At 37.5% G+C, this 72,089-nt stretch overlaps 1 protein-coding gene, 1 long non-coding RNA gene and 1 pseudogene across 6 annotated transcripts; 2 read left to right on the top strand and 1 right to left on the bottom strand.

The window, feature by feature from the left end:
• Positions 1–8,902: 8,902 nt before the first annotated feature.
• On the top strand, positions 8,903–13,628 carry LOC113418753 (lipid droplet-regulating VLDL assembly factor AUP1 pseudogene; annotated as a pseudogene).
• A 19-nt stretch (positions 13,629–13,647) lies between these two features.
• LOC113418729 (uncharacterized) lies at positions 13,648–37,860 on the top strand. Its single transcript, XR_003371799.2, has 4 exons — positions 13,648–14,173; positions 32,547–32,607; positions 33,951–34,029; positions 34,986–37,860. It is a non-coding gene; the product is annotated as an uncharacterized LOC113418729 (long non-coding RNA).
• Positions 30,878–34,690, bottom strand: LOC113418727 (uncharacterized). Of its 5 annotated transcripts, XM_087945949.1 has the most exons (5): positions 34,614–34,690; positions 33,213–33,253; positions 32,514–32,542; positions 32,398–32,433; positions 30,878–32,087 (listed from the first exon to the last, which is right to left on the bottom strand). In XM_087945949.1, the coding sequence occupies exon 5, from the start codon at positions 32,070–32,072 to the stop codon at positions 31,080–31,082; it is 993 nt and encodes a 330-aa protein (XP_087802075.1). In that variant the 5' UTR covers positions 32,073–32,087; positions 32,398–32,433; positions 32,514–32,542; positions 33,213–33,253; positions 34,614–34,690; the 3' UTR covers positions 30,878–31,079. The 5 variants fall into 5 exon arrangements, with proteins under 5 accessions (XP_087802075.1, XP_026533544.1, XP_026533545.1 ...); XM_026677759.2 differs by lacking the exon at positions 32,514–32,542; XM_026677760.2 differs by lacking the exon at positions 32,514–32,542 and having other exon boundaries at positions 32,398–32,453.
• Positions 37,861–72,089: the final 34,229 nt, after the last annotated feature.

The raw sequence follows: 72,089 nt of genomic DNA on the forward strand, positions 1-72,089 counted from the left end.
GAAGAATAGAATAGAGCTGGAAGGACCTTGGATATCAATCTAGTCCAATCCTCCCACTAAAGCAGGAGACACTATACCATTTTAGACAAGTGGCCTTCCAGTCTCTTCTTAAAAATTTCCAGTGATGAAGCACCCTCAATTTCTGAAGGCAAGCTCTTCCATTGGTTAATTGTTCTCATTGTTAGGAAGGTTCTCCTAATTCCAGGTTGCTTCTTTCCTGGATTAGTTTCCATTCATTGTTTCTTCTGGTGCCTTCTAGTGCTTTGGAAAATAAGTTGATCCTCTCTTCTTTATAGTCCCTCAAATACTGGAATACTGCTAACGTATCCCTTCTAGTTCTTTTATCCAGACTTGCCAAACCAAAATCCTGCAACCATTCTTCATCTGTTTTAGTCTCCAGGCTTTAAATCATTTTAGTTCCTCTTCTCTGCACTTTTTCCAAAGTCTCAACATCTTTTTGTATTGTAGTGATCAAACTGAATGAATATTCCAGAAATGGTCTCAATAAGATTTTATAAAGTGGTACTAATACTGCACATGATTTTGATTTTATGTCTCTGTTTATAAAACCAAGTATTTTTTAGCTGTTTTGGCTGCTGCTGCAACTGCTTGGTCATTTTTAAGTGATCGTATAAAATGATTTTATATCATTTATATCACAAAATAACTTTTAATATTAAAACAAAAATCCCACCAAATAATACACAGTACCAAAGCAACCAACAATCCTACTTACCGCTGTCAGTAGCAGAGTTCATTCCTCCCTAAAACAAAAGTCTGGAGAAATGGACAGGTGCCTTGTCAAATGCTAACAGAGTTATAATTGCATTTTAACCAACCTATAATCTCTTAAATAGAAACACAGTATGACAGCAAATAAGCTATAATGATCAAGATACTCTTTCTTTTGTTACTCCATAATTAGTTTATTGATACTTTCAAAGTAAACTGTTTCAGTGCTGCAGAATTCTTTTATGAATAACACATATGCATTTCCTGATGTATTGATTTAAGTGCAATGTACACATACACTAGTGTTTCAGAAACATTTTACATCGAGAATAGGACCTACCCCTATATGGTATTCTTATAGTTAGCCAATGTACTAGCTTGGATTTGCAGCTGGAAGCATGAATTGCTTCTGGGGATTTCTACAACAACAGCTGAAATGTGTAATGAAAAGCTGTAGTTCATAGCTCATACTCCCACCAGCCTGTGCTACTATAATATCCACCTACCATTCTGCCATTAGAATCTGCCATGCTGAAGTATGTCCAGAAACCACAAAATATGATAAGCATCTTCCAATAGCCTGGTGGACAATATTTTAACAATGATTTCCTCGTGGCCATGAAACTGAAATGCAGCTGCCAGGAGTGGTTTCATTCTAATAACCATTCTAATCCTTTTACAAGATCTTGTCAGCCTTTTAGAAATATGATAAACTGCTATGTAGTTATCAAGAAATAATGGTTAGTAACCATTGTCTGATCTGTTTCTTTAAAAACAGAAAAACAACTTATACACATAAAAAGCCTATAAATGTTTTGAGACACATATTGTTTAGATCCTTAGAATGTAGTCTGAATTCATAATCTGGATAAGTACTTTTAATCCTTGAGGGGTTCTGTAGTCCTTGGGCTACCTTCATGTGGCCTTCAGCTTAATTTCAGAATATTTTGTATGTGATCAATGCAGAAAACTAATCTGCCCTTCTCTGGCAATTAGTTATACTGGGAGAAGGAAATGAAAAAAGAGATGTGATGATAGAAAAGAGGTGTTTAAAAAGAGTGAGGGAAAGACAAATGAGAGGGCCGTTCCACTTTTGCCTTCAGACCCAGCCATTTAACTTCTTTCAAATTCATTCATTCAATAAATTTATATTCTACCTTTGGTTCAGGAATTTTAGAAAATCAAATGAATTAGTTACAGAAATTAAAAGCAAGATCAGGTGTGGACTCATTGCTACCATATGGAAATAATCTTCCAGCAGCATTAAAATGAATAAAAATGAATGTATTCCAATGCTTTGGGAACAAAGTGACTATTCAAATAGATTACTATAATGTACTCCAAATTATTTTAATTTTGCACACTTTAATCATTGGCTATTAACAAATGCAGCTGTGCATACTTCCTTAAATAATTTTTGTTACATTCTATGATATAGCCCAGAATTTGGATGACTATCAAAAATGGCATGCCATCTGTTGTTCAAGCAACTGATCTTCCTTTTGAAAAACTATGCATGTTCTCCTGGAAAGATCTGCAAAGGCAAAATGATTTCACTCTAATCATAATACTTCTCTCCAAGTTAAATCTGTGCCACTATTTTGCAGCAGTGACAATAATTGGACCAAAGCCTGTAAGCCACAAAGTAAATAGGATGTTAATGATTTGATTATCTCTATAAGGTCAGCCAGCAGCACTGTGTTAAACACTCGTTTAAGAAGTACCATTCCCAACAGATAAAACGAGAGGCCTTGATTTCCCCAAAGTTGTGCCATAATAATTCTGATTTATGATTCTGATAGGGATGCCAGTTAACTTGAGATAATTTTTCAACACACACCTTTTTTTTCTCTTTCAGAGTTTTCTTGTCCTGTTTCAATTAAGAGCCAAAAATCTTTGAATAAAGGTTAGGAGAGGAATAATACTTGAAAGAGCCAGGGCCCAAAGGAAAAAAAAATGTAATTACATTTAATTAGTTTGATGACTAAAGCTACTCCAGATTAATGGAGCAGCTGAAAGTTCAGCTCAGTCAATCTTTTCCAATTTGTGTAACAATTATTTGTTCACTGGTTTGATACTACAGGGTCCTGACCTTTTTCATTTGGGTCTTTGAGGAGATTCCTTAGATCTTCCTCACCCAGATCCCCTACAAATTCAAAATAAGAAAAGGCAATTTTAATGAAAACATTATTAAGAATTAATTCAGCAGGAATTGTAGGAGCTATGCTTTTTACAATTAAAAATAAATAAATTGAAAGGTAGTCATGGCCTCAAAAAAGCTCAACTTGCCAAGACTCAACTGTGAAGAGTTAGGGAACGTTGTTTGAACATTGTCTGTACTTATTTTACTTATTAGCACTACTGACAAGTTTTCCTTCTTACGATAGGAGCAACCACATGACCCTTGCTGATCTTCAAAAAGCTAAGCAGGTTCAAACCTAATTAGTACTTGGTTAGAAAATCACTAAGAAATTGGAGCCAAGATTGGAAAGCTGAAAAAAAAATCTCAGAAGAAATGATAAATCACTCCAATTTTATATTTAATAAAATTGCATGAGCATAATTATAAAGCCCACATACAGTTATATAAGTATATCCTTGTAAGCCACCTAGGCTGGAATGATTGACTTAGATGGCCATATACAATTTTTAAAATAAATATTAATTCACTGCAGCAAAGACCCTGAAGAAGAGGAAGTCAGCCATTTGGCAACCAAAGCCACCTGCTCATTTCATATTGCAGAAAGTTGCAACAGGTAGGGTAGAGATGCTAAGGGAATAGGAGCATCTGAGGCACACAAATAGAGTCAGAATTGAGACTGGAGGACATTTCTCTTTTTCTGAAAATACCTTAAGATTATTTTAAATCTTAAAAAGCTGAACTATAATGTGTTTCTATCCATTTCTTTCTGTATAAAGTATAAAAAACTGAAAACTATGATCAAAGTATGATAATATTTACACTTTCATGGATTGTAGGCCAGTTCATCAGATGCATGGAATATTTGTTTAACAAAACAAAATTTACAGGGCTGGCAAAAAATGAATAGTGAGATCAAAAGAAAAGAAAATATGGAAGATACAAGCAGTGCAGGGCTAATTAATTGGTAACAATGTTTATTCACTTGCAAGCTAAATAAAACATGTAGAATGATAACATTCCTTTATTTTGTCTATTTATCCCTAGAATTGAATTAGTTGAATGCAAGAATGCTTGTATTGAAATAAAATGGAATTTTCACACCAAAATTATCCCAAGGCCAAAGTTTCTTCTCCTTGTTTTAAAATACTGGTATGTCAAACATAAGATTTCACCTCTTTTCCTATTTCTAAAAACTATAATTGATAGTTTTTACTGAACTTCATGAAACCCTCTGAAAAATAATCAAATGAACTCTGTCATATTAGTGACATTATGAGGTTCAATATAGAAAACTGATGGCAAAAAAATGCACAGTGATCCATTGAGTCTGCCCTTTGAGTTTTTTGCTTGTTTGTTTTGTTTTCTTTTTAATTTATTGTTTTAATTAATATTTTATTTATTTACTAATTTTTGTCAGATGACAGATTTGTGTTTATCCTAAGCAAACTAACCTCTATTGACCTCGCCCCATTCCTAAGAGGTGCCTACTGTCCCTGTCCTATTGTCCCCAATTATTAGTTCCCATTTCTTGTATTTAATGTTTATTCTTTTTCTTTTATATTGTAAGCTTTTGACAAATAAAATAAATAAATAAATAAACTTCCACTGAAAGTTGATTCCAAGCTTCCTTGACTCTTTCTGTGAAATAATACTTTCTAACATTACTTTTGAACTTCCCTCCTGTCAGTTGGACGTTACATCCCTGTGCTCTTGATGTTTGCTTAATATTGAAAATACTGCCTCTAGAATCTTATTCATACCCTTATTCAATATATTTAAAAGTTTCAGTCTTTTCACTTCTTCCTTCTAGGCTGTACATATTCAGTTCCTCCAATCTTTGCTGATATGTTTTGTCCCTCAAACCTTCCATCATTTTTGTTGGTCATTTCTGGACTTACTCATCTCATCAATATCTTTTTTTTAAAGTGAGATCTCCAGAACTGATCACAGTTTTCCAAATGGGATTTGATAAAAGCTCTATTTAAGGGGTGAGGGATCTCTCTTTCCTGCTAGTAATCTTTCTAGTGATGTATCTCAGAATTTTGTTTGCCTTCATAGTTGCCTGGTCTCACAGTTTACCCATTTTGCAGTTATCTGCTATGACTACACCTAAATCCTTTTCTTATGTTCTGTTTAACACTGAATCCTCCAATACTTTACCCTGCCAGCCAAAATATTCTTTTTTCTTAAGTTCATGATCTTTAGACCAATTTTTGCAAAACTCTGTTAATGTAATATCTAATATCTTCCATGTTAACACATAATAAGCATTTTCAATTAAAATGGCTATGTGCCATCAAGCTGGTGTTGACTCTTAACTACTACATGAATACAGATGGTCCTTGGTTTGAAACTGCTTGCTTAGCGATTCAAATTTACATCAATGAACAACTGGACTTTAGAGCTACAACAAGTACAACTGGACTTTAGAGCTACAACCGGACTTTAGAGTTCTGGCTATGTTCCCACATGATCATGTATACCTTTGTACCTAGCTTGTGATTATTATGCCATAGCAAACCATGGTCACATGATACTGATTTCTGACATTCCCAAGCAAAGTCAGTGAGAAGCAAAAGGAAGTTGGAAATCATAGTAACCTGTCCTCACTTACAGGTAGTCTTCCACTTATTGGCATTCATTTAGGCCATAAGTGGAAGCAGAGCTGAAAAAAGGGAATTACAGCCATTACCTGCACTCATTACTATCTCAGAATTCCCTTGATCACATGATCAAAATCTGGGCAGTTGGTAATCTGCATGTATTTATTATAGTTAAAGTGTTCCAGAGTTACATGATTGCTATTTGTGATCTTCCCAGATTACTTCTGACAAGCAAAGTCAATGGACAAAGCCAGATTTGCATGAGAGATTCACTTAATGACTGCAGTGATTCCACTTAAAAGGTCATAAGGTCATAAAGGCAAAAAGGTTATAAAGTCAAGTATGACTTTCTTAATGACTGTTTCCCATAGTGATGGAAATTATGATCCAATTGTACTTGAAAGTTACAGACTACCTTTAATGACATATGGTCTTTGCTTAATGACAGCAATCAGGAAAGCCAAAACTGGCATCACTAAGTGACATCACCTTTTATGACTGTGTCATTTAGCAACAACAGTTCTTGTCCTAATTGCCCTCATAAACTGATCACCTTTAGATTTTTTCCATGATGATCACTTCCAAACAGGTCCTTCAAATCTTTCAGCAGTTCACCCATCAGTGCTGTAACCTACTTGTTACTGATCATTCTTTTCTCTTTCTTCCCAATTTCCTCAGCATCACAAGTTGTTAAAAAAGACAAACAAGAAATGTCTCACTATGTTGAGACATTTCTCATATAAATGCACCAATATAGAGGAAATATTGGATCAAAAACAGTGTGTTTTTCCTTTGTACTCTAAGAAACAATAATTAAAGGTAAGAAATAGGTGATTGCTAAACTAGATTTAACCACAGAATAATCTGATGGTACCTTAATATGCACAAGATTTCCTCTAATCTTACTATAGTATCAATATATTCAGATGAATTATTGCTTAGTCATTCATTTCATTTAATCTATAATATTGTAATGACATACCATCATCTTTTAGGGACTCTTTGTGATGGGCTATCACGTGATTAAATGCCACACCTCTCGTAATGTTTAGCTCCTTCACCATGAATTAGGTTCTAGGATGTGAAAAAGTCTGAGCAAGTAAGTTTATTCTTTTTTTTTAAAAAAAAAGCCATTTGTGCTGAAAGCAGAAAATTTAAGAAAAATTAAACAGTATTAGGTTTTATGTTTGTTATTATTCTAATAAAGAAAAATAAACAGTTTATGTTAACAACTAATAACAGCAGAAGCATCTATTTCCCAAGCATATTAAAAAAAAAGATTTTATATATCCCCGTCCATCCTATAAAGAAGGTAAAGGAAAAAAAAATGAAAAGAAAAAAAAAACCAATGCTAAAGTAAAAATGACAAGAAAGAGATAGATTCAGAAAGTCATTTGTCTTTAAATTTGTACAGATGGTCCAATTTTTCATTTTCTGATATTTTAAATTTTCAGCTTTACAGCAGGGAAGTGACAACCTTATAATGCAGATGAATAAAATGTGACATTATAGACATCTTTGCAAATATCTATAAATTTCAGATGATAAAACAGGATGCCTTTTGACTGCTCAGTGCTATCTACTATACTTATAGTTTTCTTTTCAAACCATCCATGATCATAAACTACAGCCAGTTATATTTTACAATCACAGTGGAATAGTAGCATCAATTTTATATAACTATCCAAAATAATAGTTATTTTGTCTATTATTTTACAAGATGCTTGAATTTTGGAAATAAAAAATACTGCATCGACTGTTAATATTAGTTTTTTTTTAGTTTTCCATACCCTTTGAAGAATTTATTAATTTATCAATCATATTTGTATAATCATTCATCATACATGAAAGTGACTGCAGTGAATCTGTGTGTGGTGGAACGTTGTATCTTGCAGAGGGATATTGTACCTTGCTGTGATATTTATTGTACCTTGCTGTGATATAGATAGTTTTATGAACCTTTCCCATATATAAAAAATGTGTTTTGTTTGTTTTAAATAATTCCTGCAAAAAGGAAATGAAAAAATTCTTTAGCTATAAATTTTGCTCCTCCAACCCTCCTTTTCATGTTGTGATTTTGACCAGTTCCTGAAGTGAAAAAAATTGTCCGTGTGCAAGAAGAATACTATACAAAAGGTGGATTTTATAGACAATTGGGCCTGTCCTGATAAGATACTGTATAATAGATTGGTCATACTGTACATAACCGGTCAGTGTCAGATACCAGGGGAGACATGATAGCAGTGTTCCAATATCTGAGGAGTTGCCACAGAGAGGAAGGGATCAAGTTATTTCCCAAAGCACCTGAAGGCCAGACAAGGAATAATGGATGGAAACTGAACAGAGAGAGATTCAACCTGGAAATAAGGAGATTTTTTTTGAAGGTGAGAGCAATCAACCAATGGAACAACTTGCTTCAGAAGTTGTGGGAACTTCATCACTGGAAGAAATGATTGGACTGCCATCTGTCAGAAATGGTGTAGGGTCTCCTGCTTGAGGAAGGGGTTGAATTAGATGACCTACAAGGTCCTTCCAACTCTATTAATCTGTTAAGATCTAGTGTGTCAAAGTGAGATCAGACAAAGCTCTCTTCTCCAGAAAAAGTGCTATATATTTAAAATGTTTGAATATATTAATTATCCAAATTAGGATGAGGAAAAAAGATAAATTGATTTTCTCTGCATTATTTCTTGTATGGTCTTAGATACTAATTGTATAAGACTTCAATTTACAACTATAATTAATCCCAGAATTATGGTTGTAAATCATGAAGGTCATGAAGCAGATCATTGTGTGGCCACACCAAATTTTATGATCTTTTTTGAGGCAGTCATTAAATGAATGCCATGGTTGTTAAGTGAACGTGGCAATCATTAAATGAATCCATTGTATACAAAGGACGTTCAGCAAAAAGGTTCAGCAAAAAAGGCATACAATGTGATCATGGGACATTGCTAAATTGCCGAAAATGCTGGCCAATTGCCAAATGCCCAAAATGCAATCACATGACTATGGAAAGACAGCCATCAGAATTTTGAAACTGGTTTATAAGTAGTTATGGGGAGGTCCATCATAACTTTGAACAACCAATCATAATTTAAAGACTATCTGTATCACCCCTTTCCTAAGAGGTCTGTAGGGGGCGTGCATAAGCGCACCAACGTGCCTACCGTCCCTGTCCTATTGTTTCTCTTATTCTTTTATTTTTCTTATATGTACCCATTTCATGTATTCACAACTATGTATACACTTATACTTATTATCTTGTAAACAATTGGCAAATCAAATAAATAAAATAAATAAATAAATAAATAAAAATACCTGAAAGAGCTTTTTCTAGGCTTAAGGTAAAAGAAAAGTGCAATCTTACTTGAGGAGCAACCCTATTTAGTGGTTCCATCAGGTTGCCCAGAAAATTATAACAATGTGTCCATGGAGTTCCCCTTTAGATTACAGCTCCACTATTCCTAATGGCATCCCAACCAAGCTTAATTCTGCTTATCTTCCAAGTCCAGACAAGGATAGACAGGAAACAGAGAAAGCTTTTAAAAGTTATATGGTAAAAGGGGAGCTGTCAAGTACTGCGATAAAATTATCATTGGAAGCTTTTACTGTGACACAACAAAAATTTCCTCTTTCACTGTTGCTTTTCCCCTGACCCTCATTTGTGTCAGAATTTAGATCCAAAGAAAATCCAACACAGCAGCAATTCAGATTCCCTAGAGAGTCCACAACAATTGCACAGTGACTGTACATTTGACCAATGAAAAGATTTATTTTCCATGTTCCTTGAATCTCTGCAGTATGAACAAAAACCACACTTCTATAGTACATACTATGAAGCTCCAAGGGATAATAGAGGATATAAATGTTAAGTAAATAAAATGGAGGGTTACATTTACCAACCATTGCAAGAGGACACAAGTATCTTCCCTGTTCCATAGTCCATGGGCTTTTCTGAAGATCTTTCCATATTGATTAGGAAGTGTAAAATATCAAACATTTCTAATCCTCCTTTCACTAACAGACCCTGATAAAGCAAGTGCTGGAAAATACCCACTTTAAGATATGTCCTGGTTATAATTATGTGCTTCAAAGCACATAGAAGCTCACTGTTGCAACATCAAAGTAAATTAATGAGGCAAAATAATAAAACTGATCTCAGACGTTGCAAATTCCAGGCAAAGATAAGCAGGTGTTCTAAAATACGAAGGAAGACCAATAATTACTATTCTGAGGCACAACTTTCAAGGCAAAACAGATGCTCAAATTGCCTCTTTCACATTTGCAGTGATGACCATTTTATATTTTCTGAATATACATTGCAAACAATACTTAGTACATACAAAAAGGAATATTGTGTTTTCTGAATTAGCATAGACGCAGGCAGTACTTTTTAATTACTGAAAACAAGTCCCAAATACATTTTTCCATCTGCAGGAAGTTTGCTATAGATTCTATCAGAGCAAATTAAAATACAGATATCATAGAAGATTCCAGGACTCCTTTTGGTTCAATTGCATTAAATTTACATAAATTGTATCTATTTCACGTGGATACAGTTCTATAGAGGAATTACTGAGTCTGTCATCTGCACCTCTATACTGTCTGGTTTGGTTCTGCAACCCAACAAGACAGACACAGACTTCAGAGAGTAATTAGGACTGCAGAAAAAACAATTGCTATCAACCTGCCTTCCATTGAGGACCTGTATACTGCATGAGTCAAAAAGAGGGTTGTGAAAATATTTACAGACCCCTCACATCCCGGACATAAACTGTTTCAACTTCTACCATCAAAATGATGCCTTAGAGCACTGCACACCAGAACAACCAGGCACAAGAACAGTTTTTTCCTGAACGCCATCATTCTCCTAAACAAATAATTCCCTCAACACTGTCAAACTAAGTCTGCATTACTATTACTATTAATCCTCCCATCCTTTCTTTCACCCATTCCTTCCCATTTGTGACTGTATGATTGTAACTTTGTTGCTTGTATCCTTACGATTTATACCCACTGTTTCCTAGTATGATTTGACTGCTTATTGTACCCTATAACTATTAAGTGCTGTACCTTATGATTCTTTACTTTTGACAAAGGTATCTTTTCTTTTATGTGCGTTAACAGCATATGCACCAAGACAAATTCTTTGTGTGCCCAGTCACACGTGGCCAATAAATAAGTCTATTCCATTATATTCTATTTTGTTCTGTTCTGTTTTTAATCCTTTTCTCCACAGTAATCCTTTGTGGGAAATAAAGAAGGAAGTAACCTCCTCTTGACAAGTTTACACTCTAGACCATAAACAAACATGGTCTTAATATTCTAATTTCTGGTTGGTTTTTATGGCTCATAGAAACAACACATACTTATTTATAAACGGGGTCCCTTGTGTGGATCAGATATTATAACTATTAAATAAAAACTTCATACTTGGAGATGCACAGACTCAGAGATTCTTTGAAAAAGCTGCCACAAAAGCAAATTGGAAAAAATGAGATTGTCTTTTTTGAGGTCAAGCACTGTAAGAATAATAAGGAACATGCATCATGTTTTCTGTGAGTGATACAACTGACAAAGTATCTATAATATCTGCATTGGCTAACTCCCAATCTCAGTCTTCCCCATTAGGAAGGAATGTATTGTCTAAATCAACTTTAAGACTTGTAGATTTCATGCTGGCTGGGAATTTTGGATGTTGGAAGTCTACAAGTTTTAAAGTTGCCAGGGTTAGACACCCGTGGTCTAAATCAATGTTTTTCAACTGTAACAACTTTAAGACATGTGGCCTTTAATTCTAGGAGTTGAAGTCCACACATCTTAAAATTGTTAAAACCGAAAAATATTGGTCTAGATTACTTTTAAAAGTTCCACATTTATAATACAATAGAGTACACATTAAACATCTCCGAAGGAAAACTTCCTAATTTCTTGAGTTGTAAAGGTGATAGGGAAGACCTACAAGATTCTGATAATGTAACCCTACAATAAACTAGAATAAACTAAAATTTGGGTGTGCTTTTTGTAGTGTCCCTGACTAGCTAAGTCTTCAATCTGGTCCGCATTCTGAGCGGGAGCACCGACGGTTCCCATTGGTTGGTGCCGTTTGACAGCAGACTATAAAAGGAGCTGTCAAACGGCATCAGCTGCTCCAGCCAGCTGGCTGCCAGCCCAGCTGGGCAGCCACGATAACCTGTTACTCTTCAAATAAAAGCAACGTTATTCTTCAGTTCTGTGTCTGCCTGGTGTGTCCGTCTGCCAACACAACACTGGCGACGAGGATGGGATTACAGCAGAGACGCCCAGGCAAGACAGCTGAGCTAAGTCACTGAAGAAAGAGCCGAAGCCACTGAATGTCAGGAGCCGCAGACAATCTCTGCGCGCGCCAAATTTAAAAGGCCTCCTCAGCTGAGGAGACAGTCACTGCCTAACAGGCACTGCTGCGTGCGCCCTTTTGAGGGCGCGAAACTCAAAGTCTCCCTGACTGAGGAGAAAGGCACCACTGCCTGTGTTTCAGAGAGCGCGAAGTTTAAAGGCACCCTAGCCTCCCTGACTGAGGACAGGCGATGCCCGAAACCCCTGTTGGCGCTGCCAAGAGCGCAAAAGTCTAAAGCCTCCCCAGCCGAGGAACAGACGTCGCCCTCCAGGTGCCTAAGATGGCTGCCGCGCCTGCGGCTCGCCCGTGAAGGCCGGCGAGGCGCCCAGGCAGGTATAGAGCCGCCTCCCGTCCCGGCCGCCGTGTGGCCGCCGCCACCGCCGCTGCCGCCGGCGGCGGCCCCGAGCACCTCTTCGACTCCCACCTACCTCTTCGACTCCCACTGGCTGCCGAGCGACGGGCCGCTTCCGGTGCTGCTGGCGCTGCTGCTCTATGTGCCGGTGGGGCTGTGCCTGCTGCTGGTGCGGCTCTTTGTGGGGCTGCACGTCTTCCTGATCAGCTGTGCGCTCCCGGACGGCGCCCCACACAGGTTCCTGGTGCACGCCATGTGCTCCGTGCTGGGGCCTCTTCGTGTGGCAGAGGGCCGCGCAGCACCCGTGCCCGCGTCCTGGTGGGCCAACCACGTCACACCCTTTGACCACAACGTCCTGGGCCTGCTGGCCTCCTGCAGCGCGCCCGTGCTGAACAGCGCCGCCGGCTTCCTCTGATGGTCCCGTGTCTTCCTGGAGGTGGCCGGCGCCGAGAGCCACGCGGAGCTGCTGGAGTCGCTGAAGGGCTACTGCTTGCAGGGCGGCAATCCGCCGCTGCTGCTCTTCCCCGAGGAGGAGACCACCAATGGCCGGGTGGGCCTGCTGCGTTTCAGCTCCTGGCCCTTCTCCATCATGGACGCAGTGCAGCCATTGGCTCTGCAGGTCTGGAGGCCCTTCGTGGCTATGAGCGTGGCTGGCGCTTCCTGGTTCACTGAGCTGCTTTGGACTTTCTTCGTTCCTTTCACCGTTTATCAAGTAAAGTGGCTTCCCTCTGTGTACAGAGAAGCCGAGGAGACCCAGGAAGAGTTCAAGAGCTTCTAGCTGTGGAGTTGGGTGTGGTGTCTACGTGCCTCACAGCCGCTGACAAATTGTCTCTCTGCCCCGCTTCCAAGTGACTCTGGGGGAAGGGGTCTCTCTGCCCCCCCTTTCCAAGTGACTCTGGGGGAAGGGGTCTCTCTGCCCCCCTTCCAAGTGACTCTGAGGGAAGGGGTCCTGTATTTAGGGGGTGGTGGGTGTCAGGTGCTGAATAAGGAAACGCGCACCCACCATTAGGGTCCTGCCACCTGGGCTTGCATTCCTTGGTGGTGGCAATATGTCCCCAGGGGGGCAAAAGCTAGGTAGGTGGGAGGTTGGATTGTCACTGCCCTAAGGGGGCCGAGGGAGCACGACGTGCCTGCTCCTCTTTCGGCCCTTAGGCCTTGACCTTCCCATCCTAAGGGGGCCGAGGGAGCGCGATGTGCCTGCTCCTCTTTCGGCCCTTAGGCCTTGACCTTCGTAGTCAACTCCCTAGCTCAGTGGTCCCCCACCTTCTGCTCATCTCCCTTCACGCAAGCCACAGCTAAACTTGCACACTGCTCGCCCAAATGGAACTTGCCTGCCATTTCTGCAGCTTGGTTCCAAACAGGCGACTGTCAGTACTGACCACAGCCCTTAGGGTTCGGGGGACCCCTAGTCCACCACATGCTGGATGTCACCAAGGCATGGTTACTCACCAAGCTTCTCAGGGTCTCCTTCCCAGGCCGAGTGCTCCTACCTTGCGACAGGTCAGGTTTCTGTTCCTGGAAGCCAAGATGGGGGAGGTGCGCAAAGCAGCTACTAGTTCAACTTCTTCTTCTGTACCATGGATCCCCAGGAGGCAGGGCCGCGCATGCACTTAGCTAGGGGAAAGGGGTGTAGTGTCCCTGACTAGCTAAGTCTTCAATCTGGTCCGCATTCTGAGCGGGAGCACCGACGGTTCCCATTGGTTGGTGCCGTTTGACAGCAGACTATAAAAGGAGCTGTCAAACGGCATCAGCTGCTCCAGCCAGCTGGCTGCCAGCCCAGCTGGGCAGCCACGATAACCTGTTACTCTTCAAATAAAAGCAACGTTATTCTTCAGTTCTGTGTCTGCCTGGTGTGTCCGTCTGCCAACACAACACTTTTTATCTGGACTTCCTCTCAAGTCTTACAAAATCCTTATAATGTTTTTTTTTAATTTAACTTTTTTCTTTCAATCTATGAGACCTCGGTAAGTGCCCATCTTATTTTTCGTATCTGTGTTTCTGCAGTACTTATTTTCCATGGTGATGATAATTACTTCTATCTAAAGCAGGCAGTGCCAAGAGGACCTGGTTAAGCAGGATAAAAACTGCCAAGAGGACCTGGTTAAGCAGGATAAAAACTAGCTATAAGACTACCAGGAAATACCAGAACTTTAGACTAGACAAAGAGGTTGAAAAGCACACCCTGGAAGAAGGCACTTTTGTGCCGTAGCCAAAAAAACTCCATGTTATGATAGTCATGAGGAACCAAGTTTAATTTGAAGGAGGTTTCCCTGCACATTTTTATTATATAACTTTGCAAAGTTTTGCCTCCTAGTTTCATATTACTCATTCCAGTGCTCTAGCCTTGAATTGTTTGTCTTTGGCCTCTGTTTCAACAGAAAGAAAAAAAAAATGCTAATATTGCATTTCATGGAAAAACAAGAGACCTGTCTCATAGAACTGAGTGTCCTGTGCAGACTTTTCCTGTGTGGAAAAAAATAACAACCCAAACATATAAGAAAAATGTTTATATGCTCAACTGGGCAAACTTGCCAATAAAAGCATAAAGCAAAGCTGAAATAAGAACAGGGCAAAACATAGTGTCAGCAATTTCATTACTTAAAACAAAAGGGAGAATTTTATGAGTGTTCTTTATTTATTGGCTGTACATAGAAACTTTACACACACACACACACACACACACACACACACACACACACCAAAAAATACATAAAATATCTGGTCTTAGTATCAAATAATCTTGCATATACTACACCTTATCATAGATGATATATACTTAGAGACCACAACTATGTGATCAAAGCCCTGCCTCTTTTTACAAATGTCAAATGAATGTAAAAAAGGGTGGGTCACCATCTTGACTTTTTTGACCCATTATCCTGTGGACACCTTTGGTCCTGGCTCAGATATACATATATATTAGTCACTCTATTTTTAGGAGTTTGTTCCCAGTGCAATTTTTTTTTTTAGAAGAGGTAGTTCTTATTTATTATATTTATAATAAAGCTTTTCTGGTACACCTATAAGAATAAAGTTTTCTACTCTTTAAATTAATTAATGTCAATTAATTGCAATTTTCAATAGCATGCCTCATTTCCGGATGCTTGGATGAGGACTGCTTTAGACTTTCTATTTTTAAAGTGGGTACTAGCTGGAACGTTAATGCTCATCTCCCACAGAGTATAGTGAGAAAAGCACCTCTAAATTCACTCCCAGTAGATTTCATAGTTGAATGTTTATCTACCGTATTTGCCGGCGTATAAGACGACTGGGCGTATAAGACGAGCCCCCCAACATTTCCACTCAAAATATAGAGTTTGTTATATACTCGCCGTATAAGACGACCCCCCACTTGGAGGCATGTTTTTCAGGGCAAAAAGTCATACGCCGGCAAATACGGTAAGTTGTAACACTTGGGGTATTCTGGATATCATTCTTGATTGACACCCCCGCTCCTTTCCCCCAAACTTACAAAGCCACCAAAATGCTTTAGAGAGGCAGCTTCGCCTTTCTCAGGCTGGCACTCAATTCCTCTCCCTTTCTTTGTGACACCGTTGAGCGATCTGCTTTTTCAGGGGAAAATAAATAAAAAAAAATAAAACTGGACTTAAAAACAGTCAGAGTTGTTTCTTAATATCTTTCCACCTCCCCAACCAATTTGTCTCCAAGGGTGCACCACACTGATTACGACATTAATTATTTCAGAGAGAGAGGGGGGAGAAATCTTTACTTCCTACTGTGGCTTTTTCCTGCGATCGCTTTTTCCCTTGGCTTTGTGGTTGTTACTTCTTACAGGGAGGGATAATGAAATACCCACGCTGGGAGAAAGCAGAAAGGATGTCTATTTTCCTGCTCACTAACTTTCCAGAAAGCGTCGAGTTCCTACTCCGAGACTTGCCAAAAGTCCAGTTCATTCATTTGCTACCTTTCTCCAATGAGATCCAGATCTGTTTCCACAATGCGCTTAGGATCTTATCTTATTATCTTATTATTATCTTATTAGCCTTGCTCGGTCCGTCCAAGAGAGAAGAAGGCAGACGGTTTTGCGCTCAGGGAGAAAGGAAAGAGCCTCTTGCTCACGCTGCACACTGCCCCCCTCCACCCCAGCAGCACTTAGGAAAAGAGTTACACAAGCATCCTTTCCAGAAGTGAATTGGGGGAGGATTCGAGCAAAGGCTGAAACCGGGAAGAGAAAATTCCCAAAGAAAATCGCACGAGCAGCATCCCATTCCTGGGAGAAAAACAAAAAAACAAAAACACGAACTCTTCCAGGCACAAAAGCAAGGATGGCGCTTTCTCAGCTTTGAGCGGGCGTCGCTGCTCTCCACCCCTCCACTCGTCCCCACGTGCGGCGAAGTTTCTGCCACTGGGGGGTGGAGGGGATGGAAGGAGGTGAGGGATGGGGGCAAAGCCTGGAGCCTGCCTGTCCGCTCGCACGAGCGGAGTGGGTGGAGTGGGTGGGTGGGGAGGAGGAGGAAGAGAGACTCCGGCTGGGCTTGAAGGGCTTCGCAAGTTGCGGAGCTCCGCCCGTCGCTTGCACCGAGTGACAACAACGTATTTGCCGGCATATAAGACGACCTTTGTTATATACTCGCCGTATAAGACAACCCCCCCCACTTGGAGGCATGTTTTTCAGGGCAAACTTTCTGCTTCATGCTACAAGCCTGAATATTATGCCCTGACATTCTGTTAAATGCTCTTCCTTTCCCCAAATAAGCAGCTTGGAAACTATAAACCAAGGAATAAGCACAGCATGGAAAGTCACAGGTACAAAAGATGACAGTATAGAAATGCAGAATCTCCCAGAATCTTATATAATTGCATTCTTTATAATTGCATTCAGCCCCTCCCCCCATGATTGAATTTACAATTAGCAACACTATTTTTTCTGCCTTCAAGATATCCACCAAAACTTTGGGGAAACCCAGCTGTAGCATTTCCCCCCCATAGGATCTAAATGAGGACAAAAAGTAGAATGACTTTGAGGGGGGGGGGAGTTTTAATTTGCAGACAAGTTGCCCTGCTACAGTTTGCCATAAACTAGTTTACCATAGGCTAGGAAATCAACAGATGTTATTGCTGTGCTTCTATAAATGCTTTGATCATATCTTTTGTTCTGACTTCTTTGCAATCAGAATGTTTTGTTCTTATTATCAGGGAAAATAATGGTTTTCACAATGGATACCTTTTATTCCCCCTCTCAGATATCTCAGACTAAAGATGTGCTCAGCTATTCTCTCTCTCTCTCTCTCTCTCTCTCTCTCTGTGTGTGTGTGTGTGTGTGTGTGTGTGTGTGTGTTTCATACCCAAGATCTAGAGTAAACTGCTTGAAAGGGCATGGTAGTTATCCATTACTTCATTGACAAAAAAAGGATTTTTAACTTCTAAGGCGGCCGTGGAAAATTATAATTCTCACTAGTTCCAGTCAACACATGCTGATGAGAACTTATCCAATCATACCTCAGTGGCCATATATTTTCCATTCTTCTTTACATCTTCAATAGAAAGTTATAAGCCTGAAAAGTTAATAAAACCAGAAATTATACTATTTGGAATCTAAACACTAATACATGGCACATCAGCCCTCCATTTGCAGTCACCATAACCCTTCTGGATAGGAGGAATAACAATTTGGAACCTATGTTTTTGTACTGGATGAGTGCAGCTGTTTCTGGATTACTAGTCAGTTGGCCTAGTGGTTATGGACCTGGTTAGAAGCTAGGAGAATGTAAATGCTAGTCCTACCTTAGGTGTGAAAGGTGACTGGGTAACGTTGGGTCGGTTACTCTTTCCAGTTACTCTTTCTCAGCCCAACCTACCTCACAGGGTTGTTGTCATGGGGAAAATAAGAGAAGGAAGAAATATTAAATATGTTTGCTACTTTGAATTATTAATAAAAGTAATAACAGTGGTATATAAACAGATGAATAAAAAAATACTTACTGCAGTCTTCAAAAATTCAACCGCTACCAAAAGTCAAACTGGGGTTGATTAAGAGGAAAATAGGAAAAAAATGATTTAAAGATCTGGTCAAATGCTTCATACTTTGAAACTCACTAAAACACAAGAAACATACAAAGATCTCACACTCCACCTCCCCTGGAGCATTGTTCCACCTACCAGAAAGATAAAAAGCAAAGATATAAAGGTCACAAATTCTTGCCTCTCATTCTCCTTGAAGCAAAATAGATAGTTTTTTTTCAATGAAGGTTGAAAAATTGTAAAGTACTCTCTGAAAACTAAGGTTTCTTTTATTAACTTTCTGTTGCTCACCAAAACCTTTTAAAGGCTTTTAAAAAGCCTTCCTTTTATAAACTTGCAAAACTTAATTCTAGGGACTGTAGTTTTTCCCCTTCCATTTTTGGAGTTAAAAAGCTTTTCTGTGATTCTAAAATACAAAGTCTGTTTTTTTTCAGCAACTATTGAGAGCACCCTGGGAAGAGTAAATGGATGACAAGGAGTCACTTTATCTTTTGATAAATAGGTACTTTGTGATTGAGAAACACTGTTTTAATAGATGTAGACAATTTTAGCAAATTTAAAATACACAATCATGCAGGCTGGAGAATACTGGGAGTTGAAGACACATATCTTAAGGTTGCTGAGATTCAGAAACACTATAGTAAGGCAATCGATCTGTGGATGGGCAATCTCCCAAGGTAGCCATTTTCTGAAAAGACTCAAATGTGTCTATCAACACCCACAAAAGCTGCTTGCCTCTGATCTTACTGACCAGCATCAATACTCTGTTACACTTTGTCCTGCCATTTAAAAAGTGAGAAGTGTGCTGTAAATCTTCCAGCTCCAGACATTGAAATATTGACTGCTGTAGCTAATTTTCTTTTGACCCAAGAGAACCATGACTCTAACTAATATGTGTTACAGCTATATTTAAAGGAAAGAATATATGAGTCAGTTACAGTATGTTATGTCTTAATTCCCTCTAGACAATAGCATAAATGGAAATCAGTTTATCACTCATCCATTATGACTTTGGTTGCCCAAGGTCATCACTTGTGAAATGGATAGGAAGCAAGCAACAAATGGTTTTAGAATTAAGTCTTAGTTACAAAAAAAAAAAACTTGCTGAAATTTGCAGCTGCTAAACCATTTGGCTATAGCTTTTAACAGCTGTATGTGAAAACATTTGAAGATTAGAAGCATAGGGTTAGTTTATGTTTTGCTTCATCTTACTTTTAATATAACACCATGGTGTTTATTCAGCTTTTTGTGTTTACCTGTTGCTTGAGTACACTTCCAGCAGAAAAAAATAACATAGTCCTTGTCAAAAATATGACTAAACTTATGGCCATCATCCAGGTGTCCACTGTCAATTTCACATTGCATACAGGTTTATTATGCCATATGAATGATATAGAAATTTCTTAGTTTAAGAGTCAGAACAATATGAATATACATCATTCAGTCACACTTATGTAGAGAACCAACAGAGATGTGATATATACAATATTCCTACAATTCAACATACAAATCTGTTTAATGCCCAAATTCCTGTGTTTTCCTGTGATTCATATATTCAAGCTAAAACTTGCATGTAAATAATATTTAGAAGGAACAAGTTAAACTCATTCTGATTCACCCAAAATGAAATGTGTATATACTTGAAAAAGTACACACTTAAGACTTTTATGACAGAATTCAATGATAAAATCTAACATTTTCTTTTGAGAGGTTTCCAGCAATGTATAGTTTCAGTTTTGGAAACATTAATAGATTTTATCATTCTGTTCATCAAAGGAGCACTTAGTAATTAGCCATCTTAGCCATCTTAATTTCAAACCTTTGTTTTAACAAATGGTCATAAGTTAAGGACTTGTTACTGGACTTGTACCAGTATTCATCTGTTTGTTAATTTACACTAAACCTTTCTCCATGAACTCAAAAGTTCAAACCAGAGTATGTATGTATGTATGTATGTATGTATGTATGTATGTATATGTTTTCTGAGGTTTTCACGGGTCTTTGTATGTGGATCTTTGGTTATTTGGGTTTTCTCCAGCGTAAAATTGGAAGTATCCTGGTGACATTTCGACGAAATCTCATTCATCATCTTCAGGTCATGGACCAGAAGCCGTACCGCAGCTACATCATTACCCGCTTCAAACCCCTCCGACCCACCATGAAGATGTGGCACGACTACGAACGCGAAGCCAAACAACAGATCACAACTCACCAGCTCAAATCCCCCAGCAACTAAGACTAACCTGAGCACAACCAAGCCCCCACCTGAACAGAACACTCCCCCATCCAATCAGAACACAGCCAAGCCCCCACCCAATCAAGTCATACCCCCACTAGCAGTTAAAAGGAAGAAGCAGCTCCAAGCTCACATTACTCCGAGAAGCACAAAGCTGAAGACACAAGCCTGAAGATGACGAATGAGATTTCGTCAAAACGTCGCCAGGATACTTCCAATTTTACATGGGAGAAAACCCAAATAACCAAAGATCCATATATATATATATTTAAGTTTTTGCGGGTATTTATATGTATGGTATTCAGCTTTGTTCGGGTATTTTCCCACGTCATTATAGTTGTGCTTTTAAAGTTGTAGCAATGTTTCGGCAGAATCTCATCTGCCATCATCAGGCTTCTGTATAGTATTCATCTGTGAGTCAGACTTTCACAGCCGTTTCTGTTTTAAATTTGGTGCTAGCCTACGCTGTGCCAGAATGGTTTTTTCTTCATCCTGATTGGTTGGGAGTCTTGGTCTGTGTTTATTGGTCTTGGAGTTTGCTGTGTTCTGCTTGATTGGTGTTTCTAATATCTTCTGTCTGTTTTATAGCCTTTTTTGTCTTGATTGGCTGGCAACATTGTGTTTCCTGTATTGGACGCTTTTAGTGAGGCTTGGCTCCAAGTAAACCGATGGCTATCATTTATTAGGAAGCTAGGTTTCATCTGGGTGCCTGGTTGGGGTGTGTTTGAGCTGGAGGTATCAGGGGGAGTCTGTTTGTGCCCAGGTGTTTGGCTGGCTTGTGGTGTGGAGATTTTATGGTTAAGATACATCGATGATGCATTTGTTATTTGGCCCCATGGAAAAGAACACCTAAACAATTTCCTAACACACCTAAACAGCACACACCCCAAAATCAAATAAACCATGGAAATGGAAACAAACAAACAACTACCATTCCTAGATGTACTAATCTACAAAAAAAACATATGGCACACTAGGACACATCATATACCAGAAGAAAACACAAACCAACCGCTACCTCAACACCCAATCCCACCACCACCCAGCACAGATAAACTCCGTGGCCAAAACACTAATTGCCAGAACCAAACGCCTGGCAGACAAGACACACATAAAGGCTGAACTATGCATCCTGACTAAAGTACTGACAGCCAACAGCTTCCACAAAAGCAAAATCACTGGCTTGATCCACAAAAACACACTGAGACATAATGGAGACCTAGAAGATGAACAGACCTATGGAACAGCTGTCCTGCCCTACATAAGAGGTACTACAGACAAAATCAGAAAGATACTACACAGGCATCACATCAAGACTGCCTTCAAAACAGACAGAAAAATAGCAGCCATCCTAAGAAACCCCAAAGATAAAATTGACCTGGAAAACCAAGGCATATAGGAAGTCCCCTGTGCATCATGTCCTGCCACATACATTGGACAGACCAATGGAAGAATAAGTACCTGCCTAGATGAACACAAAAATGCAATAAAAAAGCTGGAACACACTTCCTCACTAGTCCAACACATGAAAGCCACAGGTCATAGCACCGACTTCAATGGCACCAAAACCCTAGCCACTATAAAAAAGCCCAGCTACAGAATTATCAGAGAAGCCATAGAGATTGAAAAAAAACCCTGAAAGCATGAAGAGATGACTCCACCAGACTGTCAATTATCTGGAAGCCGGCACTCTCAAACAAAAAAATCTCCACACCACAAGCCAGGCAAACACCTGGGCACAAACAGACCCCCCCCCAATACCTCCAGCTCAAACACACCCCAACCAGGCACCCAGATGAAACCTAGCTTCCTAATAAATGATAGCTGTCCGTTTACTCAGAGCCAAGCTGCACTAAAAGCCTCCAATACAGGAAACACAATGTTGCCAGCCAATCAAGACAAAAAAAGCTACAAAACAGACAGAAGATATTAGAAACACCAATCAAGCAGAACACAGCAAACTTCAAGACCAATAAACACAGACCAAGACTCCCAACCAATCAGGATGAAGAAAAAACCATTCTGGCACAGCGTAGGCTAGCACCAAATTTAAAACAGAAATGGCTGTGAAATTCTGACTCACAGACGGACACAATACAGAAGCCTGATGATGGCAGATGAGATTCTGCTGAAACATTGCTACAACTTTAAAAGCACAACATGGGAAATACCCGAACAAAGCTGAATACCATATATATATATATATATATATATATATATATATATATATATATATATATATATATATATATATATATATATATATATGTGTGTGTGTGTGTGTGTGTGTGTGTGTGTGTGTGTGTGTGTGTGTGTGTGTGTGTGTGTGTGTGTTTTCTTAAGTTTTCGTGGGTACTTACATGTATGGCCTTGGCTTTGTTCGGGTATTTTATATACAGAAGCCTGATGATGACAGATGAGATTCTGCCGAAACGTCGCTACAACTTTAAAAGCACAACTACTATGACGTGGGAAAATACCGAACAAAGCTGAATGCCATATATATATATTATATATATGCCATATATATATATATATATATATATATATATATATATATATATATATATATATATATATATATATATATATATATATATATATATATATATGAAAGCACATGTGCATATGAATATTTTTGTGCATGTATATGTTTTTGTATACATTCTCAAATAATTCTGAGAATTAAGTGTGTTTCAGCAACAGTATTTGAGTGATCATAATTCATTGCTTCCTGGGTGAATTAGAATTTTAGCAAATATTTTGCTAGTTTATGTTTAAACTAGACCGAATGATGTAAATTGACATATGAAGGCAATACATATAGTACATTTTGAAAACAACACAACCTACCAATTTTAAAATGCATTAGAAAAACTTACATAAATACAATATAACACTGAAAAATATATGAAAATGGATGGTTAACCACTTCTGTTTGCCACATTAAGATAAGGCTCGCATTATCTTCTTAATTGCAAAAAACAAAAAAATGGGAAGGAAAACACAAATTTTTATCTTTAGCCATATAGACTAGATCCTTCCATTAACTAGAGATTTGTCTATTTATCTACATATTGAAATATTTATGTAGCTGTTCATTTTATAAGAAACTGTGGGCACTTCTCAATCAAAAATTAAAATAAAAAACATATTAAAACTATTAAAACCAAATGTACAAAAACCTGGTGCCAAGTCTAACTTCCAATGTGCAATAACCTCATCCTATCCAGAGCTTGGAGGTAAAGCCAGGTCTCCAGTGCTTTTCAAAAGTCTAGGAGGGCAGAGGCTTGCCAAACTTCAGCGACAAAGATGTTCTTTAGGGCAGAGGCTGCCACAGAAATGCATGGTAAGGTTCCTAGCTTCCATAAAGAAGCAATGTTTAAAAGAAGCAATTTTTAAATAGGACCTATAGATGTCTGTCGGGCTAATCCCAAGACTGACACACACAGAATTCAGTTCTTCATTCACTTACACACAATAAACAGAATCTTTCCAGAATAAATCTATACTACTCCTACCATAAGAGATATACTCTGGGAGTTTCTAGGTAATGGCTATCTTTATTTTCTTCATGTATCTCCTATCCAGCTCCAGGTGTACTGCATCTCTCATGATGTCCTTAGGGAAAGACAGTCTCACAAATAGCCTGGACCTATCATAGAAGAGTTTAAAGATGATGGCCAGCATTTTTAATTGCACCTGGAAAGAAACAAAGTCAGTGCAGTTCACACAACAGTACTTTACCTGGGCAAACTTAGGGACATCCAGGTGGTCTTCAAGGTCAGTCTGATATTGAGTGTGTTACAGTAATCCAAATAGGAGGTGAGCAGACCTCCATGACTAAGAAAGAGCACAATTGGCACACTAGACAAATCTGTGCAAAGGCTCCTCCAGCCATGGGTTCCATCGGGTTCAAAAGGGTTGAAAATGTGAAAATAGCCATACGATGAAAGCCCCTCTCCCTTTTAACATTCAATGTACATTATGTGTGATGCATATAAAAAAGGACCTGTCATCAATCACCTGTCATCTTATCTTTTTGATTTCCTTCTGAATATCCTTGAGCAAATAGTAAACATGAAAGCATCTTACGTTTCCATTTTAGCATGCCACTGAAGATGTGTATTTCCTGGAATTTGGATGTGTGGCACTATACACAGAGGCCACTTCCTCTATTCTGTCCAGGCTGATTTATAAGATAAATTAGTAATACATGCCCCCAACGAACAATAAATATTAAAAAATATGTACGTACAGTGGCCATGTCAACCATGTTTTGTCTTCCAAACCATAATATATTCATAGACTTTTTAAAAGTGGGGAGCAGGGAGAGAGTAAGAAAAGCACAGATACAAAACAGCTCCAGATTAGGATGATATGTTGTTACATTATGTTACATTTTATGTTGTGTTGTGTAGTTAGTTTTGTTGATTTTATTATTATTTGCTTCATTTTGAAGCCTGATTCCTTAGCAGAATGTATTGCCTGATTTAGAACAGGGATAGGCAGTTAAAACCCACACATACAAATATCCTAAGGGTTAGGACATAGCTTATCCTATTTGAGCCTCTCTTTAGGGCTGTTCCAGCTAAACATTCTTCAGTTGTTCTTGGCTGATTGGAATTATTTCCCCTGCCTTGGTTTACTAACTATGGAAGCTAAGGAATCCTTTGTATCACAGTATATGCCTGGCCTAACTGTAAAATGTTTTTAGTCAACTAACTGGAGAAAAGAGCTTAATATAGTGTGGCCTTTACATATTTTTCCGCTCAAAATTTTCCAGCCAACTGATCCAATTTATTTATAGTTAACAATATCATTGCAGATGGTCTGTTTTATTTCTATGCTGATCTTCAGCAGAATGTACAGGGTCTAATTATTTTCATGCCTTTGTAGGGACCACCTTAGAAGTTATTAAATAACTTGTTAGCACAATTTGGACCCTTTGTGTGGGTGTCTGCCTGTGTATTTATGTGTTTGTTTAGAGCCTATGAGTTCTGAAGTAATGCAGATTGCTATTTTATGTTTCCTTGCCAACATGAAACAAGTTGTTTTGTGTGTATGTATTATTAATAAATATTATAACGAGAATTCCATGTCTCACATTTGCAGCAGTCTTGTGCAGAGTTGTATCTCTACCAGATGGCAAGCAAATTTGCTTTCCTATGGACAATACATTTTTGCAGTTAATCATATAACAATCAACCAAAATCCGCTCCCAAACATATAAGAAGAAAATTAAGAAACAAGCTACACAAAACAAGTAAAAGAAAACTAGCATAATTTGGGGCTCCATATGATCCCTGATCTGAAAGGGAGATAAATATTAAACATCCATATTCTATATTTTTATTCTTGATAAAGATAATCTATTAAGAACTATTTTGTTGATCTAACCAAAGAAAGGAGATGTGAATAAAGAGATTCCATGAGAGCTCTGAGGTTTTTTTTTTAATTCAGTAATTAGTTGCCACTATAGAAAGAGATGATTTGACATGATTGTTGAGAATGCTAAAAAGATCTTTTGGATTTTTCATATTAATAATTACTTATTATAATTATTGACATATTAAACAAAATGGTCTTTCTTTCTTTTTTTCTTACTTTCTTTGATGGGGCAGCAGAATCATCCACTGAACGTGAAGGGTCCTTTCGGAAATGGCTGTAATCACAGCAGTTCCCCCCCATTTCATGACCATAGTAAAATAACAAAATTAGCCTCTGGCCTTTTCAATTGACCACTTCGTAGTGTCAGAACAAAATATTATAATGTTATGAAAATACTATGTTTCTCTTAGAACAAGATCTTAGATTGGAAGCCTCACCCTTCTCTCATATTTGTTAGCAAAGGAAAAAAGTATGTTTTCTACCCAGCTCTAAGTTTCAGAGAAGTGGAAGATTTGCATCCAAAATTCAGCACTAAGGAAAAATGTAGAATTATTTTTAATTGCATAATTGTTGATTCTGGACTTTATTGGCTGAAAATGGCCTTCCAAAATTAGATTGTTTATAATTGTGATCTTTAACTATGGAGATAGATGTTTTCATGAGAAAAAATATGAAATAAAACAAACCAGTCATAAATTCTACTATTACTTTGGGATCAAAACAGTAAAGAAAAGCTGCCACGTAGAATAAACTTGGAAAAATTCTTTTTAGATGATTGGAAAGCAACTGGCTGCTGCTAAAAGGTTTCCTTCCTGGTCAGCATGACATTGTTATGGGAAAGAAAACATATTAAATTGCAAAGCACTGTTATGAGTCATCTGGAATGAGATTTTATCCACCGTCTATAAGAGCTCATGTATAATTTTATCAGGGTTGGGGGAAGAAAATGAAAGTTAACTTTTAAAAGAGGGAAATTAAAAAGAAAATGCATTTTTTTCTTTACTTTACAGTAAATGTAGAAATTGATGTAATTTCTATGAACAATGAATGCTGAATTAACACAATTAGATGTGTGTTGTATTCTGAAATACAACCCAAACAATAGTTTTGTACTGAATCCTCAATAAGTCGGTTAAGTAAGATTCTGTTTTAAATCATTGTGAAAAGATACTTAAGATTAATGAGGATTCAATTGTCTTGAATGCAATATTTTGTATCCACTATAATATGCACTAATAGCATGTGAAGGAGATATAAATTATTTATTAAGATGCATATAACTATTAAGTTACAAGCAATTGTCTGGAATATGAAAGCAAATCAGTAAATTATTCTAAGATACTGTTGCACACTGAGATTATAAGAAATAATAATCTTCTTCCAGAAATTGATGATTTTTTTTCACTAAGGAAAGAGTTCTTCTGACTTTCCTTAGTCATTAGGTGATAATCAAAGACAAACTTTCTGTCTTTTTTTAATGTAAGCTGGTGGTTTGAGGCTGAGCATTTCTTCTTGAGAATCAACAAAAGCAGAATTACAGTGAAACTCTTAATTTTCTGGAAAGCATCGAGATAGCTCAGAAATTGTATTGTTAGATGAACTGGATAATGCTGGTTGATATGTCAAGTTTGGATTTTTTTATTTTGGGTATTATTGCTACAAGCAGCCTGGGGTTGTTTTCCACAATATGGACAGCCATATAAATCTTTCAAGTCATCAATTAATTAAATATCCTAGTTTTGGTTTATTAAAATGACAAATGTGGTAGCAAATTTTAGAAAGGTTTGGAATATTTCACCTACTGCATAGATTGTATATAAGATAGCAGAAAACTGCAATATCTATGAACAAGCATTTCTTGGTAACAACACAGAGAATAACTGACCTTATCCATGATAGATGTGAAAAACAATCAGACAAATCCTGACTACATCTAATTTTAGTTTACTTTATTGTCATTGCACCTTGTACAACGAAATCAAACACCATATTCAGTGCATATCATGACCATGACCATGAAAATAAACACAAACATACATCCTTCACCCTTCACACATTGAACCGGAAACCCCCGACACCACACCAACACTGCACTATACAGCTGAATTCAAAATAGCTACTGCCCTGGGATAGAAGCTGTTTTTCAGCCTATTTGTCCTTGTTTTTATTATTCTGTACCATCTGCCAGATGGTAATAGTTCAAAAAAAGGGTTCCCAGGATGAGATGGATCTTTGAGAATATTTTGAACTTTTTTAAGGCAGCGGGAGCTATAAAGCTCTTCCAAAGAGGGGAGAGGGCAACCAATGATCTTCTGGGCAATGACATTAACCCCCTGGAGTACTTTCCTATCTGCCACTGTGCAATTGGCAAACCATACAGAGCTGCAGTATGTTAAAATGCTCTCTATGGTACAGCGGTAGAAGGTCACCAGCAGTTTCTCATTTAGTTGTTGTTTTCTGAGAAGCCTCAGGTAGTATAATCTCTGCTGGGCCCTTTTGACCAGGGCTGAAATGTGGGCAACCCAGGTCAGGTCCTCTTTTAGGGTAACACCCAGAAACTTAAAACTGGCCACTTGCTCCACTTGGTCTCCATTGATAAGCAAGGGCTGGATGTCTGATCTGATCCTTCACTATAAGGTCCTTGGTCTTATTGGTGTTGAAGACCAAGTTGTTGTCTCCACACCACAAAAGCAACCGGTCCACCTCATCTCGGTAGGCAGACTCATCCCTCCCCGGAGATAAGTCCCACCACTGTTGTATCATCTTCAAATTTAGCAATAGTATTACTAACGTGACTGGGAATGCAATCATGCACATAAAGAGTATAGAGTAAGGGGCTCAACACACAACCCTGTAGTGTGCCAGTGTTAAGAATAAGGGCTGAAGAGGTATGATTACCTAATCTGACCCTCTGTGAGCAGCCAGACAGGAAATCCATAATCCAAAGGCAGATTGAAATAGGTGATGTTTCTCAAATTGGACAATTTTAATATGTGTGAACTCCCAGAATTCCCTAGCTGGGAAAACTAGCTCAATAATTTTGCTAAGCAGCTGTCTTAATTATTCTTGGGTCTGCATGGGCCTTGTGGGTACATCATTCTCCTAGAGTGATGTTAGTGGAAGTGGAAGTCATTAACAGGTTCTTGAAGTCAGGAACACATAATGTTACTTTTATCAATCCCCAGCCTAACAGGGAAGCAATTTTGGCCTATTCTTTTTCTTCCATTCATCAAAAGTACTACTTTCAAAATTTGTATGATGTTTTTATATGTGGGATGTAAAAGTCCAGATTTTACTGAGGGGGCAGTCCAGGATAAAATGGCTGTGGAAAGAAGTAACCAGTTATGGAGAAGAGGGGTCATTTTTGCCACAGCAGCTAGCTGCTTTTGTTTTTTCAACAAGTGGTAACACGGTAGTAATAATTCTTAGCTGCAAACATCTAGGAGTGCTGCACAAGGGGAAATTAATGGTAAGGGGCTCATATGAGAAGCCTATTGCAATATATCTCAAGATCACCTTGTCTTCCTCAAAGTGATGGGTGTTTGCATTCTCTGTGGAAGAGGGAGGGTTAAAGAATCATAGGAACTTTCCATTCAGGCCATGAAAAGTACAACTTGGATAGAACATCAGACCTATGGCATTTTTTCCTCTCTTTTCTTTTCTTTTCTTTTCTTTTCTTTTCTTTTCTTGTTTTTCTTTCTTCATATATTGGGAATTACAGGGAGCACATTGAATAATTCCAATATGAATATAAGCAATGAAACTATTTTCTGTGCTTTTCCTATTTTACAAACTTTCTAACAGTTATTATTTTAATATTTTGTGGCACTTCTAAAATTGAAATATTAGAATTCTTCAGCCAACGGAAAATTGAGTGACAAGTTCCCAGCAGTTGTGACATGTCAAAGTGGTTGCTAGTAGGCACCTCTGAGGCTACAAAATTGATTCAGGAGTTGCAGGCCAATATATTGTGAAAATGCTAGCAAGTGATGAACTGGACAGCAGATGTTTCCAGATGTTTTGACCTATCAACTTTTAATTCCAAATTCCAAATAAGCTATAATTCCAAACTCCAATTAGTTTTAAACTGTAAGATTCCCCTTTATCTATTACTACCTTTCTTCTTTTTCCTGTAGTACACCTCAACCCCAGAACTTTTCAGATTTATAAGATCTGCAAGATCAAAAAATCCCATTGAACTTGTTTGAGAGCAAATAGGTCTTAGAAAGGTATTAATAATGCTATTCTACAAAAAAAAACAAAAAAAAAAAACACCACCAAAACCCACAGATATTATTCTCTGTGGTCTCAGCAGGTGATGTGATAAAGTTGAACCTCTCTAATTACTTAGATCAATGATCAACAGAAAGGAAAAGGGAAATAATAGATAATCATATAGAAATCAGTGAGGAAGTGGTTGGCTTTCTTTTAAAAAAAATTAAAGGTTTTTATCCTGCTTTTTTATATTTATAAATCACTCAAGGCATTGAACATACAAAATAGTCCTTCCTACTCCTATATTCCCACCAATAGTCTTACATGGTAACATAGGTTGACAGCGAGCGATTGGCCCAGATCATCCAGCCAACATTCATGTATAAGCTTGGACTAGATCTCACCATCTCCCAGTTTCTAATCTGGTGCCTTAACCATTACATCAAATTGATTCTTTTTTTTTTTTTTTTTGCATATAATCAAGCAAATGCTGAATCCATCAGAATGTTTCATTTGGATTCCTGCAGAAAAGATTTTGTCTTTTTTGGCCTAAGTAGTCCCTGCTAATTATTTGACATGGATAATGTCTAGGTTTGCCTTCTTTACAAGGGAAGATCTCAGAAGAAAAAAAATAGAGGTGATGACTTTTTAAAAATCACCAAATAATGTAAATGCATTAAAAAATAATATCTCAGACTTCTTCAATACAGAATTGCAGATCTTTAAAATCAATTTTGAGACTCCACTAGATATTTCAAGAGCATATTTTATTAACTGCATAGGTTATTACATATAATTATGGAAGATTACAAATAAGATACAAATGCAGCAAATCTCAAAGATATGTAATTCAAAATGATATTTATTAGCATTAATTCCATGAAAATGTGATTGTGATTAAAAGACAATTTGCTTGGATTTCACACAAACCTTTAAAAGATTTAGAATTACTTATAAAGTAATAAGAAGCAATAAGTATTGGGCTCACCCAAAACAGATATAATAGAAAGCAATAATAAATTGGTACAAGTTGGATGAATAAATTATTAATCAATTGAACATAACATTGGTTCACCAACTGATACAATAATGGTATAGGCAGGTGAATAAAAGGCACTGTGGAGACTGGTATAAAATGCTAAACGCAACACCTTAATCACGCTCAGGATCTCTGAAAAAATAACATGTGCAATAGTCTTATTTGTGTTATTGTCAAGCCACAGTTCCACACTGGTATAATTGATGCCATTGCATAAGATACTTTCTTTATAGAAATACATTTTTGACAGAGTGTCAGACTCAGAAAGATTTCTGGTGGTACTTAAATTATCAATTAAATGAACAGCATCCTTGAATTGCTCTTTTGTAGGATGGACTATTTTTTTTTGCATTTCTCTTCGGAAGAAGATATTACTGTTCTTTTGGGAATAAACAAGTGTACAAATTTCTGTCACAGAAGAATTTGTGACAGAAACTTGCCATATGCACTCATCCTTGTCCCTTGGTCTACAGAGATCCCAGTCGCTTTCCCTCTTGCCCGTATGACATTTATAGGTTGAACAACCATATTTGGCACACTGATAGTTAATGTGGCAGGGCAAGCCAGTGGGAGTCACATCTCGGAATGGAGAGCAGGGTTCAAATCCATAAATAGTCTCACATTGGAAACGTGCTCCGATTATTCGGCAATTGTTCTTACATGAATTGTTTTTCAGAGAATATTCAAAGGAACCCCACTCTGATGGTATGCTACAGTAATTCCATTTTCCATTTTTGAAGTAACAATATTGATAGGAACCTCCCCAGAAATCACAAGGTGAGTCACATTGTTCACCAGAAACAGCCAGGCCTTCTTTTAAGGAACAATAATCCCAATCATGTCCACTGCCACCTTTTTGCTTGCACCAGGTGTACTTATAATCATGATACCCACAAGTATTTGTACATAGTCCTCCTGAGCTTGTGTAATGCACAATATGGGAGGAAGTCCAAGATATGAAGGAGAAGAATGCAATCAGAGCTACATAAACTCTCATCATGATCTTCTTGAATTCCTGAAATCAAAGAACAAACATTCTGCTATGTTTCTATAATTTTGCTTCACAGCTTTCACACCTTCTTGTCCCAAATTCTGACTCCTCATGGTTTCATAATATGCCATATATTAATGTTTCTTTCATTATGGTAAATTGTTAGAAAGTGAGATAATCATACCTTGCATCTGATTTTTTTATCTTTGAATTTCACCTTTTTGTGAGTGGTTAATTTTCTAAGCCTTGGTTATCTCAGGTGTCATTGCAACCAAAATCTTAAAATCCTTTTCTAATTTTACGATTCCAAATGTTACAGAAACAAAACTCTTACCTTTGATTATTAATGATGGATCTCATTCAACAACACCTAAAATTAAAAATGCTGTTCTAAAATATTAATGGTGATATATTAATTTATGAAACTGCTACATGCAAAGTATTATTTACAATCAGATATCCTCCTGCTTTGTTCTTCTCTAGGGGGAACATAACATATAGAAATGGTGGAGCAGAGTTGCACTTATTCTCTAAAATATATATGGTAAGTAGGATTTCCCCCCCCCTCCATATTCTCCTTTAATTTTTACAAATCTTGTTGTTTGTTGTTAATTGATCTATCATCATTTAAAGAATGGAAAAATATTTCCTAACACATCTTTAAGGTCATGAAACCATGCAATATCATGCAGGAAAAAAGTAAATGCGAAAATGACTTGGTTTGGGCATTTTTTACAGATTTTTAATTTAAAATTTAGTATGGAACTTTTGTGGCCCAGATATCTACTTCCCCAAATAGTCACATAATCTGGCTAAATATATGCAGGCCTGGTATTGTTTCCTCATCAGTTAAAATCCATCACTTATCCCAGAATTAATATCATTAAGAAAAAAAAGGTAACTGTACAAAGATGGAACACCCAATTAAACCCCTTTAGGGAAAAAGAAATCAGCTAATTATCTTTCTAGAAAAGATTATGTAATTATTCTGAAAAGCTTTTTGTCATAAATATCAACATTAAATATTTTAAATTTACCCCCAAATGTACAGCTACCAAAAGCCATTAAGTAGCAGTTTTGGAGTAGAAGCCTGATAAATTAACAAACAAATAAATAAAATTATATAAATAAATGAATAAATATACAGACCTGGAAATCAAGTCAGTCACTATCCAGCAAGATCTATTGGCCTAAAATATATAAAATACGAATGACCCATTGGGATACCCATATCAACATAATTTACCTTATGTCCGGCCAGAACTTGAAAATAACATTTACAGTAGCACAGTATTTAAACACAATGATTCGGTTGAGATCTGTATATGTGGAATTGATTGGGATAGATTGCAAGGGCGACTCTGAAATATAATATTATATTTTATCTATATCTTAAATTCTTGTTCATTTTTACAATTTTATTTTGGATGTATTTTATAACTATTTCATCTTAAATCGTATTTTGTCTAGATTCCATTGTAAATTGTATTTTATCAAGTTCCATTTTAAATAGTATTTTATCAAATTTCATTTTGAATTGCTTTTATTAAATTTTAGTAACAAATTGTTGCTGGAACTTGCACTTTGATATGGCCCAAGGGCTAATCAATAAAGACTTATTATTATATAAAATGGAAAAGGTATACAAATATATTTATGTACTGGTTTATTTATCCACACTTATATGCTGGCTAATGTAACATAATTTTACATAATTGTATCATGCAATTCTACATTATTCATAATATATTAAAACAATGATATACATGAAACACCAAAAGAAATTCATAAATAAAACAGTACTGATCATAAAAGTATTGTTGCTCTTAGGAGATCTTTGCAACTGAATGGATATTGAAACAAAATTGTCTTAACCATTTCTGATAGATCATCAAGATATTAGCACATCTGATCTTTGTGGGCATCAGGCATCATTCAAGTTCTTCTGCCTGCTAGACTGTGTAAGGTGGGAAAAATTGTCCTTGGATAAGCTATATAGATTTTTCTGGAAAGTGATCCAAACCTTGAATTGGGCCCCAAAACCTATAAGCAATCAGTGTAGTTCTATCAGTATAGTATTATCCTACTAAATCATTTAATGCTGGCATTCCCAAGTAAAGTCAATTATAGTAATCTAACTGAGATGACAAACTGAGGACTAAACCACATTTCCCCAAACACAAAATAAACTGAGAATTCGATTTCTTTGCAATATACACATTTCATTTAGAGAAAATACTTATCTTTGATAAATTAATACGGTAACTACTGGATTTTGATTGGCATGAAAATAAATCAATTATTTAAAAAGTCCCTAAGCTTACTTGTAAACTAAATAGCTTCACATAATTCTATTAGTTAGTGAAGTAGAGCATCAAGATATAGGGCTAAACAAGAGGGATCAAGAATGTTATTTTATATTTTAAAAAATGCAAATAGAAAAACTCATAAACAGAGAATCAAATTCATATCCTTCCTTTTTCATCTCAGATGCAATTTTAAAAGCCATGATAACTAGCACCCTTCACTGAATTGTTAACAATAACTTACTCCTTTTTCCAACAAGCACTTCTTGCTTTCTCACTCTGTCCCTTGTTCTGTGACTCCCCAAAAACCCGAGGAGTAATGAGGGTAAATGGTTTTTGCTCTTTATATATTGACCAAGTGACTGACTTTCTGTTCCAAAGCTAGGGGTAAAGAGGAGGAGCAAAATGAGAAATGAAAGCATCTTTTTCCCATTACTTACTTTTTCCCATTACTAATAGAAAAATGCAAACTGCTCAGTGAGAGGAAAAACAAAATTTATTATGAATTGAAGAATGGATCAGGGAACTAGCTATGGTTGTAATTATGAGCACCTATATTTTAAAATCAATCTCATTATCACTGTTGCAGGTCTCAATCCATTTATTTCTTCTCTAGATTGAAACACAAAATGAACTATATCCTTCATCGATGTCATATCAAATTTAATCTTGATATGAAAAACTCACAGAAACAACAAAACAGATCTTGAATTTGACTCGAAGAATAAAAATGTATTTTTATTTTATAATGGATCATTTGGTTCATTGTAGATTGGCTGCACACAGTTATTAGAGGATTAGGAATGTATATAATGACTGCATCCTCCTCTTGCATGGAAAATTAAGATGAAATGATATATCCTATAGTAAAACCGGACTTAGTGCTTTTCCTAGTCTAGTCTTAATGCTTGATTTCTTTGCATAAACTGCATAGAAGTAAAACTACTTTAACCAATCCCTGGTTTTCACTTGGGCTGGAAAGAGAAAAGAAAATGTTTCATGCAATAGATAGAGTTGGAGAACAAAGAGGGAAAAAGACTCCATGGTTAAAGACTGTTCAGAGGTCAAGCAGACCTGAGTGAAACGGCTCTGGGCAGCAGCCAGAGAGGGATTTCATGTGATATGCTAGTAAACCACTTATGCAGCACAAGTTGGAAAATAATACTTTTATTATTTATTTAGGAGGAAATGCTAGAAGTTGTCTTTCTTGTTTGCTGGGGACATGTAGCTTCAAAATGCACATAAAAGCCAGGAGCTTTAATAATCACATTCACCATCTTTTATAGAATAACAAGGTAGGAAGGAACCTTGGAGGTTCTTTACTCCAATTCCTAGTGAAGCAGGAAAACTTCTACTGGTTCAGACAAATCTCTTCTTTAAAACTCCAGTGTTAGAGCACCTATAACTTCTGTAGGCAGCTTGTTCCAGTGATTAATTGTTCTGTTAGGAAATATCTCCCTATTTCTATGTTGTTTCTCTTCTTCATTAGTTTCCATCCATTTCATCTTATTCTGCCTTCAGATATTTTGGATCTTGATATTTATTATCTTGATATTTATTATTCTTCATGATCACTTATGAACTGTGACATCCACAACTCATTTAACAATTGCTCCAGAAATAGGAAGTCATTAAAAACATGAGGAGGAAACATATTAAGTATAATTCCCTTCATTTCAATTCCATTAAACAAAAATTAAGCCATTTCTAACCCTTTTCCTAACTTTAATTCAGCAAAGGGCATATGTGATCCTTGACCTAAAAAAGATTGAGACCTTCTGATGCAAAATATTTTGTTTCCTGAGCACACTGCTTTATACGAGTTTCAAAAAACAAGGATACTTGTTTTTTGCAAAATCATATGACGAATTAAAAATTATGAAACCTACAAAAGCCCTGGAGGAAAAATGGTAACATTCTGTTTAAGAAAAGTATCCAGCTATCCTGGCACATGTTTTTTACCCTGGCATGTTTTTCATTTTATTGACATTCTTTTGCATTGACCTGAGAGTTAACAGAGAGAGGGGGGAGGGGGGAGGAGAGGGAGAGGAGGGAGAGAAGGAGGGAGAGGGAAGAAGAGACTTTATTTTACAGGGTTTGGGGACATTTTCTGTTATATATGTCCCAAAGAAAAGAAAAACAGTAGATTCTCCATAGAACTGAACTTAAATTCTAATGAGTCCTACATTTATCCATGTACAGAATACAGCCATTATATCCATAAAATTCTTTTATCATATAGAAGTAGTTTGCTTTGCTTTTGTCTTCTTCTGTGTTCTTTTCTCAGCTTTCACCCTGTAAACTTTGGATTCCATGATAGTCTCCCATAAAATTTAAAACAGAACTGATCCTACTTCACTCTTAGAAATTGGACCAAGTGAGATTGGTGGTGCCCGTCAACTGGTTTCACTAGGTTCATCTTGGGAATGTTGGCATGCTATCTAGGCATCTGCCTCATATTCCTAGTCCTTGGGTAACTAACATCAGCTTAAGTTATCCTTAAATATTCTAGTTTCAAAGTTGTGTTTTGCTCCTTAAGCAAGCAACAACTCTCAGCACTTTCTAGATGTATAAATTCTGACACACATTGCAAACTATTCAATGTATGGTGGAGTGGCAAGATAGGCCATTTCACACCAGATTTTATACTCCTCCAAAAATTCCTAGTTTTCAAAGAGTCCTAAATACTCTGACAAAACAAGCTGACCGAACAGCTAACTATTAAGTAATAAAGCTAGAACTATCCTACCTGCGCAGCAAAAAAAAAAAAAAAGATAATTGACCATTACAGTTATCTTTCAAAAGGAAAGATTGGGGACAAAAAAAGTCAAGATGGCAGCTGTGCAACTAAAGTCAACCACTTTTTAATATGACATTGCTAATTCAAGTTGGAATACAAAATAAATTACATACAAAAGAAGAAAGGGAAAACACAGAACTTATTTCAAGACAGGATGTTTGTAGTACCAAAATGGTAAGTGTAAACAGGCAATCAAAGCCCTGCTCTTTTTAATATTGTTGCACACATTACCAATGTGTAAAAAAGAACAGGGCTTTGATCACTCAATTAAGCTATCACACTGATGCAGTTGACATTGCCAAGCCTCTACTTTAAGGGATTGAGATAAAAATGTAAGGAATACATTTTTGGAAACAGACATTTTCTCCAAAGATAAGAATATAAGTTTCAAAAGATAACTGTTCCTAAGGGTCTTGTTGGAATTATTTAGACTGGTATCCATAAAGGAGAAACATCCTGGATCAAGATCACAGAATAATAAAATTAATTTCACACTGCAAGTTTTATATTCTCTTTTCTTGTCCTCCATTACTCCATTATTCTGAATATTTTTCTGAAGCTTCTACCTCTCACTCAGAAGGTTGAGAGTTCAATCCTAGGCACTGGCAGATGTTTCTCATCGGGGTGCAAAGAGAAAATACCTGCTACAAACTCTATGTAGGCATCAAGAAGGGCATCTAACCAGTGAATGCTCAGCTCCATTCAGATACCTAATCAAGAGATTATAGAATTTTAAAAAGGGAAAAAAAATGTAGCAACTAGGTTGGAAGTTACAGAGACTGGTCTTTTGCAAGAGGTAGCTACAATTTCAGCAGGGAAATTTTTTTGTGTACAGAAATTTTATTTTGCTGAGTCTTCCGAGGAATCCAAAAACCCAGTGGACCAAAGTTCTCTTCCTAAGCCTGCAGTTGGCGAGGGTTTTTGGAAGGGAAGAACTTTGGACCTGTAGAATATTAACTTCTGATTGACCAAGAATGTGGAATTGTCCAAACAGAGCACATAGTGAAGGCCAAATTTCTGTACTTTGAAGCTGCAAATACAATAAAGAAACAAAAGCTACTTTACATCTGGATAGTGAATGAAACATAGACTTATTTCTGCACCTGACACAGAGCTACACTGAGGACACTGGAATGTCATGACTGGATGAGACTGGAAAATTGTGGCTGGATGGTAGTAAAGTGATGAAAGGTAATTAAGACTGATCAGGTGAAACTATCAGCAGGCCACATAGCAGATCTATAGACTAGTAAAGTAGCTCACAGTTACATGATGATGAGGGAAGGATGGTAACATCCAATACCAGCAAAGACTGGACCCTTCCATAGAAGCTTGTGGAGAATAAGTAGGACTTCCAGATCCAGACAAACAAACAGCTACTGGCCAATCAATCAGGCATCATGGTAATAGACAAAGATCAGAAGACAGTGGTGGGGATGATGTACTGATGCTAAATAACAGAAACATCAGGAAAAAGGAGTATGACAAGCTTGGAAAAACATCAGACCCTGAAACAGAATTAACAAGAACGTGAAATAAAATGAAAACTGTTTCCAATGCTGGTAAGAGTACTCAGACATGTAACTCCTAAATTGGGAGAGTGCTGCCAACAGATTCCAGGAACAACATCAGTGCTTTCTGTCCAGAAGAGTGCAGTGGGAGGAACAGCTATGATTTATTGATTTATTTGATTTGTCAATCGCTTACAAGATAATAGGTATAAGTATAAACATAATTATGAATACATGAAATTGATACATATAAGAAAAATAAAAAGAAACAATAGGACAGGGATGGTAGGCACATTGGTGCACTTATGCACGCCCCTTACAGACCTCTTAGGAAAGGGGTGAGGTCAACAGTAAACAGTCTAAGGTTAAAGTTTTTGGGGTTTGGGGAAGAAACCACAGAGTCAGGTAGAGTATTCCAGACATTGACCACTCTGTTGCTGAAGTCGTATTTCCTGCAATCAAGTTTGGTGCGGTTTACCTTGAGTTTGTATCTATTGTGTGCTCTTGTATTGTTATGGTTGAAGCTGAAATATTAATTGACAGGTAGGACATTGCAATATATTATTTTATATACTATACTTAGATTGGACCAAAGGCGGCGTAGTTCTAGATTTCTAGGTCTACAATTTCAAGTCTGGTGGCATAAGGTATTCTGCAATGAGTAGAGGAGTGGAGAACTCTTCTTGTGAAATATTTCTGGACATTCTCAACTGTGTTAATATCAGATACGTAATGCGGGTTCCAGACTGATGAGCTGCATTCAAGTATTGGTCTAGCAAATGTTTTGTATGCTCTAGTTAGTAGTGTGATATTACCAGAGAAAAAGCTATGTAGGATTAGGTTAACAACTCTTAATGCCTTTTTGGCTATGTAGTTACAGTGGGCTCTAGCACTTAGATCATTAGAGATGAGTACTCCAAGGTCCTTGACAGAGTTTGTGTCATCAACAAGGTCTTGACTATTCAGCTTGTATTTTATTTTCTGATATATTTTTTTGCCAATATGTAAGACAGAACATTTATTTGTTGAGATTTGAAGTTGCCGTTTATTTGACCATTCTGATACATAGTCAAGGTCTTTTTGAAGGGTAGCAGTATTGTCTGTGGTGTTGAATAGCTTTACATCATCAGTGAAGAGAACGCAGTTGCTGTTAATATGATCTCAGAGGTCATTTATGTAGAGTATGAAGAGAGTAGGTCCTAGAACACTGCCTTGGGGGACACCACTGTTGACAGGTACAGAATTTGATAGGACGCTCCCAACTTTGACCATTTGTTGTCTGTTTGACAGGAATGCTTCTATCCAGTTATGCAGGTGTCCAGATACCATAAGATTTTAGTTGTAGTAGTAGTTTGTCATGTACCACTGAATCAAAGGCTTTACAGAAAGCCTTTCTGTAAAGCATTTCTACACAATCTATGTAGATTGTGTCTATTGCTTTGCCCTGATCGAGTTGTGTACTCCATAAGTTTTTGCAGTTGAAGATTACAGGATAGTTATGATACCGCACAGATCTCTCAAACTCCCTATGATCTGGTAGAAGACCTGAAATTGAGGAAGACACCCAGTCAAGCTCACACTTAACATTCATTCACTATTATTAAAGAACTCAACTTATAAATCTCTATTTTTCATTATATATTACAATGCATAAACCCTAGTACTGCTAGGTCCTATGAAACTAAGTTCTAAACCAACCCAATCTACTTGATAATTATAGGGTTGGTAAAATATAATCTTTGGTAAAGGTAAAGGTTCCCTTGCACAAAAGTGCTAATAGTTTCTGGCTCTAAGGGGCGGTGCTCATCTCTGTTACAAAGCTGAAGAGCTGGCGCTGTCCGAAGACATCTCCGTGGTCATGTGGCCGGCATGATTAAATGCCGAAGGCACATGGAACACTGTTACCTTCTCACCAAAATGGTCCCTATTTTTCTACTTGAATTTTTACATGCTTTTGAACTCTAGGTTGGCAGAAGCTGAGACAAGTAACTATAATCTATAGTACCATGTATAATGAGGACAAGAAAAATTCTTACTCAGAAACATAATAAAATCTTGCTAGAAAAAGAATGAAATGCTTTTTTCAAAGATACAAATTCACCAATTAAAATGTTGGGCCTATTGAATTTTTCATCATTAGGGGTCTGCAGAGACATATACAATTTAATAATAATTTCAATTGATCACCCTGGTGAAAATGCAATGATTTTATATTGACTATTTTTCTGACTGATCTAAGCATATTCTAGACATTAATTATTAATCATAGAACAAAAATATCACACAAATCTCACAGAAATCAAGTGATGTATTTTCCTTATATCTCCAATGGAATTTTTCAGCAATATGGGCAAAGTACTAAATATGCCCTTAGTTAACATTAATGAGATCTGTTCTGCTAATTACAACACACTCTGAGGCTCTACTCACCTGGCTCATATTTTATCCCAAACAAGTTTTGACCCACACAAACATGCAAAAAAAAAAAAACACCCACCAAAGTTCTGCTTTCAATGTTATATTAAGGAAGCCTTTAAATTTATTTTGTTATAAAATTTTGTATTTAATCTGGATAGTGGAAGTTGGGGGGGGTTTCTTTCCCGTTTTATATATCTCTATGAATCTCCTTACCTATTTATGAATTGTAACTAGAATGCAAACATACGTGGGGGTGGGGAGCAGGCAGGAAGGCAGGCAGGCAGATACAGGGAGAGGTTCCTACTATTGTTTTCCCTTGGGATTGAATTAAAACACTGGAAGCCAGGGAGGTTGCTAAAGTGATGAAAAGTGAAAGACAAGACATTTTGCACTCTGAGGAAAATGGGTCATTTAGAAATACAAAATAAAAAATATAAATAAAAAATAAATGCCTTTTGGTCATAATATAAAGATAAGAATATCCCCTTCCTTTCCATGAAAATTGTTTTCCTTTGACAAAAAATTGGAAATGTTTACTTCTACTTTGTAAAATGTAAATCAGTGGTCCCCAACCTTTTTTGTACCAGGGACCAGTTTCACGCAGAAACACTTTTTCAAGGACCGGGTAGGGGCGTGAAGGTTCCAATAACAGTAAATAAATAAGCGATGAACCCGTAACTTACCCTTTCCAAAAAAACTCTCCAGTGAACTCTGTTTCTGGCTCATTTTGCGAGGGCTAGCTTGCATTGCTGATGCAGGATAAATACGCTCCAAAGAGTCAAGCGAGGAAGTTAGGCGAGGGCGGAAGTGGTTGTCTTTCAAAATAAGACACCCGGAAGCAAAAACATATTTTTATATATATTTTAATCACGATTATTCATTCTTTGCGGCCCAGAACAAAATGATCCACGGACCGGTACCGGTCCGGGGCCCAGTGGTTGGGGATCCCTGATGTAAATGGAATAACAAGAAAACCAAAGGATGTTGTTGATCCAGTGCAACCTGGAGAGAAAAAAAACACTGTGTACTTTCTGCTATCATTGCTTTCATAAAGGTAATCTAAATGAAGAACATAATAGATTAAATTAGCTTAACTGAATTTTGATTTTAATATTCATTTCTCATCCTTGTATATGTCACATGACCCTCACTGCAATCATTTCTAAACAATAGATAAAATCAATTTGAATTTTAGAGAAAACCCAAAGCCCATCACATCTCGGCAAGGAACATTTCACTTTTAAAAGAGCATCAATCTTTATGGAGTATGTGGGGAGGAAATGTAATTGTCTTGCTAAAATTCCCTGTTTGCCCTGAAAACAGAAGCTCTAAATAGCATGTCAACAGCAGAATCCGTTTGTCATTAAATTAACTGGAGAGATGACAAGGGCAGTAATTTAACTCATCAGGTCCATTAGACTCACCGTGAAAGGTTTCATTCACTTACCAGCTGGCAGGGTGGAACACAATCTAAAGATCGGAACAAGTACTGTGTTGGAAGCCAAGCTGGTCTTCCTGGCATCTAACACCAAAGTGGCAATTAATTGCATATGGAATGCGGCCAGGCACTTCTGCATAATAATCAAATGAGGCCACACAGAGAAAAAGACAATGCTTCATCATGTATTGAACAATGGAGGGAAAAAAGGGGTGTGTTTCTGTATATATGTACGTGTGTGTGTGTGTGTGTGTGCGTGTGTGTGCACACGTGCACACATTCAGTATTTTCACAATCATAAAAGCGAAAAAAGGAAACCAGCTGGCTGGGCATTTTTACAATGATTAAATAGCATGTTCATGCAATCCACTCAAAAATAAATTCCACTGAGAGAATAGGACTACTTTTATTTTAAAAAATGCAGTCTAAGCTGCAATGTCTAATTTCCAAAGAAATAAATCTGAGAACATTAAGGGAAAAAAAAAACCTGCAGGATCACCCGAAAGACCTATCTAATCCAGCATGCTTCTCCATATAGTGGCTAGCAAGATTAGGACATGAGATTGACCAGCTACTGTATGCTGATAGTCCATATCAATACATATTTAACCGTATTGACCATATTTAAAACATGCTGCTTTTGATATTAGACATCACAGGATGCCATGAAGGCCAGCAGCCACATATCCTGATCAAAATTAATGTGTCCAGTTCCCCTTTAAAACCTCCCAAATTATGGTAATGAATTCTATATTGTACATATTGTATATACCTATGGTACACCACTGTCTATTACAGACTGAACCGCTGTCTATTACCAACTGAACTTTCTTTTTAGAATCAAGAATTGGGATATATAGAGTTTCTGAACCAGCTTCAATACTGTACTTGCATATAGATTTTCTGAAAGCAAAACATTTATTCAAAACTTTGAACAACCTATTTCCCACTTCTTTTAGTGGAACTTGAATCTGGGAAAATATTTTGCAACTTTTGGGTTTGTTATTATTGTTGATGTTTGAAACAAAAAATTCAATATTTTTTCTTTCAAAATATATTTGTTTTGTTAAACATCTATATCTGGCATTTATATATACCTAGTCTGAGATCTATTCTGTAGTCTAGATGATCCAAGAAGATTTTTTAAAAAGCTCTGTTATTTCCAAGGGAGTTTTTCAGCAATGCACAATGATGGATATTCCAGTGGTATAGTAAATGGTGAGGTACACCATTGTCATTTAACTTGGAAACTTAGAATCACAGTGACTTTTACTTTCAAACTTATCCTAAGGTGGAATATAAAACATTTCACAAATCTGGAAATTATTAAAGAAAACAAAATAAGCAAGCAAGCAGAGGTGGTATTCAGCCAGTTCGCACTGGTTCTGGCGACCCGGTATCAATAAATTGGCATGGGTCATGGAACCGGTAGCAACTTCTGCCTGGCCATGCCCCTGAACTGGTTCCCCGGTCGCCAGTCACTCAGTTGCCCTGCCCACCCGATGCTCGCTCACTTGTGCAGCTCACCTGCCCAGTCACTCCTCCCTTCCTATGTGGCATGCTGGGCCCTTGTGGCTTGCCTAACCTGACTTCCCCACGTGGTACCTGCGCCCCAACTGACCAGCCCTGATCTGCCTGCTCACAGGTAAGCCTGTGAGTTGTGCTAGGCCCTTGCCCACTGCCCGGGGCCTTTCAGGGCCTCCACCCCACCACCTAGGACATTTCTGGGTGGGAGGAGGGCAAGGTGGGGCACCATTTTCGTGCCAGTCCAGAGGGCTGGAAGTTTGAGTCATTCTTGTCATTCACCCAATAAGTTCTTCCCAGAAAAGGTGTGTGTAAGATAGAGACAAGGAAGGAAGGGAGGGAGGGAGGGAGGGAGAGAGGGAGGGAGGGAGAGAGGGAGGGAGGGAGAGAGGGAAAGAGCAAGAAAGGAAGAAAGAGCAAAAAAGAAAGAGGAAGGGAAAGAAAGAAATAAAGAGGAAAAAAGAAAGAAAAAGAAAGAAAAATAGGAAGGAAGGAAGAAAGAGAGAAAGAAAGAAAGAAAGAAAGAAAGAAAGAAAGAAAGAAAGAAAGAAAGAAAGAAAGAAAGAAAGAAAGAAAGAAAGAAAGAAAGAAAGAAAGGAGGGAGGGAGAGAGAGAGAGAGAGAGAGAGAGAGAGAGAGAGAGAGAAAGAAAGAAAGAAAGAAAGAAAGAAAGAAAGAAAGAAAGAAAGAAAGAAAGAAAGAAAGAAAGAAAGAAAGAAAGAAAGAGGAAGGGAGAGAAAGAGAGAAAGAAAGAAAGAAAAGAAGAAGGAAGAGGGGAGAGAGAAAACTCTGTGCTATTATTTGTAATTGTTCCATTATTTATCATATATTAATATTTTGCACAGTCCCTACACCTAGAGTGATTTTACTGCCTTTCTTTTGCCCAGGTATTTTTCAGGGTTTACATGTCAATAGTCCAGAGCATAAATATAGGTGCGTTTAACAGAGTTGAAAGGGATTATGGAGGTCTTCTAGTCCAACCCCTGCTCAGGTAGGAAAACTCTAGGGATGCCAAAATCTGAATAGAGGTCCTGGGAAAGGTGTCAGAATAACAGAATAACACTTAGAAAGGTATCTTGGGGGGAACTCTATACCATTTCAGAGAAATGGCTGTCCTGTCTTTTGTTAAAAACTTCCAGTGTTGGATCACCCAGAACTTCTGGTGGCAAGCAATTCCACTGGTTAATTGTTCTCACTGTCAGGAAGCTTCTCCTTACTTTTAGGTTGCTTCTCTCTCTGTTCAGTTTCCATCCTTCTGCTGCTTTGGAAAATACATTGACCCCCTCTTTCTGGCAGCCCCCTAAAAGCCTGTTGCCTATCATCCTCTTGGGCAAAGCATGTGAGCCATTTCCTCCTTTCAGTGGTCCAGGAAAGTACATCTATAGTACGTAGATAATAAAATCAAAAAAAGGTGAACAACATTTTTACAAACCTATAGATATGTTGAGGCTGGGTATGCCAAGGAATGGCTGGGAGGGGAGGGGAGGGGCCAGGTGAGGCAGCCCTTTATGTGAGTGACATTGAGTTGGCCATACCCACCCAGTCACATGATCACCGAGCCATGTTAGCTAGTCATGCGACCACCAAGCTATGCCCACCCAGTCACATGATCACCAAACCACGCCTACCCAGTCACATGACCACCAAACATGGCCACACCAGTCACATGGCCACCAAATCATGCCCACCAAATCACATGACCCTAAGCCATGCCCACCAAATAAACCACGCCCACAGAACCGGTAGTAAAAAAAAATGATCCCACCACTGAAGGCAAGCATTTGTGACCTGATTGTGACGTCCCCACCCCCACTCACCGCAATTCAACACTTCTCAGAAAAGCTAGAGTTTGGGACCTCAGCTGGCATATAATTCTGGAAAAATGTATTTTCAGAGATGGTAAATTTGGAAATTTGCCATGCAATAGTAGAATTAGCCCATAATGGACGATAGTGGAAGAATTGTTCTTATGTCATTTCCAAGATTTATTCTGCATGCAGTAAGTCCAATTATATGAATATTTATACTTCTTTCTAATTATAAACTTAAATAAAAGTAGATAAAAGTAGGTGATATTAGCTCATCAACAAGTTTCAGATTTTGTTTTTAAAAAGAGAAGGAAAATGGATATGCATGTATAGATATTACATCACTGACAAACTGTAGTAAAGAAAAAAAAAGAGTCAAAGGAGAAATAACCACCATTGTGATTATTTGGGAACCCAATTCAACACAAACAACTATTTGTTACACTAATTACACTAATTTAAGTGCCTGTGCATTTTATTATTTTTTAAGGAAATTGCCTATGACTCTTTTGAGTTTCTCATAGAATAACCTGACATTTATAGGCCTAGCTACTTTTCAGAAGAAATAGTCAGAGTGTTGCATTGATTATGTGAATAAATATATATACAGGTTTAAAAAGGTTTTTTTAAGTAATCAATTTTTCTGATTGAAAATATCAATGAAAACTGCAAATTCTATGGAGGTACCTCTAAGTATGAAACATACCTAATTGTAAAAGAACAGGATAGTTTAAATTTAAAATTATATACTTATTTTTTAAGAAGGAGTTATTTATGAAGTTATACCCACATTTTTTTCTTTTTGAATACAACTGTAAATGACATTTGTAACCAAAAAGCTAAATAGCTCTATTCAGGCATGATAAGATTGAGAAGAGGTAAGTGTAATTCAGCTGACACTAAGCCTGGCAGACATCTCGGTCAAACAACATCACAAAGGAAAGCTTCTTGTAATTGTTCACCATTTAAGCAATATGATATTATCATATCAGAATAGGCCAATATCTTTTCTCCAAAGCATTGTTATTTAAAAAAAATGTTGCAGATGAAACAATGCCTGTAACTGGAAGATTCCCCTGTCAGTCTTTTTTTCTCCCTTCTGCTAAATTAGTTTAAAGGGTGGTGGGTTTTTGGTTTTGGTTTTGTAAGGAAGAAAGAATTACAGTTTTGTCTTCTATTATTTTCAGAATATAAATTACTCACTCCTAGTAGCAACCTCAACAACTCTCTGAAGATAGAGGAAACCAAACTTGATATATACTACCAAGAGTCAGAAAAGGTCACTTCAGATTTTTGAGATCTGTATCAAAACAAATTTAATTTTTTTTAACAAAAATTAAAAATGCTAACCCTTGAAAACAAGAAAGCACAAAAAGGGTGAAACATAATAGGAATATTTTAAATAAAATAACGAGCAAGGATCTAAATTGAGACTTCCTTTATCTCCTTCATTAGTTTCAATTCAAATGTGTTTCTTCAGGTCATTTTTGACTTCCCCGTGCAATATTCTTGCCAGCATTTTCAAAAATTGCTTCCTCTTGCTCTAAAATCACCAGTTTGCCTTGAGATTGACTAGAACTCAAGTTCTCCTATTCTGACTTTAACCACGATACCATTCCCACCCCCCAAAGGGACATAAACATTTTCCTCAGAAAGGCCCATAGGAGGAATAGTTGCATTTAGATTCAGTGTCTATAATCCTGTAGCATTTCAAGGGATAAAAAGTCCATATTGTGTGTGAACTTTTTATCCCTTACAATTGAAATGACCATCATGAACAGATAGTCTGTATGCTGAATCTCCCAGTTTGTAAATTGTAAATGGAATTCTCACTGCCTTACTTACGGTAAGTGTCTGAGGCAAAGAGGAAATACCAAAATAATCCAAATAATTCAAATAAATCATAGGTAGACATTGACTTACCAATTGTTCACTTAGTGACCATTCAAATTTACAACAGTACAGAAAAGAAGTGACTTATACCATTTTCCACACTCATAACCACTGCAGCATCCACATGGACATGTGATCAACATTCAGATGCTTGACTCGTATTTATGACAGTAGTGTCCCAGGATCACGTGATCCACTTTTTGCAACCTTCTGACAAGCAATGGAAAATCAGATTTACTTATTAACAATAGTACTAACTTAGCAACTACAGTGATTCATTTAACAACTCTGATTGAATCACGAATCACAATTAATTGCATCCATATACTACATAAGCCAAAATTAAACAAATCAAATAACGGTTTAATGAGATGTGAGAACCTAGCCAGTAATTTATCCTTCTGCTATCCTCCAAGAAGAAAAACAATAACCTGACTCTAAATGTACTTATACAAACAAAAACAGATTTAAAAAAATAGGGATAACGAGAATGACTCAAACTTCCAGCCAGCAAGTGTACGCTGGCTCAGCACTTTCAGGCTGCCAAGCCCAAATTGGAAGAAGAACATTTTATTTTTCTCCACCCTTTATGCGCTCAGAACACTGTTGTTTACAGCAAATGATCACTATTGCCATACAATAGTTTGGTTTCTATAGAAATCAAGCTGAATTCTTTTAACCTAACTTTTAAAAATGAATAAATGTTAATTTGCTGAAAAAACAAAATTGCTATAGCTTTGAGTTGCTCAATGGCAAAACTTTTACTAGTAAAATAAATCATTAAAAACTCTCCACCATCATTTACACATTGTTCAAGCCATATAGAAACTATTTATCCCACAATAAACTATATTTGTATAAGTTTCTTCTTTATTTATTTAGTGTATGGCAATATACATTAGCCAGGAAACCCCAGTGTTAATACAGACTAGTTATTTGGCTGCCTAAAACTGCTAGTCTGTTAGGTTCACTGTCACATATTCTCCTGGGGATGTAGTAACTCTCTGCTCAGAATGTCATCTGTTGCTTTTTCCCTCCAATGATTTCACTTTGAATTTAGGCAGGTTCAGTGCCAGTTGGATTTGTACTTAGAACACAAAGCATTTTTTCCATCAAAGTGGTACCTTTTTATTGATTTGCATGTAGCATGCTTTTGAACTGCTAAGTTGGCAGAAGCTGAGGCAAGTGACAGGAGCTCACTTCCTCATGCAGTACTAGGACTGTCGTCTTCTCTTTAAATCCCTGAGCCATCATACCTCTTTTTTTCTTGTTGTAACTCAACAGATAGAGACAAGCTTTTGGTCATCCCAATTCCATGTAAACAACCTCATTATCAGTCCTCTTGTCCTCAACCCATTTTGGGCTGGTCAGACAAACTCCCCAAGTAGCTTCAGGGAGAAGAGCAAAGGAAGCCATGTAATTAATTAGATTTTCTTTCAGCAGACAATTTCACATTAGAGGCACTTCTGAATTTATTGCTACTCTGAGAAAGAAGGAACTTTAAGTTTCCTTCTTTGTTAGCAGTTTTCTAGACCTTGGGTTGTAGCTCTCAAGTCATCATTTGGGAATAAAGCACAGGTTTTTTTTTAATATTTCCTTTAAAAATAGCAATAGTAATAGCACTAAGACTTATGTGCTACTTCATAGTGCTTTAAAGCCTTCTCTACATGGTTTACAGAGTCAGCATATTGTCTCCAGCAATCTGGGTCCTCAGAAGGATGGAAGGCTGAGTCAACCTTGAGCCTATCAGGATCAAACCCCAGGCTATGGGCAGAATTAGCCTGCAACACTGCATTTCAACTACTGAGCCACCACTCAAATCCAAGTTATTAGGCTGTGAGATTTAATTGATCCCCTTGGAAAAGAAAAAAAAATCCTAAAAATAACTGTAGTTATTGCATCAAAAATATTACCATATTAACAAAAACATTATGTTTCTTTGTTTCCCTGATGTGTATCTATAGCTGGAATTTGGTCACAGTCAAATAATTTGATGAAACAAATTTGACTGCTTTTTTAGCCAGAATGAATTAATTGTTAGGTTGTTATATTAAAACCAGTGACCGCCACATAGTACACTTGGGCAAAAATGTATGCACCAGGCTTTTTTTTGCACCAGTATTTTTAAAAATAGTATTAAAAATTGAAGTTTGCTGCAAAGTAAAATCTCAGCTTCCAAAGCATTCTTATAATCTATGGTTTTCTGGCAAAGATGCTCACAAGAAATTTCAAATTTCTGTGTCTGACCACTGATACCATAATAGTATTTATGTGATCTCTAAGAACTGGACATAAACTTGATAACACATAATCAATTTTAAAAATGCTGATATGCTTTATATCCCAAACAAATGATGCAGCCTTCAAGTAGCTCAACAATAATATTTTATTGTGCCGAGAACAGTGAGGGCTGACAACTTTACATCAAAAATTTTCTGAGTGATCTGCTGTCTTTCCATCAGCAATAGATTTTTATGCTGACTTTTTGGTGTTTGTCAGTAACAAACAGCTAATACTAATGCTAATCAAGGTAATTATAATAGCTGTCCAAGAAGAAAAGAAGTACTAATAAGAATTTAGTCAATTGTCATTTCAGATTTTCATTAATTCTGTTATTTGTCATTTGCTTCTATCTTTTGACTGAGGACAATTATGCCAGCTGCTATTTGAATAGAGGCTGTCCAGCTACATTTAAATAGATTTTGTCTTCATTAGCACTTTGTGTATATTCATCTAGAGAGGGTTCTTTTATACTGTCATTAAGCAATCCCAATTCATGCTATCATTCAGAGTGTTAAAGGAAAATATTACAGATGTCTTACAGTTTTAGAAATTATTTCCTCCATTTGAATCCCATTTTTAAGTCTCCCTCAATTAGCTCAAAACACATTAGCCAAACAACAATTTTAAATGAAGATGTAATTCTTTCCTATCTTCATAAGTGTTTGCGTTTTGCACTGTTCTGACATTAATTGTTTCTTTTTTAAAAAGTTATATTAATTTAAAATTGGAAATGATAGAATATTAACGATTCCTGCATATGTCACCCCAATCTGCTCAGAGCAAAATGTATAATGGTTCATGTAAAATAAAGTATTATAGTACCGGTAAGAAAAATAATTTAAATGTTTAAACATTTTTCCAAAATTGTCAATTCTCAGTCATATGGAAGTTTAATTATATATGCTTGGTTGACATGTTCAAGAGACAAATTTATTTATTGTAATATTACCTTAATATACTACTCCATGTTCAGATCAGTAGTTCAGATCACTTCTCTGCTTTCAATAAAATTTATGCTTTTAGTTTAGCACTCTCAACTCAGAATTTGAAAAAAAAATGAAATTCAATTGATTGTCATTCGTATTGTTTGTGCTAATGAGCCATATGTTCTCTTCAATGTTCTAAGCAAATATTTATTATAGCATGTTAAAAGCCCATATATGCCCCTTACTTTTTACAACCAACTTACAACAGGCAACAGCACTTACATTGTTCATCTGATCTTGAAAAATCTGTACAGGTAGCCCTCAATTTACGACCACAATTGAGCACAAAATTTCTGCTGCTAAGTGAAACACTTATGCCATTTGCCCTATTTTACATTTCTTGCCACAATTGTTAAGTAAATTCCTGCAACTATTAAGTTAGTAATATGGTAGTTAAGTAAAGCTGGATTCCCCATTGACTTTGCTTGTCAAAAGGTTATAAAAAGGGATCATGTGGCCCTGGAACACTGCAACTCTCATAAATATGAGTCAGTTGCCAAGTGTCCAAATTTTGATCCTATGACCATGGGAATGTTGCAATGGTAATAAGTTTGAAAAATGGTCATAAGTCACTTTTTCCATAGTCATCGTAACTTTGAATGGTCACTAAATGAACTGTTATAAATCAAGGATTAGAATGCAATTTAAGATACAATTTACTAGGAAATTTCAGGGAAAGTTGAAGGCAAAGGATTTATGTATGGTAGCCAGGAAAACATATGAATATGTCCCTGTTTCCATCAGGAGTTGAGGTTGACTATAGGGAGACTTTCTTTAATGAAAAATAGACAAGATCAGTACTACATCCAGAGACATACTTTTTTATATACAATTATACACACACCATGCAATACCATGCAAGGCAGGTTTTTTTAGATATAATCTGTAAAACGGCATGGTCCAAACAATGCTGCTCCTTTCAGAAATGCTATTGCAAGCTATATGGCTTGAGAATTTCAATCTACAACCAAGATATAGCATACTTAAGAGGAGGATTGTGGTGGTCTCCCATGGAAAGAATGAGACACAAGCGCGTGTACTTGAGATGGGAGCCTAGAGCAAATTCCAGTGCTCCCTTTTATTGAGAATTTTGTACATAGTAAGCATTCACATTGTGGATTACAATAATTAGATATAGTACACAGAATTGTTTACAGTTGTTTGAGCTGTTTAATTGTTTCTGGTGTTTGCTTTTAATTTCCTTGCTTTATCTCAGTGACCTTTAGGCAGACATGTATGTATAAGGTCTTAGACTAATCATTACCCAATACTCAAGTCAAAGTTTATTCCCACATCTCCCCTGTTTTAGTTTTTTGATGATCGCGGATGCCTCAGTAGCTTTTCGCCATCTGCAACAACAGTTCTCCTTCCGTAGGCTTCACCCGAAACATTCCTAAAAGTCCAGGGAGACATTGGATACAACAGCATACACAAAGAGAAAGTATAAAAAGCAATATCACTCCAACAATTAGGTGACGAATCCATGAACCATCTGGCAACCAGGACCAAAGTGCAGACCACACGTCCAGTCCCTCGTCCTCCGATTGTAATGGATTCTCATTCAGGGTTTGTTCCATATGCTGTATAGTAGCTGTAATGTTTGGAGAATAATCAGAGATATACATGCAACAATGCGTATGAATCACAGCGCAAACTCCCCCTTGCGCAGCCAAAATAGTGTCCACCGCATATCTGGTTTGCAGGACAAAGTCAAGGATTTTTCCTTGCTCTTCTTCAAGCAGCTTTAGCGTTTTAATGGTGTCTTTAAACATAGTAACTGTCCAATTGTTTAAACCATGTAAATATCTATAGTTCATCATGACTCCTAAAGGAGGAATAACTCCCCTTGATATCTGTGTCCAGTAGTCATGAGTCAAAACAGAGTTTACTTCCGTTGCAGAACGCGCATTGCGGATATGAGCAGTCCCCAATGATTTTTGAATGAAATGAGATGGGATTACTTTCCCAAAGGTGCAGACCCCTTTCCATCGTGCTGGCATGCGATCATAGGCCATCCGTCCACACAGCAACCATAGATTTGCTCCCAGGAGATGACCAACCGTATTTGGTTCAGCATAGATTAATTGTGCAAAGGATTCCATTAACATAGCCAAATAAGTGGACGGTGGTGCGTATTTCCCATTCGCACATTTGTACAACTGGTTTTCTCGTGGTGGGACAACATGTGGCAGGAATATATGGACACCTATTTTCATTGATCAAAGATGTGATATCATATCGAGAAATGTTATGTACAAAGTAAGTGAGATTTTTAGTTTTCATGTCATTCGAATAAACCCAACTTCCATTGCTAATAACAATTGTTTTGTTGCAAAACGGATATGTCCCCAAGTAAGTCATATTTTCTACTGTCTCATTGTGGGTCCAGCAGATACCCGCCACCTCTTGGATTCGGCTTCCAAGGTGCAAGGTATTTATGTTACTTGTAGTCCAACTGTTAGACCACATCCCTGAACAACCATAGCATTGTCCCTTATACCAGTCACCTTCGGCCAGAGGTACTGCAACCATTGGAAACCCTGATGTTTTGTGAGTTGGCATGTGCATACATATCCAACAATCAGTTTTATTATGAAGGTTTGCTAGCTTCCCCATGTCCTGGATCAACGTGTTCTTTTCCATTCCCCCAAATCCATCCCCTTGCCCCTTTGGCTGATGATAAGGACGCCACAGCGAGCAGGAACCCAAACAACTGTCCCCTCATCTTCAACAGCAGCGTATCCTCCGCCCCAAGTTATCAGTGGGACAGGTCCTCTCCACGTTGGATCTGGTAGTCTCCTATACCGAACTTTCGGTCTTGGCATACCTGCAGAAGGGGAGGAAGCAAAATGCCTACTGGCTGCCGTAGCAGCAGGAGATCCTGTCATGTTTAAAAAATTTAAAGTGTACAAGGTAATATTAAGAATGTTTTGTATGTAAGGCAAGCCATATCCATCCACTTCCCCCGTTTTTGTTTTTATGTGAAGGAGTGTTATACGGACTAGAAGTTGGCTCAATGTGGCCTAATTGTAGCTGCTCAGCTACCAATTGATGTAAAGCTGTAAGCTTTTCTTTTGAGAGTGGCCATTGGTCAATCCAGACTGGCTGAGAGGTTAACAATTGTAATTTTTCCATTATCCAATAACAATTTTTGTGCGAAATTGTGATAGCAAATCTCTACCCCACAAGTTTATATGCAGGGGCAACACAAGAGGTTGAATCCTTGCAGTCTCACCAGTTTCTCTATGCAATGCCTTCAACCAATGTACACTACTTCTTGCAAACTGCATACCACCCACTCCACAAACAGCTGGAGAGTCCTCAAGCGCCCATTCATTTGGCCATTTCTTTTGGCGTATCACAGAGACATCTGCTCCGGAATCTATAAGGCCAGAAAATGATTTTTCTTGAATTTCAATTGTCATTTTTGGTTGGTCTGTAGTCAAATTTTTTGTCAGCGCTAGCAATTCTGTAGCAACTGGAGAACTGGCCATTTCAGTGGACCCAAAACTGCCAGTTCGTGGGATCCCAATTAAAGGATTCATAGGAATGTATGGAAGCAATAATAACTGGGCAATAGAGTCACCGGCCATTAATGATGTAGGAGTATCAGTGTATAATTGGACCTTAATAACCCCTTTATAATCTTGATCAATAACCCCTGGAATAACAAAAAATCGTTTTTCTGATGCAGAAGACCTGGGAAGTACCAATCCCACTGTTTTTTCTGGCAGTGGCCCATGCAAATGAGTGTCCTCAATGTACACTTGATTAGGAAAAGTCACATCAATTGAGTTCAACATTTTTAAACCCAAACCTGCACTCCCAGTAATTGCAGGCGATGCTTTTGTGACAGCCTTGGGAGCGGGGCTAGCTGCACGCCCCAAATTTAGTTTCCTGGATTTTGGTTCTGATCAGAGCGACATTGATTTGCCCAATGAAACCCTTTTTTGCATTTTGGACAGACCGATTTCAGGCGGATGTCCCTATTTTTGATTTTGTTAAATGCCATTCCCCCCCCCCGGCAGGGGCACGGCACTGGGCTTTAAAATGGCCAGGCTTCCCACAATTAAAACAATTCCCTGTAGGTTTCATCCCTTTTGTAATGCCATAGCCAAAGTCTCCATGTTGTAAGCCTGAGAACCCACCACTGCACATGCCTTTAACAGATCAGCCAGAGTAACCTCACCTCTAGCCACCAAAGGCTGTAAGATACGCTTGCAGTCAGCGTTTGCATTTTCAACTGCCAATTTCAGCAAAAGTTCTTTTGCAGCTTCCTCATTAGAAATTTGCCTGGTAATAGCCAATTGTAGCCTTTCCACAAAATTGTTATAAGACTCAGATGCTGTTTGCTTAATTTGAGAAAAAGACCATGCTGGGGTTCCCACATCCTGGATGCGTGACAACGCCCCAAGGACAGCTGCCATAACCACTGGAAATACGTGATCAGGCAAATTAGCAGCTTGATCAGCAGTGGATTCAAACAAGCCTGCCCCATAGATTTGGTCTGGCGTATACAGCCCCCGAATTCCTTCCCCTAGTGACAGCTTCCCTTTGATATTCTGAATCAAAACCACATACTGAGTAGAGCTCAATATCATTCTCATTAAATCTTTCCAGTCACTAGGAATCATGCATGAGGTAGCCAAACTTGTCAGGAGCCCCTTTGTAAAAGGACTTTGAATGCCATAATCTTTAACTGCTTTTTTAATTTCCCTAAGAACTGCTAATGGAATCGGAACCCATTCAGTCTGCAGATTGCCTTGAGCATCCACTTGCCTATTGACTGGAAACAAATTCATCTGGGGAATCTCATCAGGCTCTAATTTCCCCTCATTGAAAGCCTGATGCATCATTGCTGGAACTTTTCCCATTTTTGGTTGGATTTTATCATCCACTGGAGTAGGCGCTGTTGGGGGTGAGGAAACATACTCCAGTTTTGGGGTAGGAGGGTGCAACACAACTCCTTTATAAGGAGGAGGTTCTACTAAAGTTTTTAAAAGAGGTTGTTGCTGGGTCTCTAAAGCAGTCATAACAACCTTCCAATATATCAAAATTTCAGCTGTTGCCCGTGGCTCTTCATGAAGGATAGTTCCAATTCTCTTCCACGTGTCTAACTTTAAAGATCCCTTCTCTGAATACCAGGGACATAGCCCCCAGATCTCTTGCAGCAGCTGTTTCACATTACCTTTTGAAAGAACTATTTGCTCCCCCCCCCAGAGGGTTTAAAGATAAAGAAGTTTGTCCTGACTAACTTCAGCAGCTCACTAACATGCCGTTCCTGTGGCTGAGAAAGTTTTCCCCCCATGGTCCCTGAAAAAAATCCTATTGTCCAGCAATAGTTAAGTACGTACTTTACCTATTCCAGGTGAGGAAACACAGAGGTCCGGACACGTACCACCTGCAGTGGATCACGTCGGGGTCACCACTTGTGGTGGTCTCCCATGGAAAGAATGAGACACAAGCGTGTGTACTCGAGATGGGAGTCTAGAGCAAATTCCAGTGCTCCCTTTTATTGAGAATTTTGTACATAGTAAGCATTCACATTGTGGATTACAATAATTAGATATAGTACACAGAATTGTTTACAGTTGTCTGAGCTGTTTAATTGTTTCTGGTGTTTGCTTTTAATTTCCTTGCTTTATCTCGGTGACCTTTAGGCAGACATGTATGTATAAGGTCTTAGACTAATCATTACCCAATACTCAAGTCAAAGTTTATTCCCACAGAGGATCTTACATGAAATGTCATTCCAAATTGACATATTTCTGTCCAGTTTTTCTTACATGTTTGTTCCTGTTATCTGTTTTATTAGCAAAATGCAAATTTTAGTCTCATCTTTCAAAAGTACAATTATAATTTTCTATTAGGGACAAAAAATAATCACAATTGAACCAGATGCCTTCAGAAAAACAGCAGCTACAATTTGTGGATTCAAACTAGTTTCTCCTTATTTACATGCAGCTCTCAAGCCAAGCCAAATGGATCTAATGCAGAATTAGGTTTATGAACTTTTTCTTTCTTTTCAGTCGGGCCTTGTGTGTTGCATAGAAGAGATCAGTGCTGGATTTAGGAGGCAAAGAGTGCTTATAGATAGATGGCTATAAAAATAAATGCACTTCCCTAAAAAAAAAAAAAACAGAAGATACAGACCTACAAAAAAGCACACATCACTTTAGAAAAGAAAATGATGGTCATCTGATTGGTGTTCCTTCTCAACTTGTTATTCAGGATTTTTGATGGATATTATCAGAGCCCTACTTTTTTCCTTTTATGAACTTAATTAGCATAATTTGTTTTCAGAGTGTGCAATTACTTGCATTGATGACTCAGTGCATTAAGAAGTGAAGCCCAAATCATTGTTCCTGGTATAGAAGTGCCCAGATGTAAGATATATGGCTATTTATTTAAAAATTGAAGAATGTAAGGTATTTCTCCTCATTAGATGAAAGTTTTCTAGACTATTAAACAAGTGAGAGTTGATGCAAAATATTCCGCTGGGAAAATATTTTCATATGAGTATTTGCTACAAAAGGAATAAAGCAGGAATTTGACTCAAAGGGAGGTCAATCTAACCCTTTTCTGTTGAAGTATTTTGTTGGTCAAAGAACCATCCTGGAATTTGTTCATGGTGTACAAATGTCATTCATATATAATTTTTCTATTACACTACATTAATAGATTGAAAGGTGGATTAAAATAATCAAGGTGGCAACTTCAACTGAGAGACGAAGCTCCACCTGTTTTTGTATGTGCATTGGCATTGTATGCATCTACAAAGAATAAATCATGCAGTCATAGCTGCCATCTTGACTTTTCAAATTGGGCAAAAAAATCCTTTGAAAAGGAATATCATTGGCAGAATAATATTCCTCTGAATATCAGAAAATAAATATGGGCCAGCCAGTTCTTCTCAGTCCAATCTTCCTCACAGAATTGTTGTTCTTGGAAAAATTGGAGGAAGAAGTTCTAAATATACCATCTCCATTCCCAGTGTAAAAAAATAAATCTAAGAAATAACTTAATAAAATAAAATCATGACTCATATACAATTGATATTTATAATCTAGTAGCCACAAATCAATTTGGCCAGCAGTTTTAGATGAATTGATTTAGCAGTAATTTTGCATCTAGTGTCAGATTATATCCTAAGGGACCATAACATGAATATCTACTGTCAAGAATGAATTTCAAAATTCTGCAGATTGATTAGGAACAAAAAATCTGTTTGAATCTATAAAGCCAAGCAAGTAGTAGTTGGCATTTGTGTGTGATACACTTGACTTGTTTATTTAGTTGTGAGGCCTAATATTACAACATTTAACTTCTATGGGTGCATTGGATCTTGTGTTCCACTGTAGCAGTTTGTAGTATCCAGCAATTGACAGTTTCACTTACCTTGATCAATGCAATAACTAAAGCCTATTCAAAGCAGCCCTCTTTACCAGCATGTACAGATATTTTAATGGGTCACTTGCCCTGAAGAACCAAACAGAAGCCAAGTTACTTTACATAGACCAACAAGCACCTGCCAATTAGCAGAAAACCATAAAATTCAGTAATCTTTTGTTATTTAGGGTTTTTCTTCCTTGCTACATTGGCTTCCTTACAGCAATGATAGCATTAATCTTGACCTTTAAAAAAGAAAGAATCATCCCATGCATTTTGTTGATTTTTATCTTAGCACATTAGGTGGTAGAAAATACACTGAAGCTGCAATTCCTAATTCTACTTTGAATGTGAATTAAATAAACTTGATTTTCTTCAGCATCTTCATAAAAGAATAGAAAAGGATATTGTCAAAATGATTACATTTCCATTTTTTCTCCCATAAGTCAGTGAATGGAGAATAATTTTAAGAAGTCTTATTGAAATGCAGAATAAAAAATAATCACTTATTAAGAGAATGATTTGAAAAGCATGAATAATAAATTTAACTTGTCTGAACTTGTCAAATGCAGATCAGTTATCAAGTAAACTAGAATGTGCAAATTTAAGGATTTTTCCAGTTGCTTTTATCAGTTTAGAAGAACGGCTGTGTTAAGCAAGACTTTAATCTTTGGAGAAAAATATGTTATCCTGCAGACATCATGGCGATCCTCAGAGGCATTCTCAACGTAAGTCAAAGTGGTAAGAGACAGTGTCCTATTCTCTGAAGTTGCACAATAAGAAACATTGCAAAATGGTAAGAATATTAGTGAATGTTAATTATTAAAAAAATAATTAGAAATAAATGGCATCACACTGAAGCCATGCTCTACACCCTGCCAGGCTGAAAAGCAATTCCCAAAGAAGAATACAATACTGTATAGAGTATATACTATATTAGCACATTGAATGTAATGTAGAAAATCTTGATCCATAAGAAATCAGAGGATAGTTGGATACATTTTCAAAACTATTCTAAGAACCTTATAATTCTAAAACAGTGATATGAGTATAACTAATAGTACTCTGGTGTACTTGTCATAGCAAGCCAACTTCCTTGCCTCCTCCCCCCCCAAGTGTGTTGATTGCATTTTGCAGCACTTTTGTCCCAAAAAAACTCTTTAAAAGAATATAATCTTAATTACTTTCATGAATAACAACAGATCAAGGCCCATCCTGGACTTGCAGGAAGCTATGCTAGAGCAATGGAGCCACTAAGAAAGTCAACCTTCTATCCTTTCACCCCATACCCTTACTTCTCCAAGAAACTTCTGCAGTTCTGGCTGAATGGTGAGAAATAGCCACCATTCTCAATAATTTTTTTATTTAACTGGCACTTTTCTATGGATTTCTTCTTGTAGTTTATAGAATTGTCACACTCATTTCTAAAGAAATAAAACAGGCCTTTTTCGGTTGACTTTACAATGGGAGAAAAAACAATGTTAGGAGGAAACCAAATAAATCAGGACTTTTGTTACAGTGTTTTCTTCCTCTTTCACCAGGCTTAATGAAAAGCCATTTGGCCACCTGCTTAACTACCTGGAATGAATGTAACAATTTTGCTCCTATTAGAAAGCCAGTCCTCCCATAAATCCAACAGGCCGGCTTCCATCCATTTGCTTTTTTTTCTTCTAAACCTCTCTGTTTTATTCTTCCTCCATTCATCTTATATATGGATAATTCAGTCCTTCCTGTCCCCCTACCCATGTCCCTGCCCCAGCTGAAGCTGCTAAACCATGCTAAAGGCCATGCTATTGAAAACAGAAACTTGGTACTCTTAGCAGCTAGGATGCCGGACTCGTGGAGGGGAGCCTTAATTTCGCTGATCCCGAAGGAGGATCTAGACCATAGATTTATTAATAATTACAGACCGATTTTGCTCCTGAATGCAGATTACAAACTATTCTCTTCTATTATAGCTAATAGATTAAAACAGGTTTTAAACACACATATCCATGAAGATCAAAATGGATTTCTCCCATTTCGACAAATCAAGAATAATTTAAGAACAGTGATAGACATTTCAGAATTCTATGAAGCCCATCCAGAAAAACAATTTGCATTTATGTTTTTGGACGCTGAAAAAGCATTCGATAATTTAAATTGGCATTTCTTAATACAAAAAATATACAATATGAACCTGGGCACTAGATTCGAAAACATCGTAACTACAATTTACCACACCCAACAGGCAAATATTCTAATAAATGGGGAACAAACTGGCCCAATAAAAATAGAAAAAGGGGTAAGACAGGGTTGCCCTCTCTCTCCTCTGCTTTTCATATTCGCCCTAGAATCACTCTTGATGTGCATTAAGCAAAATTCGAGAATTAGAGGACCGAGGATTAAATCAGAAGAGTATAAAGTACAAGCTTTCGCTGATGACATGGTTTTCTTTTTGGAGGAGCCTATAGAAAAAGGACATAACTTATTAGAAGAATTAGAACGATTTGGAGAAGTTGCAGGACTCAAAACTAATAGGAAAAAAATGAAACTAATGACTAAAAACTTAACAGGAGACCAGAATAAAGAGTTAAGTTAAGACCAGAATAAAGAGACATCAATGGGAATACAGGTGACAAAAAAAATTAAATACCTAGGAATTTGGCTAACTCCACAAAGCAAATCACTAAAAGAAAACAATTATGACAAACTACTCCAACAATCTAAGAAAGATTTAGATTCCTGGAGTAAATTGCAGCTTTCTTTACTGGGCAGGATTGCCTTGATTAAGATGAATATACTTCCAAAATTTCTATATTTATTCCAGACAATTCCAATCAAATTAAATATTTTTTTTTATAGAACTAAATAAGATAACACTAAAATTTATTTGGCAGGGAAAAAAAGCTAGGATCAACGTAAAAGCCTTACAAGTTCTGAAAAGCAGAGGAGGGTTAGCCCTGCCAAACTGGGAAATATATCATACGGCAGCCATTTTACTATGGATAAAGGAATGGGTGAATCTAACCAACAAAAGAACACTAATATTAGAAGGCCATGATATGCAGAAAGGATGGCACGCCTTCCTGTGGGAAACTGGGAAACCCAGGCAATCATATTTCCATAGGCACCTTATCAGGGACTCGCTACTAACCAATTGGAAAAAAGTACATAAAAAACTCTATCTAAAAATACCGATTTGGCTTTCTCCAATGGAAGCAATAGTACACCCTAATAATTTGGATATAACTAAAATGATTAAATACAAGAATTTATTAGACCCACAAGGAAAGCTGAAAACACGACAAGAATTACAAGAGCGAGGATTTATAATTGATCAATGGGTGTACCTTCAAATCCATAGTAGATATAAACAAGATATTAAGGAATTCGGAATCTACAATAAATTGCAGACTTTAGACAAAATTCTATTAGGACCGAATTAAAAAAAAATCTAAATTCTACAAACACTTATTGGAAACGGAACTAGAACAAGAGATTGTCAAGGGAAATATGATTGCGTGGAGCAGAAACGTGGGATGGAGCATCACCCTAGCAGAATGGGAAAGGATCTGGAATAGGAACATTAAGATCACGAAATCAGGAGCTTATAAAGAAAACTCATACAAAATGTTTTATAGATGGCACCTGTCCCCTTCGAGATTGGCGAAAATGCACCCCAACACGTGTCCCAAATGTTGGAAATGCCAAAACATAGAAGGTACCTTCTTCCATATGTGGTGGTCATGCAAAGAAACTCAGAAACATTGGCAAAAAATTAGGCATTGGCTAGAGGAGATTACTAAGGAACAAATTGAGTACAAACCAGAGTCCTTCCTTCTAGGAATTTTTGACAAACAAGTATTCAAAAAATGAAGTATATTATAATTCATATCCTAACCGCGGCCAGATTGGCATTCGCTCAGTGCTGGAAATCACCTTCTATCCCCACTGAACAAATGATCATTCAGAAAATTTTAGAATGCTACCAAATGGACAAACTAACCCAATCATTAAAAATAAAGAATCCTCAACCTATTATAACAATTGGAATCCTTGGTACAATCGGCTAAATCAAAGATAGACTATTTCGAGAAAAATTGTAGCCAAGGGCTACCTAAGCAGAGTTAATGAAAAGTACCGCTGACGATATATTTGAAGAAGAAAGGATCTTACAGACAGTCACAAAAATATGGTTTTATTTTAACTGTTTTTCCCATTCTATCCCCCTTTCCTTACCCTTCCTCTCCTCCCTCATTTGCCCTTCTCTCTTTCCCTCTCGGCCTCTGCCAAGGCCTGTTTGCTTTCTCTTCTGTATATAATTTGTAGATGTGTTGTTTTTAATGGTAAAATTAATAAAGTTTTTCTAAAAAAAAAAGAAAAAAGAAAACAGAAACTTGCCTCTTTAATAGAGGCATTTCCTCTGCTCTTCTCTATACAGAATAACCTGTATAAATGCATACAATGCCTAAGATGCTATGCAGTAATTCTTTGTAATGGTGATTTTGATTTCTTTATTTCTTTTTAACATTGCTCATTGCTCATTTTAATTTGCATTAGTGAAATCATGGGATTCATTTTTGTAGAAAGGGACTTTCAAATTGCCAACTTGTGGGAGAGTCATCACTTGAGACTTTCAAGAAGAGATTGGACTGCCGTTTGTCAGAAATGATATAGGATCTCTTGCTTGGGATGGGGATTATCTGTTACTTTCCCAATCCAAAGCATAATGCCAGTCTAGCATTTAATGTTGTAGTGGCAATTCAGAAAACCAAGTGACATATTTTGATTTCTCCTTATTAAAAGAAAGTCTAGAAGTTTAGAGCTCATTCTGAACTAGCCTATATAGTTTTTTCCCCCTCTTGTTTAATGAATAAGAAGTGGGTGGAGATTTTCACATATCTTCAAAGCTTTTCTCACTGTGTAAGTTTCAGACATCCCCTTGTGCCACCCGGTCAAGGTCAGACCTTTCAGTTCCCCTTGCAGATCATAACAGGGCCATGAAGACATCGTGCCAAGTTTTGATAAAAACCTTGAGGCTGTTGTGGTTTGTTTGGTAGTTCCCACAGAACCCAGCATTGGGTACTGTGGAAACTGGCCATATTAAAGGTATCTCTGCTATCATTATTAAGAGGCTCCTATAGTTTGTAAGAGATTATTATCTTGCTTGCTATGTATGCTTTTTATGTTCAGCTTTTAAATCTGTTTGCACGAGGTAATAATAAAACTTAAAATATTTACTGAAATGTTCATTGTTTCTAAATCCAAAGAAGCCAATTGCCTGGGCACCTGATCACTTCCCTCTGATACTTAGCAAAACAAATGTATACAAGGTTAAAAGAAAAACATATGGGAAAAGATTTAATATAGAAGAATAAACTTATGGACTTTGTTTGAATTTGAAGCAGAGATTTGTGAAATGCAATTCTGAAGCAATTTGGCTACTAAAGAGATTAGTAGTACTTAAAAGTACTTTAAAATTGGTAATATTTCAATCAGTCTTACTTAATGTCGGAACCTCTCAAATGCTGAAACCCAGAATGATCAGCTAGTGAGCAAGATATTCTGGAAGTTGCAGGTTCAACTCATTTGAGAAAGACAGCAAATTTATTATGGCAGAAATATTTATGAGATAAGTCCTAAGCCAAGGCCCCAAAATGTTTCTGAGCCAGTGTTTATATTTGAAATTAGGTATATCATTGCAAAATGGTTTTCATGGAATGTGTGGCCAGCCATAAAAGCCTATGTACCAAAAGAAACTGTGAGGTAGCTTCCCATTTCTCTTTTAATATATCAGTATGCTACCTGTCAGTCAGTTGTTTCTGTTTCTTTCAGAAAGGTAAAGAACTAGACTGCAGCCATTCACCATTCGTACTTTCTAAGAATCCCTTCACAGTCTGTGTAGTATCCAGAGTATGTTTTGAAAATTAAGTACATGCTTTTCTTCTGCTATGTAGCTTTTGGAATATGATGGATGCCAATAAAACTATCACTAGAGATACTAATATTGGTAGTCACCAATTGGAAACTCTGACGTTCAGTTCATTATTACCTGAAGTAAGTTTCTACATATCTATCATGTAGTAAACAGTACTCTTATAAAACAGTACTCTTCTATAAATTTTCTTAATATTGGAGATCTTCCCCTGGCAAAAATTATCATCTCCTTGGCTGAATGCAACGTCTTTCAGAAGCCATACACAATAATTCTCATTTGTCCTTTTCCCTTCCACAAGATATTTATACTCAGAATCATTTGGCTGTTGTATATATGGTAAGAACATGATTGAGAGACTAAGGAGACCCACATTTTAGCAGATCAAATGCAGCCTAGCAGGTGTAAAGATATGGATTCAGATGCAAATAAGGAAAGGCTGAGTGCAAGGCAAAAGAGGCAGGAACTGAATTGCTGTTGACACTATAGAGGCCTCCCCCACCATGTCTATCTCTCAATGAGAATAAAGGCAACTGGAACAGTGATGTATCCCTGCACATTATTCATCTCCATCACCCATCTCCATCGTCCCAAAGTAAAACACAATCAGTGGCTGCTCAGACACTCCTGCTGGAGGCAATATCAAGGAATACAGCAATCCATTTCAGACCTGTTTTGCATTTGTTAGAATAAAGGACAGGCTGGTTATTATTTTAATCACTGGATTGTAAACATATAAATTCTGTTGCAATGTCACACTGCATGTTTCTATCCACTTATCAGCCTTTAGCACAATCCTATATTCTTTCTTGTGACTATTCTTATACCTTGAATAACAAATTCAGATCAACATGAACATGGTGATTAGAGTATCACTGGAAAGAACCTGAGTTAAATCCCTACTCAAGGTTGAAGGTGATTTAGTCAATCAGCCATTACCTGACTTAATATACCTTGTACTAGCTGTAGAATACTGATTAATTTAAATGTAAATGAAATTAAAGCACCACTCACTACTTATTGGTATGTTATTCAGACAAGTGCAATTTTTGGCTTGCAAAATCTTTATTATCTTGTACTAAAGGGAAGGAATACAGGTAGTTGACTTACACCATTGATTTGGTGGCCATTTGAACAATGGCACTGAAAAAAGTGAGTTATGACCATTTTTCACATGACCATTGCAGCATCTCCATGGTCATGTGAACAAAATTTAGACTCTTGGCAACTAACTCATTTAGGATGGTTGCAGTGTCCTGAAGCTATGTTATTACCTTTTTTTGATCTCCTGACAAGCAAAGTCAATGAGAAAGCCAGATTCACAACAACCATGTTACTAGCTTGATAACTGCAGTGATTTACTTAAGAACTGTGGCAAGAGAGATCATAAAATGGGACAAAATTTACTTAATAATTGTTCTGCTTAGCAACAGAAATTTTTGGTTCTGTTATGGTTGTAAGTCAAGGCCATCATGCAGCACTCAAAGATCATTTTTAGCTCAGCTGAGGGGCGGCAATCCACTCTGCCACACGAATCAAATGAGCTAAGAATCAGTAGAATAAAAGACACCACTCCTGATGCAGGCTTCACACTTGTGCGCAGCACTCAAAGATTGACCTAGGTGAGTTGAGCTGTTTTTTTAGCTCAGCTGAGGTGTGGCAATCCGCTCTGCTACGTGAATCAGCTGAGCTAAAAATCAATGGAATAAAGGACAGAAAAGAGCAGGGGCGGGTAGGTATGGCCAGCCAGAGGTGGTATTTGCCAGTTCTATGAACTGGCCAAAATTTCTGCTACCAGAATGCCAGAACCGGTCCGAACTGGCTGAATACCGCCTCAGAAGAGGATGCTCTCAACTTTTTTGAAACTGAACAAAATCTATTCTTGGTCTCCTCCATAACAGTTTTAAGCAACCTGATCCAACTCATTATGTTTCAAATTTCACTGTTATTTCACTTTCTATTATTTCTCATCAAGCAATGTTTACAATAGCTGAGATAGTAGGAACTACAATTCAGCATAGTTTTGGGGTTGTATGAGCAGGGTCATGGTATTGAGGAATGATCGTTTTCAATCTTTCATATCAAAGCACAAGCTTTACAATTCAATAGATAAAAAATTGCAATACCAATAAACGATTGCAATGGATAAGAATTGCTTAAGAACTGATTTAATAATTAGGGCCTTTCTTGATAAAACTTTAAAAAGATTAAAATTTCTCTGTCTCTAAAAGTTTGCTTTATTAAATTGTTGCTTATCAGAAGCTAATTGGTGCCCCTGAGAATTGTGGCTCCAAGAATCAGCCATACCAGACAGGTAATTTGAAAATGCTACTTCTTTTTCCCAGAGAAATCACATCTAGGAACAAGAAAATGAGATAACTGCAAGGTAATAATTTTGCTAAAAAAAATAAAACAAAAGATTGTCCCAGGTAGAAATCATCACTAACCAGATAAATGATAGTGTGGTCACGTGTATAATACAGAAAGCAAGCATTATTTTCAAGAAAGAGTAAGGAGCTGCATATAAAGAATATTCATGTGTAGATTCATTTCAGAAGAGCTATCTTGAATATCCAATTTGTTGACTGCTATTCTCATACAGGCAAAACAGGGGTGGGATTCTACAGGTTCACACCTATTCACTAGAACTGGTTGTTAACATTCTAAGCAGTTCAGAGAACCGATTGTTAGAAGAAATTACTGGCCTAATCCTGTAAGGAAGGCAGGAAGGAAACATTCTGGTGTTGCTTACAGAAAATGCCTCTCCATTAACCCTTATTACATTCTTGGCAGGACTAGACTTCCTGTCTCTGGAACTTCGCTGGAGTTATTTTTCCCTCCTTTGTTGGTACTTTGCTTGTGTGGAATGACCATTCAAAGTTACAATGGCACTGAAAAAAGTGACTTATGACCATTTTTCATACTTATGACTGTTGCAGCATCCCCACAGTCACGAGAGGCCAGGCGAGGAGATGCATGCCTCGATATGAGTGATATTGAGTTGGCCATGCTCAGGCAATAACATGACCACCAAGCCACGCCCACCAATTAAGCCATGCCCACAGAACCAGTTGTTAAAAAAATTGAATCCCACCCCTGAGGCAAAATGCCATTTCAAATTATGATCCTAAGAATGTACAAGTTAGAGAGGACTTAATTCCTCATATAAATTGATTACCAGAAATTGGACATATTAGTATTGTGGGGTGAAAAGTACTTGTAAACCAAGCAAGTGCAGAAACAAACAGAGAACAATTAACCAGTGGAAAAGTTGTAGGTTTTCCATCACTGGATAGACAGCCACTTGTATGAAATGGTATAAAGTCTTCTGCATGAAAAGGGAGTTAGACTAAAGATTAGAAACCTACAAACCAGTGATGGGATTCAATTTTTTTTACTACCAGTTCTGTGGGCATGGCTTGGTGAGTGTGGCAGGGGAAGGATACTGTAAAAGCTCCAGTCAGAAGTGGTATTTGCCTGTTCTCTGAACTAGTCAAAATTTCCACTACTGGTTCTTCAGAACTGGTCAGAACCTGCTGAATACCACCTCTGCTACAAATGTAATTGCTAGAACAAAACATTATATTTACTTTAGATAAAATAATAACAATTCATGTTCAGCGAAGAAATTGAAGACACATTATGTACAAGTTGCTGTAGATAGAAAGTGCAAATAGTCTATATATTCCTAGCCAAATCTGGAGTATACCCGGAGAGGTTATGAATATTCTTCCAGGAACCTGATGGAAATGTTGAGTGTAATCTACAGATTAGGGGAACGGAGAGAAATTGTGAAACAAAAGTGGTATGATGTTAAAGACAAAAACACAATAAACAATTTGATTTTTTTAATCAAGTAAATATATTTTTGCATTATTTTGATGTTTTATTGAAGGATTATGCATTTTAAAAACCTATCAAGAGCAACCTATCTGGAAGAGGCCTGGGTAAGGGGAAATATTCTAAGTCATCAAAAACAAACACAGAAACTGTGGGATTTATTTATTTGTGAACAGTTAAATCAGTGGCCCCCAACCTTTTTTGAACCAGGGACCGGTTTTACGATTATTTATTCTTCCACGGACCGGTACCTTCTACTACTAGTCCCTAAAGCAGTGCGGAGCTGCTTTAGCCGGGCTTCTCTCTCCCTTCTCAGTATCTCTCACCTTCCTCAGTGACCTGTCGCCCTTCTTCTTTCCAGCCTCGGGCCAAAAAAAAAAAAAGACTTGGCACAGCCGGCTAGAAAGCACGCCCAAATTCCTCGTAGCTTCCCGCCTCCGCCTGCGAGGAAGTGGGCGGCGGGGGGGTGAGGGGTGCAAGCATGGGTCGGGAAGCGCGACTGGTCAGGGAATGACCTTCCCCGGAAAAGTCGGAGGCGCAGCCACCACCACAGCTGCTGCTGCTTCTTTGCGCTCTGGCGACGGACGCTGTGGAGCTCCTTCAACGCCTGTGCTCAATCTGTTCCTCCGGGTCGTGGTGCAGCAGCAACAGCAACAGCTTTATCTGCGCGTGCGCGTGTGCGTGGTTGACGGGGGAGAAGGAGAAGGAGAGGAAAAGGGAGACTAGCGCTGGGCATACCGTAGCGGTCTTTTCTCCCTCTCTCCCCCTCACGGCGCCCAAGCTTTGCGGCCCAGTAAAAAATGGTCCACGGACCGGTACCAGTCCAGGGACCGGTGGTTGGGGACCCCTGAGTTAAATGACATATCTTTTTCTTTTACCTTGAGAACATATGTCTTAGCTGTTTTTAAGTTATAATACCTGAAACTTTGCACAAATTCTTGAATTTATTTTGTTTGAGTCCTTAACAGTGGTGGGATTCAATTTTTTTTACTACTGGTTCTGTGGGCGTGGCTTGATGGGTGTGGCAGGGGAAGGATACTGTAAAACCTCCATTACCAGCCCACTCCAGGGGAAGATTACTGCAAAATCCCATTTCCACCCCACTCCTGGGGAAAGGATACTGCAAAATCCGATTCCCTCCCCACCACACTAACCTGCTTTCCAGCTCTGTTCTCCTGTGCAGGACAACAAAAGAAGACCCAGCCGATCATCAGGAACTCGGGAGGCAGAGAATAGATGGGGATAGGGCCAGTCAGAGGTGATATTTGCCAGTTCTCCGAACTACTCAAAGTTAGAGTTCTTAAGATCATTTTTGTGCTACTGAATGACTTGTAATCAACTTTAAAGGCAATAGAGACTTTGGCGCATGAAATTGATGATATTGTGTGATATGCATGTACCATGCTTTAAGATCACTTGTAATGCATTTCAGAAAGCATGACACCTAGGGAAAACATAGCATATTCATTTCCATCAGAACCTCAGTTTCTATAAACAACAAAATATAGGTCCATTTTGTATCAGACCTGAACATCCTGGTTTTCCCCAAATAAATAGTTAACATGGGTTCCCTGATATCTGAACACAGGTCAGGAAAAAGCGCTTCAGAAATAACTGTTTCCCAGACATATTTTCAGAGCTTATAAAGAAGCTTTTCTTTCAAAGATAAAAGATAATATGATATACCTTATACTCTAAGGTAACAGCAAAGCCTTCTCCCTGGCTCCTAAGGACAGTGAACTCATAGGAAGTTCAGAGACCAAGCTGTAAAATTCTCACAACTTTGTCCTTCACTATTCTTATTTTCCACCAGCAATACTGGGTTTCACAGTCCAACTTATTCTGCAAAGTAAAAAAAAATATCTGGCCTTCTATATGGAGATTTTGTATACTGTACTGAGGATTTTGTATGTGAATCCTATAATTTATCACTGAGGTCTAACCTTTCTATATAATGAAGAAAAGCTCAATATATGAATCATTCTTAGCTTTGTTTTAATGTCATTATGCTTACATTTCTAATTCTAGTCAAGTTGCTTACTAATTCTCTTTAGATTAAAGTCTTGGAATTCCTATGATTGGATAACTATAGGGCTATATATATTCATCATGGGTGGAATTTAATAGGAATTGTAAATATAGCCATAGTTATTCAAGCTTCATATCTAGTGTGGGCAGGTGTTAGCATTCCAGAAATTAACATATGTCAATAAACTCATGTAGCTCTGAATTCATTGCAAGATCTTTGAGCAGTTATTCATCCTAGCTTCAGTTTATTTTCTATAAATTGTATTTGGAACTCATATTTCTCATCTATTCTTCTATGTATTGTTTGTACAAAATAGCAAAAAGGGGGACTTATAGGTATATTTTTACTTCAGATCCTACTAAGTACAGCAGATGATAACCTATGAAATATAAGCTTCATACATTTCCTGAAGCTCTACTTTTGTGACCCCCTGAGCATCTAGAAAATGTCTGGAATGACCAAATGAGAAAAACATTTAAACTATTGAAATGTGGAGCAGAGTGAAAGTCAAAGATGTGAAATATATTCTTAAGCCCTTGTGGTGGCCTAAAAGTACAATTCTTTTCCATAGCCATCACTACAAATATAGCCAGTTTTGTTCATGAGAGGCTGCAAAGGCAAAATAGGAGATTTTTAGTATCTAGAAGGCTTTAGGCTTTCATTTAATCCAGTCCAATTTTCATCCCAGCTCTTATTAAATCATTGCACAAGCAATATTGTTACTGTGTTCAATCCAGTGACACTTGGAATCCTTCAGTCCTTTGAAGCTAGAGATATTTATTTTTAGTGTAATGCAAAATAATTGGCTATCCTGATGTATAACTTTCCCCAAGCTCATGTATATGGGGAAGCCTAAAATGTTGGCTTCTTTGACTCCAGGAATTCTACACAATCAGAAGAGGAGAAACCTATAGTGGAATATAAAAGACCAGAGGACCTGTGTTCAGAAGCAGGGCTGAAGGTGCCCTCTTATTTCTAATTCTATGGCTACTTCATACAAATAATATGTGCAGAAGGCTCTGGTTCTTTGAAAGACTATTGAGAGGCAGATTTAATGGTCAGCATATAAGAAATGACACTTTGAAAATAGGAGCCTTCCAGTTTAGTAGCCTTAAAAAAATCAATGAATTCTTTGTTAAATTTTGGGGTAAAAGTCAACCAAGAACAGACAAATATGAATGATGTTTGATGTGAGTAAGAAAAAACTAAAATAAGTATAAATATAATATATAGCTTAATACAGATAGTTTCTGGATCTGGAAATATTTACAGTTGAAATGGCTGTATACATTTTTTAGAACTGAAGGAAATATTAAAATTACAGAGGGTTCATTAGGCATGGATGTTGCATCAAAAAATAATATTTTGTAACAATCTACAACACAAGCCAAAGCATGCCTTCTGAGGTGCAAATCTTCCTGGCTGACTCCCAGGCATGTGCAAAAGTTCTCAGTCATCCTCACTGTAGCAAAGAAACTGAGAGGGAATAAGATTGAACTTGTTAGATCTGAGGTGGATCGGTTCGAATGAGACACAAGACCATTCTAGTGAGTTCAGCTCTTTATTTAGTGCAAGAATAGTCTGAAGAATACAAGCCGCAGCAGCCCTTCATATAGGGCTGGCTCGCGGCTCGGCGGCCAATGGCAGTGCTTTGAATCTCCCGCGATCGGCACAGCCAATCGCGATAGGTTCTTAGCGCTCCAATCATGGCCGGGGCTTCGACCAATCAGGTCGCTGTCCGTCTGGACCAATCAGTTGCGAGGGTTTGGAGTATGCTAATACAGCACACCCCTCCCCTCTTGGTTTCGTCTGTCGGTGCGTCGTGACGTAGTCACGCAGGTAGGCGGGGCTTCGTACCTGTCTAGTTGACCTGCGCAGTTCAGTT

This window comes from Notechis scutatus, chromosome Z (genome assembly GCF_049901735.1).
Source record: "Notechis scutatus isolate UNSWTSFEM ecotype Mainland chromosome Z, rNotScu1.2, whole genome shotgun sequence".
NCBI lineage: Eukaryota > Metazoa > Chordata > Lepidosauria > Squamata > Elapidae > Notechis > Notechis scutatus.

Bases quoted from the DNA above. Each gene is read 5' to 3' on its own strand.
- LOC113418727 (XM_026677761.2), bottom strand. From the start codon at position 32,072: ATGATGAGAGTTTATGTAGCTCTGATTGCATTCTTCTCCTTCATATCT.